The 72,089-nt window shown below is 39.9% G+C and overlaps 1 protein-coding gene across 2 annotated transcripts; it reads right to left on the reverse strand.

Annotated features, from left to right (window-relative positions):
- Positions 1-10,161: 10,161 nt before the first annotated feature.
- LOC127659707 (protocadherin-18-like) lies at positions 10,162-16,683 on the reverse strand. 2 transcript variants are annotated; one of them, XM_052149651.1, is made up of 4 exons: positions 13,917-16,683; positions 13,421-13,476; positions 12,886-13,046; positions 10,162-11,512 (listed from the first exon to the last, which is right to left on the reverse strand). In XM_052149651.1, the coding sequence occupies exons 1-4, from the start codon at positions 16,407-16,409 to the stop codon at positions 10,770-10,772; spliced, it is 3,453 nt and encodes a 1,150-aa protein (XP_052005611.1). In that variant the 5' UTR covers positions 16,410-16,683; the 3' UTR covers positions 10,162-10,769. The 2 variants fall into 2 exon arrangements, with proteins under 2 accessions (XP_052005611.1, XP_052005610.1); XM_052149650.1 differs by having other exon boundaries at positions 13,421-13,509.
- Between the last annotated feature and the right edge of the window lie 55,406 nt (positions 16,684-72,089).

Consider the following 72,089-nt stretch of genomic DNA (forward strand, 5'->3'; position numbering starts at 1 on the left):
GCCATGCCAGCCCATCATCCCCTTCCAGGCGGCCGGGCTCCTCTGTCCTCCGGCGGATGGCCGCGGCATCCATTGGGGTGGGTGGTAGTGGCGAGGACTCTACTACGGCGCATCTCGTCCCGGATTTTGGCACCAATATTTTAAAAATAATACTAAACCAAAAAGACATACACACAAAGGTGTTTGACAGCTGCCCGTAAGTCTCTCTCTCTCTCTCTCTCTCTCGCACTGCAGCTTCCAGTCAGCCTTTTCCCTCTCTGAGGCTTGATTAGCCTGATTTGGGACCGGGTGTGTGAAATCACGTCCCGGCCCCGCCCTCCGCCCTGTCACAACCTCATTTTTTATGTTACTGAATGCTTATCATTCAGTTAACATGGTCAATGTCACAGGTTTGCCTACAAACTGGTCACATTTATGACTTAGAAATAGTGCAGAATGGTAGCACTTTCAGACCCTAATTATGTTCCAAGTACACAAAAACATGGCCATGCTTTATTTCTACTCTAAATGCAGCTATAAATGATAATCAATCAAAATTTCAGATTGCAGTTATGTTTCAATTTTATATCTGATGGACATTGATTCTAAATTATGCCTCTTTTTTTTGGCCTTGTGTCACATGCTACCATGCTTAATTTTGAAGGAAGATTTTTGTGTTTATTTTCAGACTTTTTGTGTGATATGACACTCATAGTTTTACTTTAGCATTAGCAACATCTAATCTCATAATTATTTGTTATTTAGGTGACACCAAATGCTAAAAACCTTTAAAAACACCAGAGCAAAGTGAGGTCTATTGAACTGGATGCAGGGTCTAAAAGGGTTTAATAATTGCTTTTAATTCATTTTAATTTCTATAATAACTATTCTTTGCTTGGAATTATTTTATTTCCAAGTTTAAATTAAATTGTAAATCCCATATTTTCAATGTGGACAACTTTTGAATCAGACTGAGCATTATTGCCAAGTATGCTTACACACAAAGAATTTGTCATGGTGACAGAAGCTTCCAGTGCAAGAGAATGCAATGTATATACATACAAACAAATTAATTTAAACATATATATACTCCACGGTATATACAGTATACTACACATACATATATGGAGTTTTGTTTACACTGTTCCTGGGTGTGTTTTATAAATATGGTAATATATATATACATGTACATTTGCATACGTTTTTAATTTTAGATGAGAACAAGAGAGAAAGAGAGTTACAGAAACTTGAGATGACCCTTTATTGGTTTCTCTCTCGTTAGGCTGAATAACTTTGTGGAATGTCACCTGTTAACCTCTCACCATCAAATATTAACAGATGTCTGCCAACAGGTCAAAGCTCAAATACTGTATAAAGTTTAATTAACAGGCTTTCTTCAGTAAGGCAGTGAGAGGATAGAATACAGAGAAATAAACCACACCTTCATTATCGACAAAAATGCCTTCTAGAAATATTAGCATATTAAATCAATAATGCCTTTTATGGAATCAGGGCATTGATTTTGCTATTTAGCTTGCAGTGGTTCCATAGATCTTGATGCTGTTGATCTGCAGGGCAGCTTTATATATTTTAATGAACTGATAAGTAACCCAGCCAATGGTAATGACTGACAAAACGTGTATAGAAATGAAATGTCAAGTGCAGGAAAGACCATGGTCTGCTCTAATAAGAGGGGAGGAGGGCATTGGCAACTTAGATTTACTGTGTGCCCCCCACGAAACCTCTGATATTCCAGTGTGATAAAGAGACAAACACTTGCCCCCCCCCCCCTCCCCCCTGTATAAATAATGCCATCTAGTGGTGGACATGTGAGGGACCCAATGATAGCAGAGACATGATACACAGATGCACACATGCCTACTGTATCTTAGTCAAACATACTGAAGTAAGCACACATGTTAGCGTGACATAAATTAGGTACGATGAACAATAAATAACAATGTCGATTCATTTGGACTCGTCCTTCCTTTTCTTATGAAACACTTACAATGGAAGTGAATGTGGCCAATTTTTGGAGGGTTTAAAGGCAGAAATGTCAAACTTATAATTTATAAAAGCTCATACATGAATTCTTCTGTTAAAACTTGTGTGTTATTTGAGCTGTGCAGTCCTTTTAGGATTTTAGTGTTTACAGCATTATGTAGCCATGTCAACGAAATTGTAAAATTGAATATACATTGGTGGCCAAAGGTTTGGAATAATGTACATATTTTTCTGTTTCAGAAGGATTTATTTGAATTCACCAAAGTGGCATTCAACTGATCATAAAGTATAATCAGGGCATCACTGATGTAAAAAACAGCACCATCACTATTTGAAAAAAGTAATTTTTGATCAAATCTAGAGAGGCCAATTTGGTTCTTGAAATTTGGTACTAGAAAATCACTTGCCATTATATCAAACACAGCTGAAAGACATTTGGTTTGTTAAATGAAGCTTATCATTGTCTTTGTGTTTGCTTTTGAGTGGCCAAAGTATGCAACAGACTGGCATGTCTTAAGCTCAATATCAGGTCAAAAATGGCAACAAAAGAAACAGCTTTCTCTAGAAGCTCATCGGGCAATCATTGTTTTGAGGAATGAAGGCTATACAATGCTTGAAATTGCAAAAAAAAAAATGAAGAATTCATACAAAGTTGTACACTACAGTTTTCAAAGACAAAGGACAACTGGCTCTAACAAGGACAGAAAGAGATGTGGAAGGTCAGATGTACAACTAAACAAGAGGATAAGTACATCAGAGTCTCTAGTTTGAGAAATAGATGCCTCACATATCCTCAGCTGACATCTTCTCTTCTTGAATTCTACTCACTCAACACCAGCTGCATGTACAACAGTAAAGAGAAGTGCAGGCCTTATGGGAGAATTGCAAAGAAAAAGCTACTTTTAAAACATAAAATCAAAAAGAAAAGGTTAGAGTGGGCAAAGAAACACAGATATTGAACAACAGATAATTGGAATAGAGTGTTATGGATCTTAACCCCATTGAACTTTTGTGGGATCAGCTAGTCTGTAAGGTGCGTGAGAAGTGCCCGACAAGACACCCACATCTTTGCTGTCAGCATGGCAAGTGCTACAGGAAGTGTGGGTTGAAATATCACCTGAGTATCTGGACAAACTGACTGCTAGAATGCCATGGATTTGCAAAGCTGTCATTGCTGCACATGTAGGATGTTCACAACTTGAAATAGTTTAAGTCTAATTGTAATAATACTTTTTCCACGTTATAAATTTCCTGACAATACATTGTAATCAGTTGAATGCCACTTTGGTGAATAAAAGTACAAATGTATTTCTATACGAGCAAAATGAGTACATTATTCCAAACTTTACTTTACTGTAACTTTAAAGAGAAAAGTTTACTTTTTCACACTAAAATCACATTGAAAACAATGCATATTGTTCAAATCTTGTGGCTATACGTTTGAAACAAAGAATATTTTAACATTTATGGATTGGCCCCATTCACTTCAATTTGTACTGTAAGTCCTCACTGTAATCCAGATTTTTGCTTTTTTTTTTTTTTTAAGAAAAGTAGGGATGAGTCTAAATACATTTTTGTGGTATCAACATTATGCCACAAATGCTGTCAAATGAGCTTAAAGCTGGAGTATGTAATTTCTGCGAAACTAGCGCCACCGAACGGAATTGCAAAAATAACTGTTGTTTTTAAAACAGCTTTCAGAATATGCCCTTGCAGTTGTTAAAACATTCAGATAGTCCCGCCCCCAACTCACACCATTGAGTGCACAGACAGAGAGCTCGGAGGTAGGCAGGTGCATAGTTGGACAACCAGGTAGGCCATCCAATCATTGCAATCAGACCAAATGAAATGATTGGGCGGACCTTTAACAGGCCTGTGACTGCCACAGATAATTATTATTATTATTTTAGGTATCAAAGCACTTGATTTATTGATTGGTGTCAATTTAAAATGCCAAGTCTATTCTTGTTCATTTTACAAAAATTGACTCTCTAAGGATTATAGACACAATTAGCTATTATAACATTTATTGAAAATGGATACTGTTAATTGCTTTTGTATTACCGTGTAGTAAATGGCATTTTGTTCATGGCATCTGCATAATCTGTTGTTTCTAAACAAACTTTCCTAACTGAATTCTGACATTTTGAAACTTTTGGCACTCTCATTGGATATATTCAGGATCTCAACTTGTTCGTCAAATAAGACTGACAAATCTGGAATACAGCAAGGAAGCCCATCGGGAGAGGCTGTCCTGCTAGAAAGGCACAAGTCAGTCACTGCTTGGCACTTCCAAACCATTAAAAAACACACACACACACACACACACACACACACACACACACACACACTTCCACCCAGCACATACAGTTCTTGTAATTCTTCATGCTTTACTGAAGATATGGCTGGCCACCAAAAGTGTAATTTAGACAAAACACTCACAGTAGTGTGAGAACTCACAAAAGCACACTCACAGTCGGCAGCACTCTAGCCAACAGCTGGACTGAAGAGCCACAGATGTTTTTGTGTTGTCACTGATAATGCATCATGGGAGGAAGCATTTGGTCATTAAATATGTTCCACCTGAGATACAGGGAGAGAGCGAGTATAGTCAAAAGAGAGTAAAACCAAAGGATGTGGATGTTTTTTGTGTAGCTTTGCACTCTGATAGACTTTCCAGAAAGCATATAAGACAAAACATATTACCTCAGTCTCTGAGGCTCTCTCTGTCATGTTCATGGTGCTCGCAATCACTGTAGTTATTGCTGCTCCTAGATCAACAGACACACACACACACACACACACACACACACACACACAGACACACACACACACACACACACACACACACACACAAAGTGATAATGATAAGAGACTGTTGGCAGACTTATCCTCAGGACTTGAAATGATGGAAGAAGGAGACAGGTGTATTTTTAGCAGTAGACGTAAGAGATGAATAGGAAGACATGAATCTTCACTCTCAACTTCACTGCAAGCTAATCAGAAACTCACCTCCGTAATTATGTCAATTTACCAAGTGGCTTGGTGACAAGAACCCTCAGTGACTGACATGACTTTGTATGCAATGCGTGTTGTACCCTGGCACATTAACCCGAATGCAAAAACAGGCACAGCAAACGACACTGTGAGAAAATATGAGAAACTGACTGAACTATTCACTTAAAGCAATACAACTTTACCTGGAGAACTGAATTACAGTGCACATAAGATTGAAAAATTGGGTAGATGCTGTTCTCTCATATAAGTTAAAAATTTATACATTATTATGAGTGTATGTGTCTACAAATGAAGAAAAAAAAAGTAGAGGGGATAGAGAGTACCAGAGAGAGAGAGAGAGAGAGAGAGAGACAGAGATTATAAAACATATAAAAACATATTAAACACACACACACACATACATATATATATACAGGCATGTGCAAAAGTTTAGGCACCCCTGACAATTTTCATGATTTTCATTTATAAATAATTTGGTGTTTGGATCAGCAATTTCATTTTGATCTATCAAATAACTGAAGGACACAGTAATATTTCAGTAGTGAAATTAGGTTTATTGGATGAACAGAAAATGTGCAATATGCATCAAAACGAAATTAGACAGGTGCATAAATTTGGGCACCCTTGTCATTTTGTTGATTTGAATACCTGTAACTACCTAGCACTGATTAATTGGAACACACAATTGGTTTGGTGAGCTCATTAAGCCTTGAACTTCATAGACAGGTGCATCCAATCATGAGAAAAGGTATTTAAGGTGGCCAATTGCAAGTTATTGTTCTCTTTCACTCTCCTCTGAAGAGTGGCAACATGGGAGCCTCAAAACAACTCTCAAATGACTTGAAAAACAAAGATTGTTCAACATTATGGTTTAGGGGAAGGCTACAAAAAGCTATCGCAGAGATTTAAGCTGTCAGTGTCCACTGTGAGGAACATAGTGAGGAAATGGAAGAACACAGGTACAGTTTTTGTTAAGGCCAGAAGTGGCAGGCCAAGTAAAATATCGGAGAGGCAAAGGCAAAGGATGGTGAGAACAGCCCACAGACCACCTCCAAAGACCTACAACATCATCTTGCTGCAGATGGTGTCACTGTGCATCGTTCAACAATTCAGCGTACTTTGCACAAGGAGAATCTGTACGGGAGAGTGATGCGGAAGAAGCATTTTTTTGCACACACGCCACAAACAAGAGTCGCTTGAGGTATGCAAATGCACATTTGGACAAGCCAGCTTCATTTTGGAAGAAGGTGCTGTGGACTGATGAAACAAATAGATATTTGGTCATAATAAGGGGCGTTATGCATGGTGGCAAAAGAACACAGCATTCCAAGACAAACACTTGTGACCCACAGTCAAATTTGGTGGAGGTTCCATCATTCTGTGGGGCTGTGTAGCCAGTGCCGGTACTGGGAATCTTGTTAAAGTTGAGGGTCACAAGGATTACACTCAATATCAGCAGATGCTTGAGAATAATGTAGAGGAATCAGTCACAAAGTTGAAGTTACGCCAGGGCTGGATATTTCAACAACACAACGACCCAAAACACTGGTCAAAATCTACTCTGGCATTTATGCAGAGGAACAAGTACATTTTAGTCTGGAATGGCCATCTCATTCCCGAAAATCTGTGGGGTGATTTGAAGCAGGCTGTCCATGCTCAGCAACAATCAAACCTAACTGAACTGGAGATGTTTTGCAAGGAGGAATGGTCCAAAATACCTTCAAACAGAATCCAGACACTCATTACAGGCTATAGGAAGCATCTAGAGGCTGTTATTTCTGCTAAAGGAGGCTCAACTAAATATTGAAGTGAGATTTCTGTTGGGGTGCCCAAATTGCTGATCCAAACACCCAATCATTTATAAATGAAAATCATGGAAATTGTCAGGGGTGCCTAAACTGCATACTGATAAGTATTCACAGCCTTTGCCATGATGCTCAAAATTGAGCTCAGGTGCATCCTGTTTCCCCTGATCATCCTTGAGATGTTTCTACAACTTGATTGGAGTTCACCTGTGGTAGATTCAGTTGATTGGACATGATTTGGGAAGGCACACACCTGTCTATATAAGGTCCCACAGTTAACAGTGCATGACAGAGCACAAACCGAGCCATGAAGTCCAAGGAATTTTCTGTAGACCTCTGAGACAGGATTGTATCGAGGCACGGATCTGGTGAAGGGTACAGAAAGAATTCTGCAGCATTGAAGGTCCCAATTAGCACAGTGGCCTCGATCATCCGTAATGGAAGAAGTTTGGAACCACCAGGACTCTTCCTAGAGCTGGCTGTCCAGCCGTTTCTCTGTAGAGAGAGGAGAACCTTCCAGAAGAACAACCATCTCTGCAGCACTCCACCAATCAGGCCTGTATGGTAGAGTGGCCAGATGTAAGCCACTCCTCAGTAAAAGGCACATGGCAGCCTTCCTGGAGTTTGCCAAAAGGCACTTGAAGGACCATGAGAAACAAAATTCTGTTGTCTGATGAAACAAAGATTGAACTCTTTGGCCTGAATGGCAAGCGCCATGTCTGGAGGAAACCAGGCACCGCTCATCACCTGTCCAATACATCCCTACAGTGAAGCATGGTGGCGGCAGCATCATGCTGTGGGGATGTTTTTCAGTGGCAGGAACTGGGAGACTACTCAGGATCGAGGGAAAGATGAATGCAGCAATGTACAGAGACATCCTTGATTCCAACAGGAAAATGATAAAAACTGAAGGAGCTTGAGAGGTCCTGCAAAGAAGAATGGGAGAAACTGCCCAAAAATAAGTGTGCCAAGCTTATAGCATAATTCTCAAAAAGACTTAAGGCTGTAATTGGTGTCAAAGGTGCTTTAACAAAGAATTGAGCAAAGGATGTGAATACTAATGTACATGTGATTTTTTTTTCTTTTTTTTTTTCTTTTTCATTTTTAATACATTTGCAAAGATCTTCTTTCATGTTTCATTATGGGGGTATTGTTATTAGAATTTTGAGGAAAATAATGAATTTAATCCATTTTGGAATAAGGCTGTAACGTAAAAGAAATTAGCAAAAAGTGAAGCGCTGTGAATACTTTCAAATGCATATACACTCACCTAAAGGATTATTAGGAATACCATACTAATACTGTGTTTGACCCCCTTTCGCCTTCAGAACTGCCTTAATTCTACGTGGCATTGATTCAACAAGGTGCTGAAAGCATTCTTTAGAAATGTTGGCCCATATTGATAGGATAGCATCTTGCAGTTGATGGAGATTTGTGGGATGCACATCCAGGGCACGAAGCTCCCGTTCCACCACATCCCAAAGATGCTCTATTGGGTTGAGATCTCGTGACTGTGGGGGCCATTTTAGTACAGTGAACTCATTGTTATGTTCAAGAAACCAATTTGAAATGATTCAAGCTTTGTGACATGGTGCATTATCCTGCTGGAAGTAGCCATCAGAGGATGGTACATGGCGGCCATAAAGGGATGGACATGGTCAGAAACAATGCTCAGGTAGGCCGTGGCATTTAAACGATGCCCAATTGGCACTAAGGGGCCTAAAGTGTGCCAAGAAAACATCCCCCACACCATTACACCACCACCACCAGCCTGCACAGTGGTAACAAGGCATGATGTTCTCATTCTGTTTATGCCAAATTCTGACTCTACCATCTGAATGTCTCAACAGAAATCGAGACTCATCAGACCAGGCAACATTTTTCCAGTCTTCAACTGTCCAATTTTGGTGAGCTCTTGCAAATTGTAGCCTCTTTTTCCTATTTGTAGTGGAGATGAGTGGTACCCGGTGGGGTCTTCTGCTGTTGTAGCCCATCCGCCTCAAGGCTGTGCGTGTTGTGGCTTCACAAATGCTTTGCTGCATACCTTGGTTGTAACAAGTGGTTATTTCAGGCAAAGTTGCTCTTCTATCAGCTTGAATCAGTCGGCCCATTCTCCTCTGACCTCTAGCATCAACAAGGCATTTTCGCCCACAGGACTGCTGCATACTGGATGTTTTTTCCCTTTTCACACCATTCTTTGTAAACCCTAGAAATGGTTGTGCGTGAAAATCCCAGTAGCTGAGCAGATTGTGAAATACTCAGACCGGCCCGCCTGGCACCAACAACCATGCCACGCTCAAAATGGCTTAAATCGCCTTTCTTTCCCATTCTGACATTCAGTTTGGAGTTCAGGAGATTGTCTTGACCAGGACCACACCCCTAAATGCATTGAAGCAACTGCCATGTGATTGGTTGATTAGATAATTGCATTAATGAGAAATTGAACAGGTGTTCCTAATAATATTTTAGGTGAGTGTATATTACTAATAATTATATACTATTTTTTTTTATTATTATTTGATTTATTCTATAGGCATCATTGTTTTTGAAACTTTCATTCCAATAAAGCCCATTGAATTGAATTGAAATTGGTTTAGCATAATTTCAACACACTGTCTATCAAAATAATGCCAGTTAAGGGGAAATAAATTATGAAAAAGGTCAAATAAAATTAAAATTCTAAACTATTTAAACTATTCGGTGGGTAATTGTAACAAAAAAGATTTCACAACTTAAAATCGTTCTAAAAATAGCACTTTACAAACGTACAAAGAAAGCTGGAGTGAGCGGGAAACAAGGAGAGCACGAGGGATGTGGTGGTTGCTGTTTCGCTATGTCGCCTCTGGGGGGCTCTAGTTAGCATAACGAGTCTCCTTTTTCCTTTAGTCATCACACTATGCACAACATACTTACTTATTCATCGGACGCATTCTTCATTTACACATAAGTTTCCTCACATAAACATCAATTTAGCACAGAAAGAAGTGTGTGTTATATCTTCTATCTCAATCTCTACCCGCATTATTCTAAACATTTGCTGGTTAAAATAATGTTGGAACCTCAATAATGTTTGAAGAACCTCTGTTTTTAGTCAGTAGAGGGCGCTCATACCGAATGCAGCGTAGAAAAAAATGACTGAAATAGGCAATGGCTCTCCAGATCGGTCTGTGAAGAGGAAGAGCATAACTGCATGCTCCCATTTTACTGGAAATTTCAGGGACAAAAACTAAATGAAAAAACATATACTGTAATTTAGTGAACACGATCATGTCAATATACAGGTAAACACCTTCTACTAAACACATTTAGGAGAAGGCAACTAAAGGAGTCAAAACATAAGTGTATATGTGACATATCTGCAGTTCTCTTTATTTTTGCCATTTGTTTAAAGTAAAACAGCAATTTACACAAAGAATACACATTATAAATACCGCTCCCAACCCCAAAACATGCTTTCAGTAACCTGTCCCACCCTACCAAATAACACGTATTCAATCTTATTCATGTACTTATATTATGTTCATATATAACAATACCATTGAATAAACTAAACAAAAACTTTTTTTTCATAAATAAGAATATGTACACCAAGCCATGTTGATCTTGATTATTTTCCCAACATGCATATATAAAAATAGAAATCTGATAGCTTTATGTAAATTTTTTTTAACTTATGTATATACACATATATAAATATAAAGACTACAAATTGTATTTTTAAAATACAAAGATAAATACACTCACATTATGTGTACACTGTGGCCAAAAACCAGAAAATACAAACATCATTTGGATAATTAGCATTCACAAAACACATTACATCCTGAAATGCAACTTTAACGACAATTGCATGTCTGTGTTTTTCATATAATTTACCATGTTTTCCTCCTCTTTCATCTAAAAATGTTTTTATTTTATTGGAGAGAGAGAGAGAGAGAGAGAGAGAGAGAGAGCGTTTAGTCTCTAGCTCTGCCTAACATCTTGAAGGAGTTTGTTGATCTCTGCTACGAGCTCACTGGCATCCATAATTTCGCTATGACTGTCACAGCGCTTTCCATGCAGATGACTCAGGACGGACTCTAACTCATCTTCCTCGTGATTCTCTGGGATTTCCTCCATTGCAGGCAGCCATTTTGAGGAGGAAGCCAATGTTGCCATGGGAGCTGGCAGAGGGACGGGAAGCGGAGCCACCAGTGCTGTCATGTGACTAGCAGGGGCATGGCCATGTCCAGGATTTTGAAAATGCGTATTAGCGGCCCAAACAGCGACGCCCTGTTGGTAGGTGGCAGAGTTTGGTTTGCCAGGCAGGTGACCCTTCCTTCTTTCCAGGGATCCCACACCTGCAGCACAGGCCAATGGCTTTTCTGTTTCACTGGTCTCACTATAAGTGTCCAGTGAAGAGGGGAGGAGCCTTTGGAACACACTGTTCATTTCAGACAGCAGAGATGTTGTTCCACACAGGTCTTCCCCATCACCTGCCTCCCCCTCTCCCTCCTCGCTTTCCTTGCCAAAGGTGGAGAAACTCTTTTTCCTCAATGTTGACTCTCCAGACTGTGGTGCTTCAGGGTCGGCTTTCTGCTGGGGGTCCTCTCCGGGGATGTAGAGATTGCTTCGGTAATCAGAGGATGCTGGGGAAGGCAGCGGAGGCATCCAGCACTGGTCTGAGTGACCGAGGACACGACAATCTTCGGTGCACAGCTTCATTGCTACAGTGATCAGAAAGAGAAGAACATTGTAGGTAAAGGTCAGTTATAAAATGTTTGTTTTCTGGAACTCTTGCAAGACTTGCAAAACTGCACACACCCTTAACTAGTCAAATTAGTCTATTAGAAGCAAATCGACTAAACAAAACCATTCCAGCTCCATCCAACACCACTTCGTTTTCTAGAGACTATGCAAAACAAATCAAATATGCTTAAAACATATAGCCTTCATTGAACATGTTCAGCATTACTCATTCATGTTCCAGGGTCTGATTATAACTCCATTAATTTAAAAAATGCATTTATAATATATCTCAGAGTTAATAAATGTGCAATCTGGTGCATTTGCAAAACAGACACTCATTTACTCCACTCACTCTCATGCAGAGAATGAATGATTAAATGTGCAGATTTACAGAAATCAATGGCCCATTCCCACTCACAGCCTAACGTCTGGTCTAGTCACAATAAAGATTGCATTTTAGATCTGAATTTTTTTCATAAAAAAAACTGATGGCTCCTCTGTTTCCTCCAACAGACAGTAATAATAATTAAAGGAACAGTTCACCCAAAAATTAAAATTCTCTCTTCATTTATCATTATCTCACCCTCATACCATCCCAGATGTGTTCTGCTGAACATAAACAAAGGTTTTTAGATGCATATTTCAACTTGTAGGTCAATACAATGCAAGTGAATGGTGACCAGACCTTTGAAGCTCCAAAAAGCACATAAAGGAATGACTCCAGTGGTTAAATCTGTGTATTTAGAAGCGATGTGGTATGTGTGGGTGAAAATATTTAAGTCCTTTTTTACTATAAATATATACTTTCATTCTGAAAGTGAAAGTGGAGATTTATGGTAAACAAGAAGTTAAATATTGGCCTGTTCCTTATATTGCACCACATAAGACCACTAGACTCATATGCTGCCTTTATGTGATTTTTGGAACTTCAAATGTCACTTTATCCATTCACTTGTATTGAAAGGACCTACAGAGCTGAGATATTCTTCTAAAATTGTTATTTTGTGTTCAGCAGAAGAAAGAATGTCATGCACACCTGGGAAGTATTTTAAAACTTCTTGAAGAGATCAATTCTATATGTCTAGGTATGAACTATGTTTGAAATTAAGGTTTATTCTCTTATATTATTTACTGTGCATTTCTGTGCAATTATTGTGTATTATGTACATTTCAAGGCAACTAACACGGAAGTGGCATTTCATTAACTGGTTTACAAGGCTGAGAGGGGGATTTGGTTAGAATCTCTTGCAGTGTTTACTCTACCATCCAGTGAACAAAATCTCTCTTTTAAAAAATGGCCAAATGTTATGTAAAATTATAAAAGGGCTGATTTAGAGTTTCTCCTGCCTACCTGGATGCAGTCGGTGATGTCCATCTGGGGTAAAGAGTTCACTGAAACCTTCTCCAAGCAGCGGGGACTCCCTACCCATCTCACAATCACTGTCTCCTGCCTCACTATCCCCTCTTCCACTGTCCTTCAGGCTGAATTTATCCATCTCATTCAAAGCATACCTAGAGACACAGAGATGAGGCCATTAACTATTATAATACAAGGAGTATGCATGATTTATTTGATCTTACATTCTCTATCTTTGGAATATGACTTAAAGTTATTGTTTATGTGTTAATATTTTTCTTTTACATTGTAATTATTGTAAAATTATTAAATGAATCTCTTAAGTAGGGAGAAACTTATGCACAAATAAGCAAAAGCTTTAAGCAAAGAAAGGACACTTAAAATGCCCTAACAATATGAGGCTGTTAAATACCATCAGCATCTATTTTCTTAAGTACTCTGGGGTGTCCAAACACTCACAGAGTAAAACATTGAACCTCCTGTAGGACGGTCTGTAAAGGTGGCAACAGGCTGGAGTGTGATTGGTTACCTGTAGCTCCGGGTGTATTTGTTGCCACGGAAACTGGGTCTGGGTTGGTACTGGCCCTGATGAAGTATGGACAGAAGCTGTGAAACTTGCTATAGCCAAAAAGAAAAGAAACAGGGTGTGGGGGAAATAAAGAAAAAATATGGAAATAAAAAAATGAATAATGGCAGACCAGACAACAAGCCAACACAAATACACACAAACCATGGGGTGGGTGGGTTGGGGGTGAATAAGGGAAGGTTCTGATGATATGAATGAATACTTCTAAATTATGAAACAATCTAGAGATATCCACATAAACATGATATAAATAAATAAAAAATATACTGAATATTATAACAGATTTATGGTGTATTAAATGGTCAGGAATAAAAAAAAAAATCACATTGAATTGACAAATACCAGTTATTGATTATTTATGTATGATTATTTAGGATGTGCAAATTTAGTACACATAGCACACAAGTGAAGCATTAGTTATCTTGGAAAAATATTTTACCTCCACAGGTGGTGTGGCATGGGCTAGTCCGAGAGCAAAGTTCTCTGGCACAGTATTGGAGGAGATGGTGACCAGGCTGTTGAGTGATTGGCGGCTGTGGTGGCTCTGGCGGCTCTCTGGAGCAGGTGAGGCTGAAGGGGAGCGGGGGTGAGCCCTCACAGGAAGGGTCCCATTAACTGTAGGGACCAATGTGATGTCCCCCTTGTGGATTTGCCGGGCAGGTTTTTTGGGGTTATTTTGGTAGGTGGACTCAGCCACTCTGCAGTTGTAGGAATTTCGGGGGTCCTTCTGCTCTCTTGAGCACCGGGTGGCAAACATCACCATAACGATGAGAAGCACACCACAGATGGCACCAAGGGAGATGATGATGATCATTGAGACATCTAATGTGGATTGGTTGTTTAGGTCAGAAGGATTTAGTGAGTAGCTCTCTGGATAGTCCTTCAGGCTAATATGGAGAATGGCCCTTGCTGAAAGCCGAGTAGAGGCTCCTCTGTCTTGCACCAGAATTGCAAGATCAAATCGCTCATGGCCTGAGGCCTCAACACTTCCATTGGTGCGTAACTCACATCTCCGTTGGTCAATGACAAAAAGTGCATCATCATTACCACCAATGATGGAGCAAGTCAGCTCACTGTTGGCCCCAGCATCACGATCTGTTGCCTTGATAATTGTTATCAGATGACCAGGCTCAGCATGCCTCCATAGTGGCACCTCAGCAGTGTGGTTGCTCAGCAATGGAGATACAATGATGGGCGGATTGTCATTTTCATCTAATATAGTGAGCAGAACGGTGGCATTGCTGCTCAAAGGATGAGGGTCCCCACCGTCCTGAGCCTGCACAGTAAACGAGAGCCGGCCCACTTCCTCTCGATCAAAACTCCGGAGTGCATAGACAGCCCCGTTGGATGGATCAATTGTCACATATGTTGAAATTGAGCTTCCTTGGACCTGGCTTTCTACAATGGAGTAGGTCACCTGTCCATTAGAGCCCAAATCTGGATCAGTGGCCACCACTGATGTCAGGTATGCTCCAGGCGAATTGTTTTCTGACTTGAAGATTTCATACCGGCTCTTTTCAAAGCGTGGGGGGTTGTCATTTTCATCCTGCACCTGCACTGTGAAGTGTTTGATGGTGGATAGACTTGGTGAGCCACAGTCTTCCGCAATTACCGTCAAGCTATACTCTGAGCGTTTTTCACGGTCCAGAGATACATTAGTAAGAATCATGTAGTTGTTCTCATTGGTCTTCTGCAAGCGAAAGTGCCCATGGCCATGGAGTCGGCACACAACCTCTCCATTTAGACCTGAGTCGCTGTCATCCACACGCACTAATGCAATAAAAGTATCAACAGGGGATGCCTCAGAGATGTAGGCCACCTCCTCTTTGCCCTGGGTCATAAGGTTAATGTTGATTTTTGGCTTGTTATCATTGACATCAACCACTTTGATGATTATCTTACAGTGGCCTGGAATGGAATTTGGACCCATATCCTGAGCCTGGACATCTATCTCGTATGATGAAGTGGTCTCATAGTCAACTTTCTTAATCAGAGTGATGTGGCCAGTTTCTGGGTTAATTTTAAAGATCTCCAGGATTTTTGGTGGCACATGACTACTGAAAGAGTACACTATTTTGCCGTTATTGCCTTCATCCGGGTCTGTGGCGTTCAGGTCCACCAGAAGTGTCCCCAAAGCTGAATTTTCCAGTAGACTGACCACATAAGCTTGCTCGTCAAAGGCTGGGCTATTATCGTTGGAATCGGAAATACTGATTTTAAGCAGAGTTGAGCCAGATTTCTGCGGCACACCAGAGTCTGAGGCTGTGAGCTGCAGCTGGTAGCTAGACTGTTTCTCCCTGTCCAGTTCCTTCATCACAACAAGGTCCGCGTACCGCGCGCCATCCGTGCGCGTCCTGATATCGATTTTGAAAAAGTTATTACGCGTGAGCGAGTACGTGTGTAGCGCGTTTTCTCCGACGTCCGGGTCCACAGCGCTGTCTAAAGGAAAGCGCGTGCCCACCGATGCGCTTTCAGAGATCTCTATTGGGATGATGGCGCGCGAGAACTGCGGCGCATTGTCGTTGATGTCCAGCACTTCCACTTGTATATGAAACAACTGGAGGTATTCCGTGGGAAGAGTGATCACGTCGAACTCGATAGTGCAGTTCAAGTTTTTCTCGCAGAGTTTCTCCCGGTCTATTTTGGTCGCGATACTGATCTCGCCGTCCTCCTCGCGCAAGGAAAGTTGCGGAGTGCTGCCCCTCTGCATAGCGCGGAACCGCGGGGACACGGAGCTCGGGAGTTTGGATAGGATGCCGGCTACTTCCTCTTTCAGTCTGGCGATCACCGTGCCAACTCTCTGTTCCTCTAAAACTTTATATTTTAAAGTCTTACCTGAAACATTGTGCGCCACGGCCGCCAAAAATATGAGTTTCAGGAGCGTCTTGAAAAACAGAACATTCCTTTCACTGGAGTATTTAGTTGTCCCCATCTTTGAAGCCGCGCGAAACTTATTCCACGCGCAGAGAAGACTGGCTGGTGAATTGTTTAGTTAAAATTAAAGCATGTTAAATCCTCATAGTTGTGCATAGATTTCAAGCAAAACGAATATAGGAAAGCCTCGGAGAAAGCATTAGGGCTCCGATGCTTTATTGCACCCGTAGACTGATGTGCTGCACTCATCCACTTTCCTTCTCTTCGTCTGGCTGTGTGTGAGCTGGTGCGCGTGTGCGTGGGAGGCGCAGCTCCTTGTGTGGTTGTGTGTGTGTATGCTCTGTCTGACTCTGAGTACAATGAATGGCCCCTTGCAGCCCACCTTAGACTGTGACTGTGGCCCCCACCCTCTCCATGCTCCAGCCTCCCCTCTTAGGCACCACAGCTGTACACCCCAGAAAGAAAAGAAAAGAAAAGGCGACAGAATTAAGAAAAGAAAGCGCAGTGATTGAGGTGGAGCTTGAAAGCAGATCACGCCATGAGGAGGACAGAACGGTAGAAGTGTGCCATAACAATTGAAAAAAAGAAGACATTTATTCAAGATCAAGTTGCTTGTGTCACCCCAGCACACTTTGGGTTACGTCCATCACCAATTCAGTTTTTTTCTTCTTAGAACTTTCAACTTTTTAGATAAACGAATGTTCTGTAAGGCATGTGTCAGGTCTAATATTATGGTTAATATTTCACTAATCATTTAACCCTGTGTAAGAAATAAAATATCTAAATGTTTACCAAAGCATTAGTTTAGCACAGCAGTGGACATACTAAAACAACCCAAATAAATGCAGACTTCAGTATGTTGGACTATAAGTTTGTTTCTACACTTGGTGAAATGTTAATAATCTTGCAATAATCATAAAATATCTTTGTGAAAGTGGCCAACTAAACAGATCACTGGTGAATAGGAGTTGCATTAAGGAGATTATAGTTCCATTATCGTATATAGTGAGTTTTATTATTAAAAGTTTAAAATACAGCTAGTGTTTTGAGAGTTAAGGGTAAATTGGAGTGTATCTGATCGCTCATCAGTGCGCTATTGTGTCTCATTTGAGGAGTCTGCACACGGTAAAGGATTCCCCCAACCTCCATTAACCCGCAGTCAATGTGATTTCTCACAGAGGTCATACTCAGCCCCCAGCGCACAATACACTTTACGACTCACCATATTTGATTCTGCCGCATTAGCATCCTTATGCTCACTCACCCACACAAAAAGCAAACATGAGCTTCTGGAAGTTTCATGGCCATCTGGTTTGAACATCCAAAAAACCTAAATTAGTAATTACATTAGTCAATCTTGTGAGAAACACCTCTATTTTCAACACACAGTAAAATTTGGTGCAATTCTAACTGTGGGTTTTTATTTGATAATGACATGTTTTTTTGCCAAACTGCCTGAAAATGATGCCATGGCATAACAATTATGTTTAAATTCTATGTTAAAACACAGAAGCAAGTTTGGTAAGCATTTCACTTGACACACATACAGTATGTGCATTCTGATAAACAGTGTGTTTATATAGAGATGTACCATGAGAATGCATTGAAATTAGTTTCTGTGAACTGTGGCTGTCCATCTGTCAAGGCCATCTGATGCTCCGCTCTTCAGACCTTCAAAACAGCAGTGACCCAGCACCCTGAACACAGCTCATATTATACTTCTCAATCAGAGTCAATATCTGATTTTTTTTAAATGAAAACAGCAAAATATAATGTTTTCAGTTTGTGTTTTATTATGAAGTTGAGAATGTGCATCATTTATATGCTATAGAATGTCTTTTAAAGGGTCAGATTACCTAAACATTTAAATGATCTCATCATTTACTCACCCTCATGCAATCACAGATGTGTATGACTTTATTTCTTCAGCAGAACCCAAAAAAATCATCACCTCCGATCAGCAGCAGTACACGCGTGTGACGTAATCGTGTTGAAATTTTTACGCGAGAAAAGATGCACTTGCGACACACCTAGGAGAGCAGTACTGTTCACAGCTGAGTATGTGGAATGCTGTACAGAAGCTTGGTTGGTTTTGGTTTAGATCTGTATTTGTATCTGTTTGTTTACTCACATTAGTGCCTTTGTGTGACATCATCCAGGATGTCTCAACCAAAAGAAAAATGAAAGATTACTTCCGTAACATGCCAACGTGAATAAGTCACACAAGAGAGCATGTTCACTCTGCCCTCTCGTGAATGTGCATACTGCTGCTGACCGGAAGTGATTATTTACAGTACAGTTAAAAAGTACATAAATATTGATCTTTTTCACACCAAGAGTGATTGTTTCACTTTAGAAGAAATCTATTCAACCAGCGGAGTCATATGAATGACGTTTATGCTGACTGTCTGTTCTTTTTGGAGCTTTAAAGGTCTGATCACCATCCACTTGAATTTTAAGGACTTACATTTTCCTTCAAATGTGTTCTGCTGAAGAAAGAAAGTCATACACATCGGGAATGGCACAAGGGTTAGTAAATGATGAAAGAATTTGTATTTTTGGATGAACTATCCCTTTAACGGTTATTGCTCTGGGAGAACCAACAAAACTTGCTTCCTGTCTAAACAGCATACTAATAATCAAGTTACATGTTTACCAATGGAGGTTGCTGTTTCTTATCTAGCTAACAAACTTGAATGTAAGAGCCTTCCTTGAAATGAAATGTCATTACTACTTGCTAATTACATTTTATGCTCTAAGACGTTCAAGTCAGTATGCTTTAAACAAGTGGGTGGTTTTATTCATATGCCTTATAAGGGAAAGATGCAGAATGTTCCCAAGCAGATTCATGCATATGTGAACCTTGTGATGGTAATCAAATTGGCTATTTACATTGTTTTACCTATATAAGCAAACTGCATGAAATATACAGCCCAGAGGAAGACCACAGTCTGAAGATACTAGAAAGGATGCTATCCAAAAATTCCACCAAACCCCAATGGGTGCAATATTGCACATATTTAAGGCTGTTGTTGGTGTGGTTGATTTCACAGTTGTAAAAGTTGCATTGTGTAACTTGAAGTGAAATGAACAAACATAGGGCAGGAGTTAAGCTATAATCAAGCAAATCGTTTTACTGCACCAGCTCAATTAAGAATAGCCTACAGTCTAAGCGGGTGTTGAAATCTGACGTCAAATGTTCTCATCAAATGGCTTTTTTTTTTCTTCTTTTTTTTTGTGGACAGGCAGATTTGCGCTGCATTTTCAAGCTTTGGTCGTAAAGTCATCCCTGCTGGAAGAGAGGGAAGGGGTGTGGGGGTATTAACTTTGTCATTGAAATGAAAAGGGATCACCCACACAATGGAGCATGGCAGGTGGGACGTCGCAATTCACAGAGGGGCCGTGGAAACCGACGGGGAAGCAGAGTTCACATCCCTCCCCAAATGATGCGTGGAGGGAGGAGGGAATCACGTCGGAATGCCCCGGCACCACGGGCTGAGAGGGCACTGTGGTTGTTTGTAAAGGCACGTGAGCATCTGGCGCCTGTGTGGCAACTCATCTCCCCTCCTCCTCAGTTCTTATTCCTTTTTTTTGCTCTCAAATGCGCCCATCCAATCACTTCCTCAACCGATGGCTGTCTCCACCACTTGGCTCATGGCAGGAGGCAGCCAGGTCACAGGCATTTGGCATGCGTCCTTCATGAAATCTTTATTATTAAGCACACGCCTTAAATTTGGGGGTTGCTCCAAAAGAACAGTTTAGGATATATACTCGTGCATGTGCGCAACGATAAACCGTGCGTAATAAAACTAACATTCTCAAGACATTAGGTGCGCACACATGCGTTTGTTTAGAGATAGTTTATTCGCCATCAATAATACTCTCTGTTTATACTGAAGGGAGATTTACTTCTTCCACATGAGACATAGAGAAAAATCTGCCCTTTGACAACCTCTGATGAATGAGGCTGTTCTTTTCCATTTTTTGTAAATGAGAAAAAAAGTTTTGTTCAGCTTGTGGTTGTTTGCAACCACAAGCTGAACACAATATACAACTTTTTTTGTTAGGTTTTTTAAAAAGAGTTAGTTTCTGCACTATACAGTATGATGTGTGCCATTTCCTGCCATTATTGTGGAAAAAAGCGCAGTCAGCATCTCATTGTCAGTTAATCTGACGGGTGTAATCAGATCATCAGAGACATGTCAGCAATAATCTGCTCTTATAATTGATAAGCTTGTCACAGAACATCAGATAATGCTTTTTTTGTAATGACTGCTTAAGTGTGCAGTATGTATATCTCTACTCTTCACTTGAGTTTCATTTCTCTCAGCAGTGTTGGGTGTAATCTGATTATAAAGTAATCAAATCTATAATCTGATTACTTTTAGTCAAAAAGTAGTTTTATACCTTACATTTTAAATTATTGTAATCCGATTACAGTAACTGACTTTACATTTTGTATTACTTTAAAGTACATTACATGGGTTGCAAACAGCCTTCTTCTAAAATTATATCGTTTAACCCTTCCGCATGTGCGATCAAACAGGTGTGATTTCACTAGGCTGGGCTCATAGGCGTATGATCATACTAGTGCTATCTGTATCCATGCTGCTATTTACCTGCAAAGAGGGACTGAAGCGGTTGTCATAATGAACCAGCTGCTCAAACAGTCTTTTCAGCATCACAATATCTTTGTGTTTTTATGTTAAAAACATTCAGACAATCACTAAATAAAAGTTTAAAGCCGTTACTGCTGGAGCTGACTGTTTTAATGCAGCGATGTTTTAACACGACACATATGATAGGTATTTCAAGATTTGTTCTACGATTGATATCTAAAAAACTAAGTATAAATGAAGGGAAAGAGGGTTAACGCATGGACACATGACCAAAAGACACAGAGATCCAATGTCTAGGGATGGTGAAACCAGCTGTTTGATGTTCAGTCTCGGATTTATAAGCCATAACATGACGACAAAGAGCATGACTGTTATGTTCTCTGATTTTTGTCCTAAAATGACAGTAAGTGTGTGCCCGCACAACAGTGTGTATAAGAGCCTGATTTCTGTCCGTCTCGCAGCTGTTGCTGTCACCTGATCGCTTGTTTTTGTAGCCGAGTGATACCTTGCTTCAATCTGCATGTCCCAAACCCGCGCCTATCTGATGTCGGTCCTTTACTGGGCACTGCATTCAGAAAATGCTGTTTTTTTTCTCTCAATCTTTCTCATTTCTTTTGTCAATTGACAACACACCAGCACAAGTCTCTGTTTTTGATCTTTATTGCTTGGTTAGCTTGAACTGGTTATCACATTTCAAGAAAGTGAATTGAATTCATTCTTTTTTCTTACTCTCTCTCTCTCTCTCTCTCTCTCTCTCTCTCTCTCTCTCTCTCACTCTCTCTCTCTCTTATCTGATCAGAAAGCTGTGTATTGACAAATGGAACCTCCTTGCTCTATGTTTTTCTTCAACATGAAGGAACAACTCAGCTTTTCATAGAGTTCAACAATTTTTTTGTTCTGAGGATAACTCCACAAAACACGACAGTGCTGGGGATGGGGGTAAAACAACCTATTGTTCATTCTTCTTGACACACTTCTTTTCTCAGAGCACACAAAGGCATGCACACTTCTGGGGACATTGGTGACTTTGGCGCATATGGGGGCTCAAAGGCGACATATTTCAGAAGGGGGTTCAATCAGTATGCAATAGATTTAAAGCCTCACTCTCTCTTTTTCTCCCTCCTTCCCTCTGTTGCGGCTTCACTCAGTTTGCTTGGCTCGACACATGTGTGGGGGTCTTTTTTGGGGGAGCCTGGGACGGCAGCGCGCCACGTGTTCACAATGTCAGCCTGGTTTCTGTGGAAACTCTTATGAGCGAAGGATCAACTTACACAAAGACACAGAGCCACTTTCTCTCCCCACTACTTTCTGACACTTTCCAATTTCTTTCTCACACTCCCTTCATATTATTTTGGGATTTTTAGCAGTTAAAGACTCTCACCTGCAGATCTGTACCCCCAGATTACGCTTTGTATCAAATAAATGTATTTTGCTCTGCGGATTCAAGTGTGATTTGCAAGGGAAAGCAAATATTATTTCATTTGCCCTAAATGTGTCAGATGTTTCTTTAGACAGCTGGATGTTTATAGAAGATGAATGAAAAATCTACAATGTTAAAGAGCTGTTGTATATTCATTCATATATTAATTTCATAAGGGAGAAAAGTAAGACGTAAATGGACGTATCCATAAAAAATACATTGCATAACAGAAAACATAGGAGTTTCTTCATTATAGCTTATGTCACTTTCCTGTATAAAAGTTATTTATGTTAAACAAACCTCCTTAGGACCCCCTCTGAGTTAAGCCTGGTAACTCTACCTTCTCTTCTAATGGGTTCAATATAAACTCCAGACACACACACCTATAAAACAGGGAGTGTGTTTATCTTTCTGGTTCCAATGGTGGGTAAAGAGAATAATTTTTATAGATAGGGGAAGTGATTGTCTCCCCATTCTGTCTAATCCAAACACAAGTTTTTGGGCTGCAGATTAGCTGAAGAGTGCATATGGGCCAACCTTAGTGCTCCATCATCTGTCCAGTCATAACATTCATTATTTAACCTATCCATTCAACCATTTAGTGGGTTTAAAGGAAATCAGCCTCTTTTGCTTTTAAGTCTAAAAAATCCAGGAAAACATGTGTCATTGAATACCTTATAGATCCTGGTGTTCACTTTCCACTGAGACTAACCACGTTTTCTGAAGGCAGCTCTGAAAAAAAAGTGTTTACATAGGCCAAATAGACTTTGACTTGGACTGAGATTGATTCAGTTGCATTCATCAAAATATTTGTCACAGTTTTTTCCCTAAGAATACATTAGAGAATAGTTATTACATGTTTACTGTATTTAAAAAGAATGGAGAAAAAATGTTTGAAGCCCTTAACATTCTTTATTACAAAAGAGTTTTGGGGTCTCTACAACCTTTTTAGCATGAAGCGGTTTTAGCATGTTAGCTGATTTTTCAGCTAATGAGCAATTAGCTTGAATCATAGTGTGTGCTTGGAAATTAAAAACAGCTCTAGAAAGGCTACTAATGATCTCCAGTTACTGTTGTCAAGTCTTTGTTGACTGTGTACTCCAACCCAAACAACCCCCGAGACTCATCACTGTAACTTAATAAGAGAAGAAAACACAAGAGAGAATGGAGAAAGAAGTTAAGTAGTTGAATAGCTTAAGAAGTGAACAGTGGTGCTAATAAGTGGGCCATGTGAGCTCTGGCTATCAGTCATTAAAGCGAGGTTGTTAATTCTGTATGCCAGCTTTAAGACAGATGCCAAGATGGATGTGGCTGTGATGGCATTGTTTAAGTGCTAAATTTGTTAAGAGGCTAAATTAAACCTAAATCATTTGAGGGCATTCTTTCATGTCCCTGGGCACCATAGAGCTCTGCTCTTAATAGAGTTTGACTTAAAGCCAACAATGACCTGCATTGGAACATAGTTTTCGTAGTCCAAGCTAATGTTTGTTGTAAAAAAAAATAGCCATTTTAAGAAAACAATCTGCCTATTACCATCCAAGTGTCAAATTATCTGACTCATATGACTCACATTTCCTCTGTACTATTTTTATTTTTTTTACTTGCATCCCCCATTCCTCCTCCATTATTTTATATTTTTAAAAGAAAACAAGTGGCGCACTTTGGTTTCTTCTTTGTTAGAAAGCAGCCATCACATTTAGCAACCCCCACACCAAAAACACACACGGTTCCATGTGCCAGCCAGTGATTTAACGCTTATCCAGTGAGCTCCCCTTGCAGTGACAGAGGGCATGCCATGAGAGAGGCCCTCTGTGGGGGATGGAACATTGGACTGAAGTGCTGACACTCGTGGCTGTTCACATGCTGATGGTCCTTTGTTAGGGTAGCAGGCAGGAGGTCTCCTTCAGTACCCCCTCCCTATCAGACACACTTAGAAACTTTTGTATTGGCCTGGGCCCATTGTCAGACTTCATATGACCTTTGACTTCCCACTCAGCCACCAATCAGACACCCTGAGAATGAGGGACAGCAGGCTGAAAAAGTGGTGGGGGGACAAAAGCTGCAGAGTCACTTTATCACACATAAACACAAAATTCACATCTCTGACACACAATATTTTTCATTCGCATGGCTGCTTTTGTTATACTAGTTTGGTCTTTGGGTGAAATTCTAGTCATTGCCATGAAGGAAAGATTCTTAAAGAGCTTGTTATGCTTTGTTAAGACCGAAAGGGAGAAAAACAGAGTTTAATTTGAACATATCTCTTCCACAATAGCTGCTATATGTTTCTTTGCATCTTTAGGGTTTGCATGTCCATCATTTATGAGCTGGTGCACTTTTGAAAAACCAGCATGAGATGCTACGCATCTTTTAATTTTCTTTAGTAATTAAAATAGATGGTTGTAATTAACAGTCTCAAAACTTGCACAGTTCTGAAACATAATCTTTAAAAATCTATAATTATATTACTGTAGTGCACTAATCATTAGTCATGTTGCTCAAATACTTTTCAGACTGTTCAATAATTAATGAGAGTGTCTCATCTTAGCAGCATGACATCTTACAGATTGAAATATTATAGTGGAATTATGAGAATAAAACCTCCTCTTGATAAATATGAGAAGACAACTGATGTTTGGTTGGGAAGCTGTATAAACTTTCCCTTTAGTCTCTCTCTCAGAGTCAACCAAGCTGTATTGGAATAACCGTATAAAATTACAAAATTGCTAAAGCATTCCAGCTATTTCACAGTATATGGTGAATGAAATATAGCAGAACAATTAATAAGAAAAATCAGAGTGTTTTGATTAAAGAAAATGAAAAGAATTCTGAATAAGCAATCAGAATAAAAAACATGGCTCAGTTTTCATTCTTCTTTCTCTGCCTCGACAACAAGCCAATCAATGGAGCCATAGTGGCGTACAAATGTACAATGATGTATCAGTTTGTCTAGAAATAAAGACTTTTAAAGGGCAGTTATGATGTAAAATTGGAGCAGTGGGAAGCTCTTTGTAACATCCCTTAAGGATGAAGAGATTGAAGATTATTGTAGCTGGAGGGAGATAGAATTCACTTTATTAAACCTATGTAGCACAACCTCATTGGATACAGGGCTTGCAGCTTAAAGTGTAAGAGAGTTCAACAATGAGCTGTTAAGTGCATTTTAGTGGGTCTTGCTAAGGCAAACATTATGAGTAACTCACCCCACACTGTTTGTGATATAAACTTGAATGATACCTCAAATCATGCAGCTTGATGAAGAGAGGTGTGCTTTTAAGAAATAAGCCTTGGTAGATTATTCACTGAAGGAGGGACCCAAGTCATATCGAGGGAGCAGAATATAATTTGTTTTCAGACTGATCACACTGTGAAATTGGGACAGTAGTAAAAAGTTTTGCCTTTGACCAATCAAAAAGTATCTTCTGTTCTGACAGAAATTAGAACTACCCCCAGTGGCTGAAGCTGGAAGTGTTGTTGAACATATGGACACATGTGCACTGTCCAGGTGAAATGGACCAATAGCAAGCGGATGTAATACAGTCTATAGGAATGCATATTGTATTAACCCAAATCCCTATCCCAAACACCAACCCTAAACCAAACTGTTAGTGGAATAAAAAAAAATTTCAATCTTCCGATCATGCACACCATTGTTTATGTCAACGCGAAAACTTTCTAGTACCTACGGGACCAGAACCCAAGTCTTGAAAGTTGCTTTCGTAATGCGCCATCACTAGCACTAGAGGGAAAAGTAAACACTGCTGAATTATTGAGCAGTGCTTGATTTCAGAGTACTTTAACTTTTGGAAGCAATAAGATGATTTTCAATGTGATCATTTTGGAGACTTATTGTTGGGCTTATTTGACTGCACACAAGCAACCACCTAGCAACCAGCTAGAACACTCCAGCAACCAACTGGCAATGTGCTAAAAACCACTCAGAAAACTGTAGCAATTTTATAGCAAAACCCAGGGAACCACCCACGACACCCTAGCATCATGGCAGCGATATTTCTATGGACAAGTACCACACAAATAAACTTTTTTTTTTTACGTTTTTGATGCATTCTTACACACAAATACATTGTTCTGGCACTCTAAGATAAAAAATAAAAATCCTTTCGCACATTCACGCACACACACACACACACACCCATCCCGTTCCAAGCAGTGAAAAATCAATTCCAGAACGCCCTCCTTGTCTCCAGCTCACTCAATCACTCACTGAGAAACACCATTACACACACACACACACACACACACACACACACACACACACACACACACACACACACACACGGAGAGCACAAAGTAAACGCCACCAATCTCTCTCTGTCTCCCTCTTCTTTTCTCCTGTGGCCCTTGCAATGCACCAAGCCCCATGCTTGCCATATGTTGGAGAACTGAGACAGAGAGTAACAGATTTCTGTACCTAATATAGTAAGTCTATGAATATATATATATATATATGCTGTGTATATGTGTACACGAACACCCACATGCTCACAAACTGGCCATCAAAATGCACAGCAATTGGGATCACAGACTCCAAGGTGCAATTCTAAAGTTCATCACTTTATGTTGCATCTGTCACTGCTTAGACCTGTAGGATTGATTGTGGTTTGGTATTTCATTGCTGAAATGTATAGTTTCTTGGTTTATCTCAAATTTCTACAGTGTTCCAAAACTCAGTTCATCATTAAAAAAGAGTGAATCTGATTTTATATATATATATATATATATATATATATATATAATATATATATAATTATTATTATTTTTTGAACTATACAGACATATGTCTGTGTCTGAATGTGAGCACAGTGCTTGTGTGTTAACAGGGTCTCCACAGGATATTATAGGCCCTTGAATCATCTGTCCAGCTGGCGGACACAGATCTATACACACTCTCTCACACACACACAATTGCAGTGCACACAAGGCATTCTGGCTCGCAGCCTACAAGCTGTTTAAGGGGAGGCATAATTACGGCTCTCTCCTCTCTTTCAGTCTCAGGGCATCTATAGTGAGTTCCCTCTGAACACTTATAAAGAACATCCAGCAAATCAGTGCAATGAACGCTAGAAACTGCAAATGTCTTCAGATGGTGTCTTAGATCTATGTGGCTCTTGCTCTATGTGTCTCTCTCACTCTCCAGCTTTTAACATTTTATATTTCTTGGTTTTACTCATCTGGATGTGTGGTGGGGTAGTAGCAGTCTGTGGTGATGGGTTACAGGGCAATATTTTACAGGAAGTGTTTGAAGGTGAACTTTGTCCGGAAGCTATATCCCATCTCACGTACCACCTCCCCATTTTCCTTACCCCTTCATGTTGTGTCTCGGTTTTGAACCATTTTGACCCAAAGAGGATTTTATTTTGCCTGAAAATGCTAGTTTATGTTATTCTATTGGACTAAAACGTACTGACTTTGCTCACACAGTGTATCACAACTTTCCAAAAATGTTTGATAATTTTTTACATTTCTTTTCCACCTTGTTACACATTTGGTGTTCTCCGTCAAAAATTACTGGCCTATAAAAATGGCTTATTAACCTCTCATTATGCTATTTTATCACCAGATATTGGATTAGATCTTTTTGCCAACTTGTTTTCTTTCAATTAGCACAGGTATTTGTATTTATATTTGGAACTTATTGATCATAGGCCTCATTGACCTGAGCTTATGCACCTCCATTTGTTTTATAAAAAAAGCATTATTTGTGGATATTTTGGCAATATTACATAAAATATGAAAACATTATGTACTATTTATCACACTAGTGTGCTTTAATGTTTAACCTGGAAGTTTGCTTTTAAATATTTATATTTCGTTAAAAATGGCTGACTTGTGGTTCCTGGTCAAAAATGACTGGGGAGTATCAAATAGGAGAACAATTGAGTTTTCAGGAGCACGTTAATCATGTTCATGTTCACATATATGCATGTGCACTTGCAAACATAAAGGCCTCGGACCTGTGCATTCTCACATACAGTATACACACATATGTGCACGCATACACATGCTCACATACACACACAAACTCTTTTGAGTATTACATGCTTTCTTTTTCACAGAGATGAACATTAGCCTACCCTGAACTGTATCCAACATTCATTCATTCATTCATTCATTCATTCATTTATTCATCCAAAATTACCACACACACATGCTCACGTACACACACAAACTCTTTGAGTATTACATGCTTTCTTACATGTTCGTGTTCACATATGTGCATGTGGGTTTGCAAACATAAAGGCCTCGGATCTGTGCACGTGCACATACACAAGCACACACATGCACACTAGCACATACAAACACACACGAACACACACATGCTCACATACACAAACAAACTGAGTTTTGAGTTTTACATGCCTTCTTACATGTTAGTGTTCACATATGTACATGTGTGCTTGCAAACAAAGACCTCGGAACTGTGCATACACACATACACACACACACATACACACTAACACACACACACACAAACACACACAAACGTTTTGAGTATTACATGCTTTCTTAAATGTTCCTGTTCACATATGTGCATGTGTGCTTGCAAACATACAGGCCTTGAATTTGTGCACATAGACACACACACACACACACACACACACACACACACACACACACACACACACATACACACACATACAAGCGTGCACACACATGCGCACATACACGCACAAACACTTTAGAGTATTACATGCATTCTTTTTCACAGAGATTAACTTTATCCTATCCCGAACTGCATCCAACATCCTGCATCCAAAATGAACATTCATTCATCCATCCAACATTACCCCACACACACACACACACACGTTGGTCTGCCTATCATTATGAGGACTTTCCATAGACATAATGATTCTTATACTGTACAAACTATATATTCTATCACCTAAACCTAACCCTCACAAAAAACATTCTGCATTTTTACATTTTTAATAAAACATCCTTTAATATGTTTTTTAAGCTAATTATGGGGACACTATAAATGTTGTCATAAACCACATTTATAGCATAATACCCTTGCAATTACCAGTTTGTAACCTAACAAATTGTCCTCATAAACCACATAAACATGCCCACACACAACACCAGTCTTTGCCCCACAGTGACCCCTCTCAAATAGAATCAATAGAATTGTGGTGTTAAAAGCGTCTGCCAAATGCATAAATGTAAATGTAAATATAATGCCAATATTACTCATGTATAGTGCAATCATGGTTTAAAATTATTAATCTAAGTAAGTGTCAAAGGTAAGTGTTTCAACAAAGATTTTGTAAGAACTGTAAGATTTATGAATAATGTCTTTGAAATCCATCCTGGATTTACAGCAGAAGTTCACATAGATGCAATTGTCCTTGTTAATTGGCTGATGAAGTGTTTTGCTGGCAATTAATTGACAGTCTATGTATTCCATTCCAAGAGTGTAGTCCATCATAAGACCGAGGTGATGCAGGCAGAGATCTGTTACGTGTATAGCAGTTCAACTAGGCTGATCATTTCGGTGAGGTCTATCCTAAATCTAAGGTTCAGGCAGTGGCATATGAAGTATCCCATGTCTTATAGTTGGAGTTGGCATCAGTACATCCTCTGAAGTCAATCATAATCTGCTGAAGTGATTTTTGGCTGGCACCGGCTGCTATTAGTCATCATCGCACAGCGACATGTAGAAGTGGACTCCAACACGAAGCAGGAATGAAGCTGGATCCAGCTGGTTCTGGTGACCTAATGATAGGAGTTCCGAGGTTGAGGCAGGGAAACAAATAAAATAATATTAGCATAGATGTTTCTGAGGTCTGGTTCCGGCAGACCCATAAAGCAGCCTAATTGTGAGTTGAGGGATGAATTAGGTGTATGCCTGGGTGTTCCATTGCTTCCTGTTGTCACCCGGGACACGGAACATCCGACATTCCCTCAACGGGAAGTATCAAAATTGGTACCAATTTCAGAGAAACTTCCAGCATGGAAACTACTGCCAGGTATTTCTATGTGGGTCCTAAGGACAATAGAGGAAGGCTACAGATTTTAATTTGTTTGACGTCCACCTCGTTTCAACGGCATGGTTCCCACTACAGTGAAACCGGAACAAGCACAATTACTGTCACAAGAACTACAAAATCTCCTAGTCAAATGGGCCATAGAACATGTTCCCCTTCTAGGGAGAGAGTCAGGTTACTACATCAGATACTTCCTGGTTCCCAAGAAGGATGGGGGATTGCGTCCGATCTTAGATCTGCAAGGCTTGAACCGTTCAGTCAAGATGTAAATTGTCAGAACGGTCGTGTCACAAATCCAGCATCGCGATTGGTTAGTCACGACTGATTTCATGGATGCATATTTTCATATAGAAATTCGGGGGCGAAGCTTTCCAATATCGGGTTCTTCCATTCGGCCTAGCCTTATCACCTCGCACATTCACAAAGTGCATGGATGGAGCAGATTGAGGGTATGGTTGAGACCCCTTTTGAACCTTTAGAGTCAGTGTCTGACAAGCTTCTGACTCTGAAGATGGTTTTTCTTATGGCTATTACTTCTTTAAAAAGAATTGGGGATTTGCAGGCTCTGTCTGTCTTGCCATCCTGCTTAGACCTTTCCCCAGGAATGGTGAAAGCAATATTGCATCCTCATCCTGACTACCTGCCTAAGGATCCTTTTTCGACCATACATCCGGTCACTCTTGAAGCCTTCTGTCCTCGGCTATTTATAACGCCGGATCAGGCGAAATTTCACAGAAATGTGTCCAGTCCGAGCTCATCAGGCTTACGTCCAACGCACCAGCCATTGGCTTAAGTCAGGGCAACAATTTGTCTGCCATTGGGGCCATAACTGGGGGGCGGCCGCCACAAAACAGACAATGTCACATTGGTGAGGGATGCTATTGCCCTGGCCTATGAGGTGCATGGTCAAGCTTCACCAGCAGGCATCAGGGCTCAATCTACCAGAGGGGTCATTTCTTCTAAAGCTTTGGCTGGGGGTGTCCCTCTACAGCATGTTTGTAATGCGGCAGACATTCATAAGATTTTATAGTTTGAATGTTCATGCTCTTACGTCCTGAAGTCAACATCACAAGCTCATGTCCGGAGACCTCTCGCGCACTTGTGAGCACACACTACAGGGGTTCAGACACCCACAGTGTATTCTTGTTCCCAAAGTGCTGAATCTAGCGCAGCATTAAGTGCAACTTTTGATAAGGGAACGTCTCGGGTTACTTTGCTGTAACCCTTGTTCCCTGAAAAAGCGGAACAAGATGCTGTGCTTCAATGCCACACTGAGGATGTCCCAGGACAGCTCTTCAGACAAAATACCTGACGATGCACCTGTGGCACATCTATTTATAGCCCTGGTACTGATGCATTCTGATAATGTCACCAACAGAGGCTATAAATTCTAGTCAATTTCATTGACGTGTTGCATACATATTCACAGCTGGTCACTCCTAAAAGACGTTCCCAAAGCGCTGAATCAAGCGTAGCATCACGTTCCGCTTTTTCAGGGAACAAGGGTTACAGCAAAGTAACACGAAACGTTCTACAAACATTGGTAATTTGATTTTCAAAGGATAGATTGGTATCAAATATAACACCTAAGTTTTTCGCTGTTGAAGACGGTGTAACAGTACATCCATCAAGGGTCAAATTATATTTTAGTGGCTTATTTTTTTAGGTTTTTGGTCCAATAGTTTGTTGTCGGAATTGAGTAGAAAATTAATTGATACACTCTGCTAATTTGGAGAATTGTGAAATCTCCTCAGGGTTTGAAGAACTATAAAGTTAGGTATCGTCAGCATAACAGTGAAAACGTATTCCACGATTGCTGATAAAATCACCCAGGGGAAGCATATGTAAGGAGAAAATCAGAGGCCCTAAAACCGATCCCTGTGGCACTACATACTTTATTTTTGTTTGGTTTGACAATTCCTCATTTACATAGACACACTGGCAGCGGTTTGCTAAATAGGACCTAAGCCATGTTAATGCAACTCCACAAATGCCAACATAATTCTCTAGCCTATTCAAGAGAATGTTGTGATCTATTGTGTTGAATGAAGCACTAAGATCTAAAAGCACTAGATGTGAAATGCAGCCGCGATCAGATGATAAGAGCAAGTCATTTGTATCTGATAGGTGCAGTCTCTATACTGTGATGAGGCCTAAATCTGTATTGAAATTGTTCATCTATACTATTTCTCTGTAGAAATTAACATATTTGGGAGGATACTACCTTTTCTAGTATTTTCAACATAAACGGGAAATTGGTCTACAGGATCAAGATGTGGCTTCTTAATCAGCGGTTAGATAACTGCCATTTTAAAGTGTCTTTGGACATGTCCTAAGGCCAGTGAGTTAATAATATTAAGAAGAGGTTCTGAGATTACAGGGAATATCTCTTTTAAGAGCTTGGTTGGTATTGGATCTAACAAACATTTTGTGGCTTTTGATGTTTCGATAAGATTTGTTAGCTCGTCATGTCCTATGACAGCGAAGGACTGAAGTTGTACATGATTAAAATTATGAGACATTTTTTCTGAGGTACTTTGACAGATGATTGCATAATTCCAATTTTATTTCTGATTATTTCAATTTTATCAGTAAAGAAATTCATGAAGTCATTACATTTCCGTAAGTCATTACGGAATATCTGGTTCTGCTGAGGCTTTATTCCTAACCAATTTAGCCACATTAGTGAATAAACATCTAGGATTGTTGTGGTTATTTTCAATGAGTTTGCTAAAATATGCTGACATGGCAGCTTTTAGAACCTGTCTGTAGCTACAGACAATATACATCCATGCACCGAGAAATACCTCCAATTTTGTATTCTTCCACTTGCGCACCATTTTCCAAGCTGCTCTCTTGGGAGCATGAGCGTGATCATTGTACCATGGTGCAGGGATTTTTTCTTTAATTTTCTTTAGGAAAAAGTTCAGTGAAAATTAAAGCATGTAATACTCAAAAGAGTTTGTGCATGTGCATGAGCATGTGTCTGTGTGTGTTTGTGTGTGTGTTAGTGCGCACCTGTGTGTGTGCGTGCAACGGTCCGATGCCTTTATGTTTGCAAGCACACATGCACATATATGAACATGATGAACATGCTCCTGAACACTCTAATTGTTCTCTTATTTTTGATCTCCAAAATTAATTCTCAATTGTCGGTCATTATTGACCGTGAACACCACAAGTGTGACTTTTTGTACAATACAGTACAGTAAAATCATTTCAAAACACACACTAGTGTGATAAATAGTACATAATGTTTTCATTTTTTATTTAATATTGCCAAAATTATCCACAAATAATGTGTAAAGTACAAAAAAAAAAGTCCATTAGCTCAGGTCAATGAGGCCTAAGATCAATAAGCTCCAAAAAGAATTACAAAACCTGTGCTAATTGAAAGAAAAAAAAGATCTAATCCAATATTTGGTGATAATATAGCATAATGAGAGATTTATAAGCAATTTTTAATAGGCTGGCCATTTTTGACCGGTAACACCAGCATGAGGGTTAAAGCAAAGCGAACTATTTCACTCTACTCTAAACAAACCCAAGCTCCACTACATCTAATGGAGAACAATGAACTCTTTCACTCCTTTCCTATTTTCTTCCCTCTCTTGGTCTCTCTCTCTTTTCCCAATACTCACTAACTTAAGATGTCTTTATTCCTATAAACTCCCATTTTGACCTAGGTTACTAATAAAAACTATTCTGAAGATGTTAAAAAAATTGCACTAAAGTAGTTTTTTGTATTTTCAGTCAGTGTTGAATGGTCTGATTTAATTAATCTCCCAAACCAGCCTCATCTAATTAGGAAGTTAATGTACAGTGACCACAATTTTTGTTAAAGTATACTATTATTTATATATATATATACTTGTATAGGATGCAGCCATCTGATTGACATGTAAAACAACCAACCACAGTTCATTGGTTTCATTTTCTGATAAAGTATTGTGTGTGTCATCACAGGCAGATGGAACGATTTAACCTGTTAACCTTTGCCAGAGCGCCAGCGCACGGAAGAGTTTTTTCCCCCCACAAGTTTAATGTTTATGAATAGATTTAACGTGAAAGAACATCATTAATCTTGGCAAACTATATATCATTTTAAAGGTGTAAGCCTCAAGCATCGATGATAGAGCTCTGTTTTTCGATGAAAAGCTTATAACGAATGTATTTCTTGCATTTATGTAAGCAGTACAGATCAAAACACGCGTAATCAAAAGCGGAGTACATACCAGTAGTGTCGTAATAACGAGCCACACGCGCATCCACTGCTAAAAGTTCCAGATTGAATGGAAAGGTGAGGGTCCACTGAATAACATCCCATAGAGCATTTTTAGTCCAAAGAAACAATAGCGTTGTAACATCGATGGTTATTCCTTTGTTTACATCGAGGTTTCTTCAGGGTGAAGTATCATACTTGTCGGTTATGCAATAAAATTATGCATAAAAACAGACTCCCGGTAGCCGAGCGTTATATGGGTGTGTTGCTTAGAGTGTAATGAACAAATTAAGACCGCACACACACACACAAATACAAAGATAGGCAATATATAGGTCAAAATATCCAAACACTGCGGTCAGTTTTTTGATGTCATGATATGCTGATCCTATTATTTTGTCTTTACAACGAAAGCCAATGAAAGAATTGAAATTATATGACTGATAGAAAATGTAGCCAAGCAGTGCACGATTCCAACGATACCGGGAAGTCTAAATTCCTCGCGAACAAGATGTTTTTTATTTATTTGAATCAGCCACTCTCTATTGAGGAGCTAACCTGCGGCGTAGGCTGTGACCACACCCCGTCATTTGACAACAAACAAGCCATAGTAAAAAGACGGTTCCCCAGTCAACATCTGTTTTCGCGTCTTACTTACTGGACCGGATTATCTCATCAAATAGATCGTCAAAAGAAGTTTTTTCTGCTGAAGATGTTTTATTTGCGATCACTTTCGAAGCAGCGATGGCGAAATTGAGGAGAGTGAAGACAGCGTCGAGGGTGATATGCTTGAGGACGGAAAAGATGGTCCAATTTTACATCGGTGAGTTGCTATGTAACATGCACACATTATACGTGTCTAAGCGACTGCCCATCAGTTTGATTGTATGGGCGACCTTTAGTATGAATGCTGTCTAAACGACTGCCCATCAGTTTGATTGTTGATTTATGAATGCTGTCTAAACGACTGCCCATCAGTTTGATTGTTGATTTATGAATGCTGTCTAAACGACTGCCCATCAGTTTGATTGTTGATTTATGAATGCTGTCTAAACGACTGCCCATCAGTTTGATTGTTGATTTATGAATGCTGTCTAAACGACTGCCCATCAGTTTGATTGTTGATTGAATGGCCAGCCACATAAAAACTATACAGAATTATTTACTTGACATGCGGTGCTAATTATCTTTCCATTCTTTCCCATGCAACAGCTGTGTGGATTATTTTATAACTGAAAAAGCATGGAACAGTGTATATGATGACTAAAATAGCTTGCAGTACCCTTCATAACATTTGGTCATTAGGTTGCTTTTTGAGGTATCCAAGGAGGCTTCTTGGTACCTGGACATAGTCTTGGAAAAAATATTGCAGAAATCTCATTTTTCATAATATCTTCCTCAAATGTGAAATATAAACTGATGAGACTTGTGGCTTTCAATCAATTACCTAACTGGATTCCTCCAGGTTTGTTTTCATTTATTTTTTCATAAAATAATGCAATGTTACTTGCAGTGCAAATTATCTTCAAGACACTTTAAATTCTATAAATGTTTTTCGGTTGTAAGTTTTTTCAACTTTTACATTTGGGTAATAAACTCCAAAGTGTCTTCTTTTTAAATATGTCTAAATTGTGCATGTAGAGCAAATTGTTCAGTAACTACAATTATTTTAGTTTGGGGATGTCATTTCTGGGGATGTGCCTCGGGCAGGGGAGGGAGAAAGGGAACTGACATAGTCTTGGAAAAAAGCTTGCAGGAACCCCATTTTTCATTATATCTTCCTCAAATTTGAAATATAAACTGATGAGACTTGTGGCTTTCAATCCTTTACCTAATTGGATTCCTCCAGGTCTATTTTTATATATTTGTACATGAAATAATAAAACATTTTTTGAAGTTCACATTATTTATGAGGCACTTCAACTTTTATAACTTTTTATTTGTTTGAGCATTATCAACTCTGATTTATTGTTAGTAGAGTGCCAAGTGTCTTCTTTCCAAAGAGACCTTAATTGTGCCTGTGGTACACTGTTCTCAGGAGCTATATTTATTTTAATTCAGGTATGTCATTTTCAGCTGTGAGCCCCTGAGTGGGGGTGCAGGTTAACAGGTTAAAGGGATAGTTCACCCAAAAATGTATCTCATCATTTACTCATCCTCACTCCATCCCAGATGTGTATGACTTTTTTTTTTCTGCTGAACACAAGTGAATGGTAACCAGTCCTTTAAAGCTCAAAAATAAATAAATACATAAATAAAGTAATCCATAAGACACCAGTGAGTTAAAGGATAAGTTCAACCAAAAATGTAAATACTCTCATGATTTACTTGCCTTTAAGCCATACCAGATGTGTGTGACTTTCCTTCTTCAGCAGTACATTAGTATAGTTCAGCTCTTTTTGTCCATAGAATTCAAGTAAACAGGTGCCATTAGACTGCTGGCTATTTGATGGCCCAAAAAGTCGATCAGTTAATGTTTTCAGAAGCAAATTGATAGGTTTTTGTAAAAAAAATACATTGATAATTAAAAATATATTAACTTTAAAAAATCGCTTCCTGCCAGCAGTCGACACATCAGATAGCGCAAACGCAGTAGCGCGTTCACGAGAAGTCTGAAGCATACGCTTTTAATACAACAGAGTAACGAACGTCATGCGAGAGTTAGGTCCTTTCAAACAGCAATACACCGCTGGCTGGAAGCAAAGATTTAAAGTAAAAAAAAAAATTCTTATCGATTTTGTTTCTTACACCAACCCATCAGTTTGCTTCAGAAGACATTAATTGATCGACTTGAGTCAAGTGGTTTACATTTATGCTGCCTAAATATGCCTTTTGGACTGTCATATAGCCAGCAGTCTAATGGTACCTGTTTACTTATTGTATGGACAATAAGAGTTGAAATGTGCTTCACTTTGGTTCTGCTGAAGATGGAAAGTCATACTCATCTGGGATGGCATAAAGTTAAGTAAATCATGAGAATTTTAATTTTTTGGGTGAATTAACCTTTAAATCCATATCTTCAGAAGCAATATATTCCTCTTTTTTTTAACTATCAATCTCCACAGTCACATTCTTTCTAATTTTGAAAGTGAAAGTAAAACTGGAGATTTATGGTAAAACAAATACTAAAAAATGTATCTTTATCTCACCCACACTTTTATCGCTTCTGAAGATATGTATTTAACCACTGGAGTCTTATGGATTACTTTTAAGTGGTCTTTAAGTGATTTTTGGAGCTTCAAATGTCTGGTCATCATTCTCTTGCATTATAAAGACCAACAGAGCTGAGATATTCTTCTAAAAATCTTTGTTTATGTTCAGCAGAAGAAAGAAAGCAGGGCTCCAGACTGCGGCTATGCAAATGCGACAAAAAATTATTGATTGCAACAATAATTTAAAATCTAGTCGCAATTGAAGACAGACGGGTTGTGTGCGTTCATATGTGGTTTTGTCAGAATACATCTTTAGAGCATGCACCAGTGTGTCTTGCGCTGCTTTTTCACCCGTTCCATTTCCGCAGTGCAAGAGAGTCATGAACAAATTACTCTTTTGAACCAGGTCTTCTAATAATTTAGCTGAAAAGAACTAAGGGTTTGAACTCAGGAGCTCAGGTTAGCAGTTTGAATCAGATTCACTTTCTCAGCGAATCAGCCGTCAGTGAGCTCACAACTGGGAGTGCAGATATTTCAAAATAAGAGTCCTGTGTGTATTTTGGTCTTCTTAATAATTAAAAGTGCGGTATTGTGTACCACTTTTTTTTTTGTTTTGGTAATTATTGATTTGGATTGGTGTAGCACAATAAACTGCATCTGGGTTTTCATTCACTTTGCGCTCTTGTAGTCTCTGTGTCTGGGCAATCCAGTAACAATATGCAAACTTATCTTCTCAGCTATTTATATTGTTTATTAAACCTCCAATTAATGGGTTATCTGTCGTCCTTTTCCTCTGCTTTCTATCTTGTTTCTGAACAGCAATCTAAATCGCACAATTCTGTGATTTGGCGACTAACAGCCATTTTGGCTCTTTAATGTTTAAGTTTAGGAGCCAATGGCTCATAAGTATTATTTTTTTTAGTCTGGAGCCCTGGAAAGTCATACACATCTGAGATGGCATAAGTGATAGTGAGATCATTTTCATTATTGGGTGAACTATCCCTTTATGTTGCTGTGTCATAAAGGATAACAGCGGAAACGAATACTGATGTGAAATAAATACGAAACTATAATTAGTAATTTTCCAAATATACAAATGAAATGATCCATTAAAACTAAAACAAGACAGAATTGAAAATCAAACACAAACTGAAATAAAAAAAATTAACCAAGTGGATTTTTTAAAACTAAAAACCTTGAAAAGTCAAAATAAAAGAAGCGAGTCTCTTTTTCTAGTTCAATCACTCACTTTTTGTTCTACATTCTTTTCTTTCTGTCTTTCTCTGCTTTTGCTGATGTGGCTAAACTGTGTCTGCTGTAACAAAGCCGGGCTGTGTATTTGTGTGTATGTCACAGAAAAAGAAAGAATGGCTGGTGAAAGTTTTAAAGAGGTCTGTTAGTAATTAACAGGGTGATGACACTATGCTCAAGGCTGAGTTATCAGTGATGACTAAATGGGGTGAAAAAGCTAAAATTTTATGAAGACTATAAACTAAAACTGAATAATCCATGTATCATATTATACCTTCTTTTTCATACTGTTTCTCTTTCTGTCTCTGATTTGTAATGGCTTGTGTCAGCTGGTGTCAGAGGCTTGCAAGGATATTGTGTTTTTTCTGCTTTCCTCAAAACAAATAAGGTCCACTTTCTGTTGGTCAGTGTGTGTGTTTGTGTTTGTGTGTGTGTGTGTGTGTGTGTCTGTGAGGTCATGTTCTTGTGTATACAATGAAAGAGAGAAATAAAAAGCAAACAAAAGTAATTGATGGCACAACTGTGTATTCTGAATGGTGATACCATTCATCCATCCTTCAGGGAAATGTACTTCAGACAACCAACAATGCCTCTGCATTCCCATTTTTTTCAGAGGGGCCATGCTTTTGCTCTACAAACCTCCCAGAGCATATGTCCAAACAAAGCCAGCTGTTGGGCTTAAGTGTGAGTTATAGCTATATTTTTGTACTAACATAGATATGACTGCATATCTTCTCTAAGTAACATGTCACATTCATTTATTGTGTTGTCCTTGCAACACTTTCTGTTTTGGTTCAGGAACGGAATGCATTTCCTGGAGCTTTATAAAATTGTATTAGTTCCACTTGAGTACCAAGTATTTAACAAAGTTTTGACTGAATCTAATATAACCATGACTATTTAACTGCACAAGACCACAACATATTATATAAACTGGCATCAGAAATAAATTCCATGCAGAAACTTTGAATTATGAAAGAATCTCATAAAACAGCATTTAAACTGATGCGACGATGAGAAAAATACAAGGCATGTGAGTGGCTGACCATCAACCATACGGCAAAAGGCATACACCCATGTAATCTTTTCATTTGTGCATTTTGTTGCCTCCTCTTTGTCAGGGGCAAGATAGGTCAGGCATCCAGAGCACATGACGGTCGGGTGGGGAGACTGATCCAGTGGATGCCATGAAGAAAAGCATCCTGCTCCGAGAGATCACAGGATCTGCACGGGTGACTAAAGAATAATCAATAACTGATCTGTATAAGGAAGGGATTTGAGGAAGCATTTATCATCAATCTGAATCTTACTGATTTGTGTGTCTCATGACTAATAAAAAGCTGGGATATTAAAGGGCATGTGTGTGTAAAGAGAGAAAGAGGAGAAGGGCAGAGAGATAGCGAAGAGATAGACAGAGACTGGTTGTAGAGAACATTGATGTTTGTGTTGATCCTGCTGCTTAAATGTTTGTGTGTGTGTGAAAGGAACAATGGCTCTGTTCCAAAAACTTGTGAGCTGACTATGTAGGCAGCATTTTAAGCATCATACCGTAAGTGTGCTCCAGATGCAAAGGCTGCTTCAAAAGGTAACGGATAATAATTATGCTGCCATCTAAGTTACCTTCTTTTGGCCAGAGGTGGGTAGTAACTTGTTATCAAACTCTTCAAAATGAAACTTTCTTCGCTCCACACAGTGAAAAAAAGAATAGTTTCGTCATGCAATGACTTCTTTTAACACCAAGACAAGCTGATATTTCAAGATTAAAGTCACAGCTCCAACTTCAGGCTGCACACTGAGGTAAATTTTGGCTCTAATTCTAACGCACGCTTTTCTGAGTAATGAGAGTTTTCAGGGTGATTCTGTAACTGGGCTCTTATGAGATCAGTTTTTAAAAGTACATTTTTAAATCAGTGCAGCAATATATCAGTGTGCTTTGTCCCGCATGTCATAAGCAGTATTTATGCATTTACTCCGCACCCTCGCGGGGGTACTGGAAACTATCGCAGCTATTTAGTGCATTAACTGTATAAATCCATGTAAACATCCAAGTTAAATGTAAATTACTGGCATTCGCCTGATCGACAACTGGAGCTTGAACAGACAGCATTTCTGCGCGTGGACAGCATGGTGCACGGGACGCACGCGTGTGATGTGCACGAGGCAATTATCGCGATGACAGTGGCTGTGTCCGCAATTGTTCACTCATTTCCTTTAATGGCAGTTAGTGCACTATATCTCAGCAGTAAGTGAACGAAATGAGTGAATTCGGATGAGAGTTTCGGAGCTCTGGGGCTGGTGCAGAAACGTCACATGAAATTTTTAAATACTTGGGCCTTATTTGTTATTCTTATTAAATAATATGTTAATTCAATAAACAATAGTAACACTTTAGATCACAGCCCACAATTTACATCGTAAGTACACATAATTTACAGCGTACCTTTTGTAATAATAGTGTACCTATAATTTACTTACGTGTAGGTATAAGGGAACAATATGCAAAGTTTGGGGAATTAAGGGGTAATAACATGTAAAATTACAAAGTATTTTATAACTAAGGGGTAACTATTCTAATATTACATGGTAAGTATGACCTATAATGCTAAACAACATGTAAAATTACAAATTATTTATACTATAATATTTTATAACTAAGGGGTAATCATTCCATACACGCAGTGTATGTTCTTGCTAAATTGCTAGCAAACGTAAGATTGTTGTGTAGCATAGTAGGTCTTACATACCACGTAATATATATATATATATATATATATATATATATATATATATATATATATACTATAAGAATAGTTACCCCTTAATTATAAAAAAATTACATTATAAATTATTTGTCATTTCACATGTTGTTTAGCATTATAGGTCATACATACCATGTAATATTAGAATAATTACCCCTTAGTTATAAAATACTTACAGTATAAATTATCTGTAATTTTCCAAGTTGTTACCCCTTGATTCCTCAAACTTTGCATATTGTTCCCTTATTCCTACATGTAAGTAATTTATAGGTACACTATTATTACAAAAAGGTATGCTGTAAATTCTGTGTATTTATGCTGTAATTTGCGGGCTGTAATCTAAAGCGTTACTGTGGCAGGGCGGAGGGCGGGGCCGGGTCGTGATTCTACACACCCGTTCCCTTATCAGGCTAATCAAGCCTCTGAGAGGGATAAAGGCCGCCTGCGGAATATGGTGCAGAATAGAGTGACCTACAAGCCGATAGTGCTTTCCTTTGTTTATCCCTTATTTTTGATTCCGACGGTGACCGTCGATTGTGATTTTGTGTTGGAGAAATTAAAGACTGACCTTGAACCTGCATCGCTGTCTCCTGACTCCTCCATTGCCCTGAACGAAGAGCTTTTTACAGTGGTGCCGAAACCGGGGATGCGCAACTGGTGGCACAACAACTCCTGGATTACAACCACCTAAAAAAAGCCATCCAGCAATGAGTCGGTCGGACCCCGGAGCAGCTATTCCACTCGTTGAGCTTCGGGAAGGACAGCCGCCAGTTCACTTTTGTGCAGCAGCTCCGTGACGCCTGCCGGAAATGGCTGCTGGTGGGGGGAACACGCGGCATTGTGGAAATGGTCGAAATGGTGGTACTGGAACACTTCGTCTCCCAACTTCCCCAAGGCATGTACGAGTGGGTCCAGAGCCACCACCCGGCATCGTTGGATGGAGTCGTCCATCTGGACGAGGACTACATTGCGGCGTTCCCAGAAGACGGTGAAGCAGTATCTTTTCTCTCTTCTCTCTCTCCACCACCTGTGTCTTATGTTCCCTCCCCTCCCCCGTTCCCCTCACCCCTGCCCAGACCCCGACGACTCTTTCCCTTGACTGTCTCTTCAAACCCCCCGTGTCTCTCTCCGCTACCCCCCCCCCCCCCAGCTTGGCGTGACGAGTCCCTCAAGCACGCCTTCGACCAAGTGAAAGTAATTGATAGTCAACAGCTCCAGCCCAGTCCTGCGCTCACATACCCGTACTTTTCTATTATCAAAGAGCGGTTGTATCGAGTGACGCAGGACACTCAAACCAAAGAGATTACAACTCAGCTGTTAGTACCGAAGAGCTGTCGGGAAACACTCTTCCAGGCGGCTCACTATAATCCAATGGCTGGCCACTTAGGTCACGAAAAGTCTTTGAAACGTATAATGGCCCATTTCTTTTGGCTGGGCATTCACGGGGACGTTCACAAGTGGAGTGCGGCGCACCGGGAATGTCAATTGGTGAACCCACCAGCCACCCAAAAAGCGCCATTGCGCCCACTGCCATTGAATGGATCTTGTCGGCCATTAGAGAAGACTGCCTGCAGGCATCGCTTTGTGTTAGTTCTGGTGGACTATGCAATGCGATATCCAGAAGCAGTGCTGCTACGCAACATCTTAACACGCAGAACATTGCAGGAGTGAAGGAAGTAGTAAACTCCCAGCTCGTATGTCTTCTCCATGGTGGATTGTTGGAAATTAATCGTCATCGAGTGTACTTGAAATGTAGACAGCATTGTGGTAAGAATGAGTGAACAAAAGTAGCGAACGAGTGGCTCACTCAGAATTCAGACACTCCTACAAAATAGCGAAAACTCGAAATAGTGCACTACCGTATATAGTGGATAGGGGGAGGTTTTAGACACAGCAAGTGTTTCATGATCAGGGTTTGTGCCCTACGTAGGTTGTGTATTCTGCATATAGAGAGCGGCAGTACTGCTGTACAGAACTAATTTTCTAAATTGTTACGACACTGAAAACTGTAACTACACTGAAATAAGAATCCACACAGGACTATAAAAGCTATGAAATAGCAAAAGAAGGCATTAATAAAACATGATCTTGCTTTGCTTTATATTTCAGCATTATATAAAATGTCCTTGGACATTTTCACGTTTTCACTGTAATAATTACTCGAAATGTTTCCAAACATCTCTTATTGACAAATTCATCCAGATCAGTCAAGAGCCCTTTAGGGAAAGTTCACCCAAAAACTACAATTCTCATTATTTACTCAGACTCATGCAACCCCAGATGTGTATGGTTTTCTTTCTTCTACTGAGCTTAAATGAAGATTTTTAGAAGATTTCTCAGCTCTGTAGGTCCATACAATGCAAGTGAATGGGTGGCAACATTGTAAATTTAAACAAACAAACACAATTCAGCATAAAAATAATCCATAAGACTCTCTTGGTTAAATCAGTATCTTCAGAAGTGAAGTGATAGGTGTGGATGAGAAACAGATCACTTTAAAATTCTTCTTGAGTTTTTGCTGATTCACATTCTTCTCAGCATATCGCCCCTTTCTGTCTAGCAAAAAATGACAAATATTGATCTGTTTCTCACCCACACCAATCTTTTACAATCTTTTAAAAATCTGAATTTGTGTTCTGCAGAAGAAAGGAAGTCATACTCATCTGGGATGGCATGAGGGTGAGTAAATGATGAGAGAATTTTCATTTTTGTTCGAAACGAGTGTGAGGCTTTGTATTATGTGGAACAGACAGAATGTTAGGGACTGACAGTCACCATTCACTTTCTTTATATATATATATATATATATATATATATATATACACAGTGAATATAAAAAGGCTACACACCCCTGTTAAAATGCCAGGTTCTTGTGATGTAAAAGAATGAGACAAAACCTTTCCACCTTTAATGTGACCTTTTCAATTAAATTGAAAAACAAACTTAAATCTTTGAGGGGGAAAAATAAAAAAACAATATTCTGGTTGCATAAGTGTGCACACCCTTAAACTAATACTTTGTTGAAGCACCTTTTGATTTTATTACAGCACTCAATCTTTTTGGGTAGGAGTCTGTTAGCATGGTACATCCTGACGTGGCAATATTTGCCCACTCTTCTTGAAAAAGTGCTCCAAATCTGTCAGATTGCAAGGACATCTCCTGTGTGTTGCATGGAAGAGAGTCATACATGTTTGGAACAACATGATAGTGAATGATGACAGAATTTCCATTAATAATAATCATAATTCTGTAGTACATGTTCAATGTGTAGTAACTGAATATAGGGGAGTAAACGTCTATTATGTAATTTGTGAAAGTAACGAGTTACTCACTACTTAAGTAATCTTTTACTTGGATACTTTCTTACTCTTACTCAAGTAATTATTTATGTTACTACTTTTACTTCTACTTGAGTAATTATGTTTTTTAAGTAATTGTACTTTTACTTGAGTACAGTTTTTGGCTATTCTACCCACCTCTGCTTTTGGCCAACAGCAGAACCGTATCTATCTGGAGAAGGCAATCACGTAATGCATAATGACTAAGTAAAAAAAAAAAATCCATCCAAGATCCAGACAAAGCGAAATGTTGATTATTAATGCAATTAATTAAATGACAAAGCTGCAATGCACTTTGTACTATGGCAGTGGAGTGGTCAGGAAATGTCATGTTTAACAGCAGTGCCTATTATAACATGCCATCTAAAAATACACACTCATTGCCATTGCCTTTCCCTTTTTGAGCAAAAACACACATCTACTGCTTCTCTGTAGATACAACACCAATGATATGTATGAAATTGCTGTGCAACATGGCATGATAACAGACAATAAGAACATATATTATGTAGTGTCATGAAAAGCCTAAATTTTGGACCAATAAAGTGGGCAGGGCTACCCAGTTTGAAGACATTGAAACCAAGTAAGTGACAAAATGTCCAGTTGTTCATCACTGTCACAGCTGGCTAGGACAAAAACTCTGATTTACTTTCTTTGCTTGTTGCTTTATTGTGTCACGTCTGTTTAGAACATGGTGTGAAGTGTCGTGCAAGGTAGCCAAACCCACTGTGAATTTGTTTTTGTTGTTTTTTTGGTCCAAAATATTGCACCTGATAAATGTACATTAAACATTAAATATGTTCTGACCAAGTTTCTCTCCCTTTGTGTGCTGTTGTTCAGCTATTGTGAGCAGGCGTCTTTTATTAACATGAATTGACCACAACGCTAATCTTTTAGCCACTGCCTAAACAGTCATAAGTCAGCTACAATTACATATATGTGTGTGTGTTTGTGGAACTGTGAATGCACCAGTATGTCTGTGGTTTAAGTTCCGCTTCTGTCAATAAGACATTTCTGTCTTTTTTTGCCTCTCTCCCTGTCTCTGTCTTGCTGTGAAGAAAGAAACAAGAGAAAAAGAATGAGAAAACCTGCAGCTGTCAAATCTACCTGTGCTCTTTTCTGTCTCCAGTGAGCAGAGTCGTGCGGTCTATCAACACATGTCTCTCAATTTCTCCCACAAAATCTCACCCTGTTTTATAAAACTCTGTTTAAAGACTGTCACACTACAGGACATTTTCGAGACATGTGAGAGAGAAAAACAGAGAGAAAGAGAAAGAATGTGAAAATATTCTAGAATTAAATATTCTAAAGAAATAGTGATGCACGCAAGACTAACTGATGCAAAAAGCATGTGTTGGAAATGGAATACTAAGGGATTTCCATATACTGTATACTACTATTTTAAAGAGCAAAATAGTATATGAAACAGTAAGCATTATACAATGACAAACATTTAAAACAATTGTATGCTAAATTATATTGTATACTGTCACATGACATGAAGACAGAGTTCATGGAGTATATTATGTCTGATTATTTATATCACTGGAAATGGAAGGTTAAGCTGAGGGCATTGCAGGATACAGTAGTCCATGGTGTTTATTCTGTTGCATGCTGCACATTTTGGCAAATGTAATAGGTTGTTCAGGTATTCCATGCATACAGAGCAAGGAATAGACACTGCAGAGAGAGTAAGGGCCCTATTTTAAATGCAGTGCTATGCCATAAGTCACACATGCAAAGTCAATGGGGATGGCCAGGATCGTCATGGACATAATTTGATGTTCCACCATATTTTCAGAGTTTGGACATGAACTTTATTATCACCTGCAGAATCTCCAAAATGCAAATGCAGGAACTGAGTATAGACTTTGCACTGCGAACAGATGTACTTTTGAAATGTCTTTTCAATTATCAATTTCTCAGGAAATTTGCAAATTGAGCTTTGCACCACTTCATTTACATACAATACACCCACAGTTTGCACATATAAACACACAGATAGTGCAAACACTCCAACCAAAGGCCACTTGCTCTATGCACTGGGACGAAAATTGTGCTTAGAATTAGCTCTCTCACAAAAATTGGATAAGACGAAGCGCAGTGTTGTAGGGCATATCGCTGCGCTTTGCACAATCACGAAAAAGAGTAGTATGCAATGTGCAGTTCCAAAAATAGCAGCACAAGCTTTACGCATTTTAAATCAAAATAATGTCAAATAGACTCAAAACCAATTACAACAATTAAATTAAGAGCATGTTAAATTTCACTTTAAACTGTTTCAGATACTCTGTTCAGATTATATTATTGTTTCTTGTCTGAATTACCTACCATTTTGTTTGTGGCAGCAGAGCTCAGATGTCACAGATGGCAATTACAATTCGGTTCAACCATGTTCTACAGCAACATGACTTGCTAATTCATTATTGCTAATTTTTGCAATTTCTTGTTTGCTCCCTTTTCAAAAAACTACACTTCTGATCGCTTTCGGGGGTGACGCTTTCCAATATCGGGTTCTTCCGTTCGGTCTAGCCTTATCACCCCGCACATTCACATAATGCATGGATGCAACACTGGCTCCTTTGTGAATATGGGGCATCCGCATTCTGAATTACATTGATGACTGGCTGATACTAGCACAGTCATAAGAAATGGCTTTACAGTACAGGGATATCGTTTCTCTGGGGTTGAGGCTCAACGCCAAGAAAAGTGTCCTCTTTCCCACTCAGAAAACTACCTATCTGGGGATCGTATGGAATTCGATCACAATGCGGCCACAATTGTCTCCCGCTCGAATCAAGTCCATTCAGAACACCCTGAACAAAGTTAGGCTAGGCCAAGGTTGCACTGTTTGTCAGTATCAACAACTATTAGGTCTCATGGCAACTGCATCCTCAGTGATCCCTTTGGACCTTTTGCACTTGAGACCATTTCAGTTGTGGCTCAAAGCCAGGGGATTTCATCCAAGGGCCAATCCCTTAGGCTAATAAGGGTTACGCACCACATGCTACGTACCCTTTCTATGTGGTTCAGACCCCGGTTCCTCACTTCGGGTCCCACTCCAGGTGCATCTTTTCGTCACAGTTTGCTAACGACAGACGCCTCCCTGACGGGCTGGTTAGCAATCTTAAGTGGTCGTCCATCTCAAGGGGAATGGGAGGGTCATCAGCTCGATTGTCACATTAACTGTCTCGAATTGATGGCTGTATTTCTGGCCCTGAAATACTTCCTCCAGAGGCTGCCTTGTCTTGGTGCGGGTGGACAATACAGAGGTAGTCTCTTACATAAATCATCAAGGAGGCCCACGTTCACATCAGCTGAATTTTCTGACATGTCGGATTCTCCTTTGGGCCCAGGGCAAGCTCCTGTCACTCAGGGTGGTTTATATCCCTGGATGCCTGAATGTGGGAGCAGATTTACTGTCCAGACAGAGGATACCGACGAGAGAGTGGAAACTCTACCCCGAGGTAGTGGAACAAATCTGGGTGAGATTTTACAGGGCAGAAGTGGACCTCTTCGCCTCTCAACAGACAGCACAATGTCCCCCCTACTTCTCTCTGAGTCACCCAGCCTCTCTGCTCCCGGGAGTCTTGGCCAGAGTTCGTCAGCAAGGGTCCTGCCTCTTACTGTCAGCACCGCGCTGGACGAACAGGGTATGGTCTCGGAGATAATGTCTCTCCTCGACGGCTCGCCTTGGCAATTCCGGACAGAAGGGGCCTTCTGTCTCAGGCACAGGGGACAATATTTCATCCCCAGCCCGAGCTGTGGAACCTTCATGTTTGGCCCCTGAAGGGGACCAACTGAGTGACACAGGGCTTTCTCCTGAGGTTATTGATAGCATTTTAAGTGCTAAGGCTCCCTCTAATTGGAACAAATCTGTGTGAGATTTTACAGGGCAGAAGTGGACCACTTCGCGTCAAAAAACAGCGCAATGTCTCCCCTAGAAGGTGTGGATGTCTAGAAGTTAAGCCAATAAATGGGGTGTCTTTGAAAGATGGTGTAGTGCACGTAATGCAGATCCAGTTAACTGCCAGATTGCTTCAGTTCTGGACTTTCTGCAGGAAAAACTGTCAGCAGGCATATGCCCCGCTACTCTCAGGGTCTATGTGGCCACCATTTTGGCTTGCCATGCCTTGATAGACGGGGTGCCCTTTGGGAGGCATCCTCTACTCGCTCACTTCATTCGTGGAGCCATACGACTGTGGCCTCCTGCTAAGATAAGGACCTCTTCATTGGACTTAGCAATAGTCCTTGAGGGTCTGGTTGAGACCCCCTTTCGAACCTCTAGAGTCAGCGTCTGGCAGACTTCTGACTCTCAAGATGGTTTCTTATGCGTTTCTGTGCCCTTCAGACTTATGTCCACCGTACTAGCCAGTGGCGTAAGTCAGGGCAACAATTCTTTGCCATGGGGGCCGCAACAGGGGGGCGGCCGCCACCAAGCACACTACGTCGCATTGGGTGAGGGACACTATTGCCCTGGCCTACGAGGCGTGCGGTTAAGCTCCGCCAGTAGGTATCAGGGCTCATTCTACCAGAGGGCTTGCCTCCTCTAAAGCCTTGGCTAGAGGTCTCCCTCTGCAGCATGTTTGTGATGCGGCAGGTTGGTCCTCTCCACACACATTCATCAGCCACCAAGCAAACTACGTCACATTGGGTGAGGGATGCAATTATATAACACAACCGTAGGGGTCCGGACAGCCACAGTGCAGCAGCGTGGGTATTCTTATTCCCAAAGCGCTTTCCAGCACAGCATCAGAAGTGTAGATTTTTAAAAGGGAAAGTCTTGGTTTACTTAAGTGTAACCCTTGTTCCCTGAAAAAAGCGGAACGAGATGCTGTGCTTCATTGTCGCACTGGGATGCCCCAGGACTGCTCTTCAGACAAAATACCTGACGATGCTCCTGTGACACATCTATTTATAGCCCTGCCCCAGGTGCATCTAATGATTACACCGGCAGACGCTATAAATTTCGGTCAATGTTCATTGACGTGTTGCACACATATTCACAGCTGGTCACACCCAAAGCTGTTCCCAAAGCTGTTCCCAAAGCTGTTCCCAAAGCGCTTTCCAGCACAGCATCTCGTTCTGCTTTTTTCAGGGAACAAGGGTTACACTTAAGTAACCCGAGACGTTCACACTTTAGATGACTGAATTAGTACAAGCTAGAACATTTCGAAGTGAACAGAATTTTTTTCAGAATGGACTTTCACAGCATTGTTTTTTGTTTGATATTTTGCCTCCTTGAAATGGTCTATTTTAAGGACAACATTTTCATTTATTTCCTTCAAATAAGGAAGACTAGGTTAGTTGTCAATCTTTTTACTCCAGTTAATATTTCTCATGGTAGGTTTATTTCTGCATACATGTAGCAACATACCTTAATATCTCGAATAAGCTATTGAACATTTCCACCGATATTGTCCAGGAAGATACTGATCATTTGGAATACGTAACAACAAGCTTGACTGAGTTCTAACCTCACTTCTATTAAACATACTTTTGTCTTTAGAACAGGTTTAAACCTTTCATTATAATGATGCTTTCATAACCACCGTCAGAGTAAAAACACATGAACACTTGATTCTTATCGTTACTGAGATATGGCCCTTGTGACTACATACCAGAGTGACAACTTTCCCCGTTCTTCCCTGTGTGTTATTTTAAAACTTTACTCAGTAATGGACACTATCCAAGGAAATAAAAAACACTAACACTCTTTATGTTTTATAATTTAAGTTCATACATTGCTCGGATGCAGAGGGTGTGAGTTTGCATCACTCTCAACACTACTGTGCTCATAGGGACACCAGCTCACCAAATTAATTAGTCCGCCTGGCTAACATTATGTTCAAGTAACACAGCCCAAGCGTGATTGGCTAGAGGGTAGCAAACAAACAAGTAAAACAGAGCTCAGCATTAGCCATCTGATTAAACTGTTTAATTAGGACATGCGTACCAGTAAATATACATTTCTCAGAGGAGCAACCATGACTTGTAGCCCATGCTAATCCATTGCATGCTACTCAATTTACAATAATATGCATTCCATTAGGCTTTAACTATGTTACACAGCTCCTTGGAATACTTGATTCTGATTGGTCAATTGAGTCCCTGTCTACCAATTTCCTTCTATGCTAGATTAATTTCTCACATAATTCCACAGTCTCTTCCTTTTTGTGAAAGAAAAGGATTTCAATTCATATCAATGTTTCATGTCCAATTATTCATTTATTTGGTAATTAGCTGCATAATAAGGATAATAATATACAGTTAGCTGGTCATTATAGCAAAATAAATCCTGTCAGGCAGGGTCATCAGGTCTTGTACTGTAGCACCCTGAAGGGAGTGTGCGTGCTATTGTGCAATAATCACTAGCTAACACATTATTTCTATCATCAGATGCAGCCAACTTAGTTGAGGTAACAGTTCTCAACTCAATGCATGTGTTTAAACAAGTATAAGTAATTTATAAGATTATTGTTAGCAAGTTTCTAACACTTATGATGATGGTTCTATTGGGAACAGGTCATAATTGGCAAATGTTTTAGTGTACAAATGTGTTCAGATTGAGTTAAGATTTGAGTATGTTGTGTGTGTTGAAGTGGGAATGAATGATTGCTGATTGATTTGATTGATTTATTGATGTGCATTATAGACCCTAAAAGGAAATTTCAGTATAGATTTAACCATAAATGTGTTGTGTTTATAAGTGAATCACTCACTTACACGGAAAGCAATTCAGCAGGGCTATTTACATGTCTGTTTCTCATTCATCCACCACAGGAAACCAAGCAGAGGAACATGTGTTTTCATTTTTCCCTCTCTCTCTCTCTCTCTCTCTCCCTCTCCCCCTCTCTCTCTCTCTATCTCTCTCTCTTTCTTACCATAACACGTGCACACTGATGGCCTCTCCATACCTTTGTCTCAAGACACAAGTAACTTATCAATATACGATAGATAGCTATGAACATTATCACGGAATTCAAAAGCATATTTAGTCCTTCTCTTTTAACCTAAGATATAATATTGCATTCTGAGTTTGGATCTGAAAAAAATAATTGTTGTTAGAATGAAAGCATAGTTAATGCATTGGTATGCTCTGTGTTTTTGCACATTTAAAATGACAACTTTGTCAGCTGATTAGCAAAGACAAAATACACAAAATTATTTACATTTCATGAGATGTTCCTCATTGAGTTTTTCCCCCCCGAGTGGAATCTCAAAACAAAGTATTTTCTTCAAGAATCATAACGCTGCTCATTTCCATACAAAAACAGTTCATACTAACCACTAACCACAAGTTCCAAAGAGAGAGAGAGAAAAAATTATTATAAAATACCACAAAAGTAGTCCATACAACACATAGCTGTTGTGTGGCCCCAGAAAGCTTGGAAAATAGTGCACTTGTCATATGGACTACTGTTATGATGTCTTTATGCTGAACCTTTTATAATGCTGTGGCAGGGCGGAGGGCGGGGCTGGGTCGTGATCCTACACACCCGGTCCCGTAATAGGCTAATTATGCCTCCGTGAGGTTTAAAGGCTGACTGCAGAGGGCCGTGCGGGAGAGAGCGATCGTTAGCGGACATGTCCGTCATGTGTGTTTGTGTTGTCTTTTAAGTTTTCCATTAAACTATGATTTATATCGTCAAGCCGGTTCTCGCCTCCTCCTTTCCCATCCTTTAACTGTTTTACATTGGTGCCGAAGCCCGGGAAGGAGGAGGGATGCGCCGTAGTAGAGTTCTCGCCACTACCGTCCACCCCAACGGAGCAGCCGCGGCCATCTGCCGGGGGACGAGGAGCCCAGCCACCTGAACGAGGACGATGGCTGCCGACCGCGAGGGGAGGAGGGGCTCCTAGCCGACCGCCTGGAGCGGTCAGGGCCGCTGCCAGGGGCGGAGGAGTCACCTACCGGCCGCTGAAACGCGGCGGGTTTAAGACCGCCGACCATGAGCGGGAGGGGCTCACTGCCGACCGCCTGGAGCGAGAACTGCTGCCAGGGGCGAGGAGACCCTTCTAGTCCCCGAGAACGCGGCAGGGTGTTCTGTCCGCCAGGGGCTGGAGGACTGCCTCAGATCCGCCCGGAGAGGCGCGGCTGTCGTCCGATAAAGGGTGGAGGAGTGGCCGAGGAACAAGCTGCGGCGTATCGGAGAACTGGCGAGTAAGTTTTTTTTTTTTATCTCTCTCTCCTCTCTCTCTCTCACTGTCGCTCTGCGTTGGCCTTTATCCTCTTTTAAATTGTACAGTTTTTTTGGGGGGTACTACACTGTTTCAGGAGTACCCTCCCATTTTAATCATTTCTGTTTCCCTCCCCTTGTCCCCTCCCTCGTCCAGGTAGTTGGGGATGACCTGCCGGTAGTCAGCGCAGAAGGCGCGCCCTCCCCCAGGGAAAGAGGGGGGGATGTGGCAGGGCGGAGGGCGGGGCCGGGTCGTGATCCTTCACACCCGGTCCCGTATTAGGCTAATTATGCCTCCGTGAGGTTTAAAGGCTGACTGCAGAGGGCCGTGCGGGAGAGAGAGCTCGTTAGCGGACATGTCCGTCATGTGTGTTTGTGTTGTCTTTTAAGTTTTCCATTAAACTATGATTTATATCGTCAAGCCGGTTCTCGCCTCCTCCTTTCCCATCCTTTAACTGTTTTACAAATGCTTTATAGTATTTGTCCATTTTGAAGATTGACAGAGCCTGCTCACTATAAACTGTTATTTTCTTTAAATCTACATCAAAGGCTTGCCAGATTACCACAGTCATTCAATTCATTTACAATATACACATTCACTTTTGTCTTAAGGCTGATTTGCTGAAAACTGATCCGTTAATGTTTTCACATTCACAATTATGAATGACACACAAATCATTTACTCTACCTGACATTTTAAAATTGCGAATTTCGCCAAATGGTGAATAGTTTGCACCCTTTAAATTATTTTATTAAATTATTTTTGGTCCGTACAAAATTTCAATCATAAAACTGGTCAGTATATTGTATGTTTAGTTAGACACTTACATTTCACATGACACAAACACTCTTAAACATAACTCCTTGCTGATGCGCGGCACTGGGATAATCCACAAGGTTCCCATTTAGCATCTTAAACTTCAGTCCCACCTTCATCTCATATGACATTGACGAGCGGTGTTAGACTAATGAGGATTGTAAAAATGAAACTTTTTTAAACCATTATTAAACTAGAGGTCTTTATGGGTCCAAATATTTGTGTTGGAACACATAGAGTCCCAGAAATGTACTACCCGGACCCGAACCGGACCTGTCTATCATTTGAAAGCTTGGACCTGTACCCATGCAGAACTGAGAAATGCCAGACCCATCTATTATTTGAAAACTGGGACCCGGACCCAGCCGGGAGACACAGATCCGGTTGATTCCACAGCTGATTGCTATTAACAAATTCGTCTTACATAATGTAAGTCCACTTGCTTTAACGGTGATGGATGACAAACCTGACTTGTTTAGAATCAGATTTGCAATTTTTTTTGTATCTCGAATAAGATAACTTCAACTGTTTGCCCTTTTGAAATATAATAACGACTGCTTGTTCATTGCCATGGCTGCTAACATTAACATTGCTAATTTGCTATCATGTGCCTTAACTTCGCTTTGCCTCTGATGTCACTCAGCTCATTGTGGCTTTTTTCCCTTTATTTCTGGTCTGCACTTTCTCATCCTAATTTTTAAATATTACAAGTTGCAACACACACACACACACAGGGGACCCGCAGCAATAGAATGGGACCTGACCCGGACCCATCTGACCATATAAAATGTGGATCCGTACCTGGATGGTTAGGGTGGACCTGTGAAGACCTCTACCTGCAACAATTTATTGACAACTAGACAGTGGTCTTCAGCAGGACATCAACAATGATATCCAGTATTATGGGGGGCATGTCTATATACCCCACCAAATTATATTGTGGTTATGGCCCTGACTTCAACCACACAGCTTTTGCTCAAACATTTTTGGATACACAAGAACAACTGCTTTCAGCATAAATGAGAGAGAAAGAGCGAGAGACTTGGTGAGGCTATCCTTATGAGGACTCTCCATAGATAATGATTTTTCTACTGTACGAACTACAGATTTTATCCCCTAACCCTAACTCTTCCCCTAAACCTGTCAAAAAAAACTTTCAGCATTTTTACATTTTCAAAACAAAATAGTTTACAATGGTTTTTAAGTGATTTGAATTATGAGGGCACTAGAAATGTCCTCATAAACCACATTTATAGCATAACACCCTTGTAATTACCAGTTTGTAAAATTTCCTCATAAACCACCAAAACCCACCCACACACAGACACACAATTGTACACGTTCACATTCGTGCTCAGAAAGCCCTGCCGCCAGTCATTTCTAAATGAAGGCATGTTATATGCTTCCAAACACATCTGTACACAGTTACAGTGCATTTCCACACCACTGCGTTTAAGAAGTGTCAGTCAAATGTGTGTTTCTATGAGTGTGTATACGTGTGCATATTTTTGAAAAAAATATTTTGGTGCAATGTCAGCTGAAATTCTCCTTGAGTCGACATTCTTTCTTTTTCAACATGGAAAATAGATTTAGTTTCACTTGAAAATGTTTCACCCTATTTCTTTCACCTAGACATACTGAGGTGTGAGCATCTGGAGTAACTTTTAAGGACTCGTTCTATAATCACTGTTATGCAGCATGTATAGGATGTTGACTTACCATTCAGCATCTTCATGAAATCAGGTAAAATAATGAGGTATGTTTGTGAGAGGAAAACACATTTGCACACAGTTAGGTTAGAACCCAATCTTGCCTCCAGAAGTTATGTAGTATTTCCTTGCACGTACAAGAGAAAGCTTGCAAGACTTTCCACAAAGTTTCCTCCCCGAGATCCTTCAAGCAGGAGAGGCCTTTCTCAGCACAAGCTAAAATATAGATATTAAAAACCTCCTCTCCACTGAAATATTAAAACGCCTTTAGCTAGCCAAAAGAACATCCCGCTAATATGTTTGATATTTTTTTTCATGTTTAAGAGGCAGGATCTGAATAATTGATAGCTGCTTTTTAATGACCTGAAGATAATGTGAGACTGGAACGAAAGGAGGCAGAGTGTAGGAGGCAAAGAAATGTGGAGAGGAAAGGTTGTCAGAAAAACAAGGAGGATTGTTGGGAGGGAGGTGTATGCATCAAAATGTCTTTGTAGATGGAAGACGAACCCCAGAGTGCCATGTATCATCTCCAGATCTCAGATCCCAAAGCCCCCCCAAAAAATGTGTGGATAGCATAAAGTAGCACAGATGCTTTCATGTAGACCACTTTATCAAAGAGCAACAAAAAGACAGCGATTGTTGGATTGTTAGATATGTTTAATGGAAATTAACAACATTGTAAAGAGTTGATAAGCCATCTAAATCCTGAATATGAATGAGGTTTGAGTGATATATGAGCTAAAAAAAAAAATTCAACAAAAAGCTAGTGAGTAATACCTGAAAAACAAGCATTGGTAAAAGGTATATATGGTGATTTTGTAAACTGTAAATTTACAATTGTTACATACGAAGGTTTTTGGTATTCTTCAACAATAAACAAAACAATGTCAATGATGAGTTTGCAGGTTGTTGTTTACAAGAAACAGTACCAAAGTGCAAATTGAAAGATTAGAAAAGGTGACGTTTATTGTGCAATTTCTCTATATGAAGTATATATAGGTTACTTCACAATTCGTCATGCAGTTTCCAAGTGAATCCAGTGCCACAGCCCGGCATCGCTGGAGGAAGCCATCCAGCTGGCAGAGGACTACATGGCTTCCAAGAGGCAGCGATCCATGTTTTTTTTTCATTTCCTTCTTCTCTCTCTTCAAACCCTGTGTCGCATGTCCCCCCCCGTCCCCCGTCCCTCCCAATCCTGCCCAGTTCCGGCTCCTCGGAAGTGGGGAGGAGTCCCGCCCAATCCCCACTCCCAGTCGAGAGGACCCTTCCGCTTGTCTGTACCTCATACTTCCCCAGTCTCCCTCCACTAACCCGGTTGGCCACATCGCCCCCCATGTGTGCAGAAGACTTTGGCCGGTCTGTGTGGAAGTCTGACACAATCACGATCAGTGTCCATTGATGAGGTGGGAACACTGGTCTGGATCCCCAATGCTAAGAGTAAAACGGAATACACATCAAGCTTTGGTGGGTACAGGTTGTTCTCAAACCTCGATCCACCAACACTTGGTGCAAGGCGAGGCATTGGATAAGAATAAATGGGTAAGGGTGAGGTGTGTGCATGGTGACATTCACAAGTATCCAGTGGTTACCATTGAGATATGATTCAGGGGAAAAAGGCAGTTGAGAGACAGAGTTGAGGCTGCTGTCAATTCCCGCCTCACCCATCCACTAATTCTGGGAACCAATTGGCCTGGCTTTAAAAATGTATTGAGGGTAATGTGTGTGGATGGGTCATGCAAATTAATGTAGTGGTGTGTGACATGCAACGCTATGGTTGGAGAAGCACTGCCGGAGCCGTCAACGTCTGCTTAGCATCAGGATGATGCAAACAAGGGGAATTCCTGTATTCTGAGGCTTCCCTGAGTGGGATCTCCCTCTGGAGCAGTTGTGTGACGAGACCCTCAAGCACTCCTTTGAGCAAGTGAAAGTAATTGATGGTCAACACCTCCAGCCTAATGTTTCACACATACCTGTACTTTTCTATTTTCAAGAGCGGTTGTACAGATTGATGCAGGACACTCAGACTAAAAAGAATACAACTCAGCTGTTAGTACCAAAAACCTTCGGGAAACACTTTTCAAGGTTTTTTTGTTCCAGTCTAGTCGTATACATATTACAACTGGTTCATTCATTTTCACTGCAAGACAACAGTGAATTTATTTAGCAACATCTCAGCACATAGTGTTGCGGATCTCGGGCCGGTGTTCTACTCTGTTGACTACCGGAAAGTGAACAATTGATAATTTGATGCTTATCCAATGCTGCGAAGTGACTCGAGTTACTTAGGATCCTGCATCCACAGGTTAATAAAACCACAGTGACCAAAGACCAAATTGGAGGTAAGGCTGTTTTTGGGTCTGGCTGGCTACTACCGAAGGTTTGTGCCTAGCTACTCTGATTGAGCCTGCTGACTGACCTTACTAAAAAGGGTGCTCCCAATCCGGTCCAGTGGACAGAGTCGTGCCAACAGGCTTTCATTAAGGTAAAGTCTGCACTGTGTGGGGGCCACTTTTACATGCACCTGATTTATCTCTCCCCTTTATTTTGCAGACTGATGCATCTGACAAGAGGCTGGGCTTGGTGCTCTCACAGGAGGTGGGAGGGGAGGAACGCCCAGTGCTATTTACTAGTCGCAAGCTCTCCTTCAGGGAGACAAAGTTTGTTACCATCAAGAAGGAGTGTCTTTGCGATTAAGTGGGCTGTTCTTACACTCCGCTACTACCTGCTGGGACAGGCCTTCACCCTCTGTTCTGATCACACTCCTCTGCAGAGGCTCCACCGCATGGAAGATACTAACACGCAGATCACCCATTGGTTTCTGGTTCTTCAGCCCTTTAAGTTCGAGGTGATCCAAAGACTGGGGGTGCTTTCTCTCCAGAAATGGAGATAGGCTCATCACCTGGGTTGTAATTACCTCTAACACCAGTCTCTTATTATAGTGATGGCGGAGGGAGACCTGAAAAGGCATGCCAGAGCATCAGAGGGGAGAGAGAGACAAGAGCCTGAAGCTATTGTGTGTTGGCAAACAAGAGCCCCTTTTGTTTAAGTTTCACTAGACTGCGTGAGAATAACACATTCACCTTTGACTATTCGCTGGCATGACTCCTCCTTTGCCCAGAACTTAGAATTTGTTAATCTGCAATATTGAATGGAAACTTTGAGTGCATCACATTGCATTATAAAATTGCCTTATCCATGAAGGAAACATGCAGTGTTTTCTGAAATATTTACCTTTATAAATCTTTGAATTCTGCTATCTATAATTTTAGACCAACTACATAAACATATGTTGCATGTCTATGATGCCCAGAAATGCTACCTAGTCAGCTCACTAGGTTTTGAGACACAGCCAAAGAGCGAAGCATTTGGTTTTAGAGAATGTGGAGCAGTTGATGTAGAAGATAAAGAAGATGATCTGTATTGTCCAGCAGTGTTTAGATTGGCTGTAAGTGTGAGGGCTGTATGTTGGGGAGAAGAGAGCTGGCCAGTGCTGCTGGATCAGGGGAAATAGAAATAATTGATAGCAGCAGTTATACTGTCTAAACCCTTGACTGGACAGAGTCAGCATGGCCAGCCACCCTAGAGAGAGAGAGTGGCAGACAAAGAGACAGGTAGACATACAAACAAGACAGTAAGTCAGAGATCCAGGGTCAATAGTTAACAGTTTGACATGGGCTGTACAGAGAGTTGCATGCCAACAACAATGATCAGTTCATCTTCAAGTATGTCAAACAATGAATTTGGAAGGAAATATAAAATTGCAGAAGGAATGCAGGCAAAGGACATCAAGAGAAAATAGAGTGGAAAGGAGGGAAACAAAGAACAAGGAAGAGATAAAGAGCAGACGTCAGTTCATGAACATACATCTGCTCTTGTCATGTTTATCCCCTAGAAGCAATATCAGAGACTGACAATTTTCTGAAAATCCAATGTCTGTAAAAGCTTCGGTCTGTTGCTGCACACACACACATACAGACAGATAAAAGCAAATTAAACACATTGGGGTGGATTCACCAAACAGTTACTGCCCTTTCACACTGTATTTCATGGCAAAAAACCTTATAATAGAAATAGCACTGAAATTATTTGAAATCTCCTGCTTTACGGTGCAGTGCTATTTTAGTGCATTTAGCTGCAGTAATATCAGAATCAGAATGAGCTTTATTGCCAAGTATGCTTCCACATACAAGGAATTTTTCTTGGTGGCAGAAGCTTTCAGTGCACAAACAATACAATAAATACAAGACTATAAAAATAAAAAGTGAATAGAAATATAAGTATATATAGAAATACACAGTAAAAAATAACACAATATTACAAGATTTTAACCCGCTTCTGTAAGCATCCTCTTTAGGATGAAAAAACTTTAGGATGTCTTGAGTTTTCCTGTAAACCATGGTTTGTTGTTGTTAAACATTTAATAAGTCCTACTACGAATGCACATATCCTCACAGAAACAGAATATGTTGTCAGAGTATCTGTGAGCTCATCCAGTTTGGTGTCTGCAGCTTCAAAATCATTCCAATCTGTGCAGTCAAAGCAGGCTTGTAGTTCCAGTTTTGCTTTATTGGTCCCTCTCTTTACAGTCTTTGCTGCTGGTTTAGCTGATTTTAGTTTCTGACTGTAGGTTGGAGGAAGATGATCAAGACATGGATCAGAGAGTCCCAAATCTGCTCTAGGGACAGAGCGATATGCATCCTTTAATGTTGTGTAGCGGTGATCCACTATTTTTCTATCCATGGTGGGGCATGTAATGTGCTGTCTGCATTTTGGTAGTTCACAGATAAGGTTGACTTTGTTAAAATCGCAGAGAATAAAAAGCGAGTTTGGGAATTGTTGCTCCGTGTCTGTGATCTTATCAGCCAGCTGTTGCAGCGCAGTGCTCACACACACTTGTGGTGGAATATAAACACTCACCAGAATAAATGAGGAAACCTCCCATGGTGAGTAAAAAGGCTTAAAGTTGATAAAGGCCGCTACCAAATTAGGACAGCACATTTCTTTAACATCGTTACATTTGTACACCAACTTTCATTGCTGTAAAAGCATGTTCCACTGCCTCTCGTTTTCCCCATTAACTCAACTATGTGATCCGCTCTGAACAGCTGAAAGCCCGGCTGATGTAATGCGCTGTCTTGTCTACTTTAAATTATTCTTATTGCCTTGACATTTCTACATTTTACACATTCTACATTATAACCATGCAACTATCCAGACGTTGCATTTTAAAAGTCGATTCAGTTACCTGGATTGCAGATACTGAACAATCCAAGTAAAATATGCCAGATTGTGGTTGTCAGCTTCATCCCCCACAACATAGCACTCATAACCAACCAGCAAGATGGGGAATTATGTAGTTCATATTGCATTCACCGCTAACAACAAACACTAAGCAAGTCTATCAGTGGGCGCAATTCATTCTCAGTGAAATTTCCCCTATAGAATTACTTGCAAAAAATAACAAAATCATAATGACAATAATTTGCAAATGCAAATGACATGTAGGTACAAAGAGATCATACCAAGGCCAGAATCGACACAGCCAAAGCCAAGATCTAAACCAGAGCGGATGGATTGGTGAAGGGAAAGGGGTAAAGAAAAACATGGGTAAAACATAAAGAATGCCTAAAAAGCAAAACACATTCTCTTTTTAAACTCTGGCTTTCTTCCATTGCCTCACCTCTCGCTTCCCATGTTTCCATATTTCTTTGTTGGCACGGCTGTGTGCGACTGTGCATTTGTGTGTGTGTGCATGTGTGGTTAGCTGAGTGTGTGTGTGGTTTCAAAGCAGCAGAATGTGATGAGGTAGCTCTTTGTTTGAAGTGGTGATGTGTGTGTGTGTGTGTGTGTGTGTGTGTGTAGCGTGTATTTATCACTTTGTGGGTACCAAATGTCCCCATAAGGATAGTAAAACCCGAAATTTTTGACCTTGTGGGGACATTTTGTCGGTCCCCATGAGGAAAACAGCTTATAAATCATACTAAATTATGTTTTTTGAAAATGTAAAAATTCAGAAAGTTTTCTGTGAGGGTTAGGTTTAGGGGTAAGGTTAGGTTTAGGGGTTAGAATATAAAGTTTGTACAGTATAAAAACCATTATGTCTATGGAAAGTCCCCATAAAACATGGAAACACAACATGTGTGTGTGTGTGTGTGTGTGTGTAACTCTGTATTGAATAAGAAAGACTTGAGGATCCTTCAGCTGGCCTCTGGACCAAATTCAATCTACCCATCCAGCATCCAAAGAACTGAAAGATAGAACCCTGCCAAGGAAATTTGTGTGTCCTAGAAGGAAAGAGACAGTGCAGTCATTTGCACATTTCTGCAAAAAGGACATAAAAAAGACTAAAACAAACTGCAATATTTAGAACTGCAATATTACATGCTTTGTATTAAATTGTAAGAGCAATAGTCTGGCCCTCATTGTTGTCAATGACACAAGTGATTAATCCATCTACAGATACAAACCATCTATAAGAGAGAACAGTCACAAGTTGTGCATCTTCTAACAACTTTTATTTTATTCTTATAAAACTTTTATGGAATTTACCATCAAAGGCTTGTCTAGGAACCATAAAGAAAAACACACAAAATTAAAATATGAGATACAAAATCACGATTGCACTTTTTTCTCTCTCTCGTCGCACCACCATCTGCCATCGGCCTTTATCCCTCTCGGAGGCTTAATTAGCCTGATAAGAGACCGGTGTGTATAATCACAACCCGACCCCTTCCTCCACCCTGCCACATTCCTCCCTCGTTCTCTCAGGCTGGAGAGCCCCCGGCCTGACGTACACCCCCTCCCTTTCCTTGGGGGAGGGCGTGCTTTAAGCCTGGTCTGCCGGCAGGTCATCCCCATCTACCTGGACGAGGGAGGGGACAAGGGGAGGAAACAGAAACAATTAAAATGGGGGGGTACTTCCTGTAACAGTGTATAAATTAATTTACATCATTATCCCAATAAAAAAAAAAAATCACCTTTACCGGCATTCTTACAAGTTTTTCCAATTTGCGCAAGTATTGTGGGCATGCCTATATACAATTCAATGTCAAAATCATAGAACAACCAGATTATTTAAAATCTCATGTAAAAAAAAAGATAATTGTTTATAGTTGTCAATGTATTGCTGTGCATGTAAACACAATTACTGATGCAAAAACGACAAAATAATCGAATTTTCATTGAGATTAAACCATATTTATTTATTTATTTTTTATAAAAAATATGCAAAACACATGGCAGGTTTTATGGCAGTTAAAAATATTTATGGCTGATACATTTTTTTAATTCACCTGCCATTAGCAGTTGTGGCTAAAAGTAAAATTTGTGTGCTCTGGCTTGAAGCTTTAAGAGCTGGCAGCTGTCTGATCAGAGAGGAGAGGGGTAAACTTTGGCAAGTTTGTCTGAAGGTCAGTAACAAACAAGGGAGAGAAGAAAGAATGGCTTGGCATGAGGAAACCGTAGAATGACTTGTTGCAACAGCAGAAAATAATGGAGTATTTGAAAACAAAGCACGATCACGTTGCTGCATCTTTCACAAGCACCCTCACAAGTAGTCTGTGGGCTTGGTTGAACATGTGAGTGAGAGAAAAAACAAAGAGAGAGACAGTGAGAGAAAGAGGGCTGTTAACAGTCAGAGATCTGCAGGCTGTCAACAACTCTGCATAGCGTCTAGGGAGTCCCTTTAAAAATGTAGTGCTTTGGAAAATGCACTCTCACAATTTATTTGGGCTCAATAAAGCTGTTGAGGAATTTGCCCAGTGTACATCGTGCACTCGCTTTCCATCTCCTCCTCGGCAAAGCTGGGGAAATGAAAGCATCAAATAAATATCCATTAAATTCGAATGCTACCCCTTTTGGTGATCCGTCAATTTGGTGAATCTGGTAAACCTGCGATCCACAAAAGGTCACACTAGAGGAATCACATTAGCTATAGCTGCCATGTTTTTATTGGATCTCCAGCCAGACCATTTTAACCAGCAAGGGGCCCCATTGTTCCCCTCTCTGTCTCCCTGTCACCATCTCTTTCTCTCTCTCTCTCTCTCTCTCTCTCTCTCTCTCTCATAACCTTATAACCTTCTTATAACCCTAAACTCATGCACTAGATTAATGATGTGTAATTTCTTGTCATAGATTGTGCTTTGTGTAAGAGCCTTGTTAAAGTCAGATATATGTTAGTGATGGGTCGTTCGCGAACTCTAAAACTCTGTACATAAGTGAACATTGGGAGCCGGCTCGCATATCAGAAGAGACGAATCTATTTATAAAAAATATACAAAAAAGATATGAATAATCAAAAGATTGAATTAGAATAGAAGTGAATTAAATGAATAGAATGAAAAAAGATATAAAATAATATAGGCCTAAATGCTCAAGCTCACACACATTCATTCTGACTGTCTGCTCAGACAAACAGCCTCACCTGTTGTTCCTGTCAATCAGACACGCAGTGTCAACCAATGAACCAAAGATGTGTGAAAGAGGGTGGAGCCAATTTATTATGTTGTTCAGATTGTATTCCTTTTGAATTGTTACATTTATATTTATATACATTAAAAAATCTTTTTTGTGCTTTAAAAGGTGCACTCAGCAATGTTGCCCTCATTAAAAACAGCTTTACACATATTTTTGGCCAATGAAGCTTTTTGCAATTATTTAAATTATTTATAAATGCATCTGATCACTCTGCACAATAATCTAGAAACAATGTGAATTAACACCACAACAACTGAAGCAGCAAACTTTGCGAAACACAAAATGTATGTCACTGCCAATACTTTTGGCCACGGCTGTAGGGTTGCGGGTAGTGATAGAGCCTGTCCCGGGGCAAAGGCAGGGAAACACCCTGGACAGATGGCCAGTCCATAACAGGGTTAACACATACAGACAAACACATTCACACTCTCACCTCTGGGAAATTTAGAGACTCCAATTAACTTCACCTGCATGTTTCTGTGGAGGAAACCAGAGAAACCAGAGGAAACTCAGATAAAGGGAGATGCAAACTCCACACAGAAAGGCCCAGGTTGAGCCAAGACTCAAACCGGTGACCTTTTTGCTGTGAGGTGACAGTACTACCCAATGAGCCACCATGCCGCCCTCGACTAACGCCTCCTTTTCTTAAATTTTTTCTTTAAAAAAAAAAAAATCAAGATTACTGTCACGATCCCCTGTTGTCTGCCCCGTGTTTCACTTGTCAACTGTTGTAAACTACACTTCCCATAATTCCCTGCCCTCATCATTGCCTGTCATTCATTGTTCTAACCTGTGTCTCGTTTGATCATCACTCTCCCTGTGTACTTGTACTTTTGTTCAGTCCATGTCTGTCATTTAATATACACTCACCTAAAGGATTATTAGGAACACCTGTTCAATTTCTCATTAATGCAATTATCTAATCAACCAATCACATGGCAGTTGCTTCAATGCATTTAGGGGTGTGGTCCTGGTCAAGACAATCTCCTGAACTCCAAACTGAATGTCAGAATGGGAAAGAAAGGTGATTTAAGCAATTTTGAGCGTGGCATGGTTGTTGGTGCCAGACGGGCCAGTCTGAGTATTTCACAATCTGCTCAGCTACTGGGATTTTCACGCACAACCATTTCTAGGGTTTACAAAAAATGGTGTGAAAAGGGAAAAACATCCAGTATGCGGCAGTCCTGTGGGTGAAAATGCCTTGTTGATGCTAGAGGTCAGAGGAGAATGGGCCGACTGATTCAAGCTGATAGAAGAGCAATTTTGCCTGAAATAACCACTCGTTACAACCGAGGTATGCAGCAAAGCATTTGTGAAGCCACAACACGCACAACCTTGAGGCGGATGGGCTACAACAGCAGAAGACCCCACCGAGTACCACTCATCTCCACTACAAATAGGAAAAAGAGGCTACAATTTGCAAGAGCTCACCAAAATTGGACAGTTGAAGACTGGAAACATGTTGCCTGGTCTGATGAGTCTCGATTTCTGTTGAGACATTCAGATGGTAGAGTCAGAATTTGGTGTAATGAGAACATGGATCCATCATGCAGGCTGGTGGTGGTGGTGTAATGGTGTGGGGGATGTTTTCTTGGCACAATTTTGGCCCCTTAGTGCCAATTGGGCATCGTTTAAATGCCACGGCCTACCTGAGCATTGTTTCTGACCATGTCCATCCCTTTATGGCCACCATGTACCCATCCTTTGATGGCTACTTCCAGCAGGATAATGCACCATGTCACAAAGCTCGAATCATTTCAAATTGGTTTCTTGAACATGACAATGAGTTCACTGTACTAAAATGGCCCCCACAGTCACCAGATCTCAACCCAATAGAGCATCTTTGGGATGTGGTGGAACGGGAGCTTCGTGCCCTGGATGTGCATCCCACAAATCTCCATCAACTGCAAGATGCTATCCTATCAATATGGGCCAGCATTTCTAAAGAATGCTTTCAGCACCTTTTGAATCAATGTCACGTAGAATTAAGGCAGTTCTGAAGGCGAAAGGGGGTCAAACACAGTATTAGTATGGTGTTCCTAATAATCCTTTAAGTGAGTGTATATGCTTGGATGTGTTCTTTAACGTTACCTTTGCCCTCTTTGGATTTTTTCATGTTTTGGTTTTGTTTTCCCTTTGTGGACGTTTCATTTGTTCCAGTCTTGTTTGTTGCCTTCTCCTACTTTCGTAACAGTTACAATGGAAGTGAATGGGGCTAACTTTTGGAGGGTTTAAAGGCAGAATTGAAAAGGTTTTAATTTTATAAAAGCAATTATATACATTTTTCTGTTAAAATGCATGTGTTATTTGAGCTATTTAAATTGTAGTTTTTACAGGCAGTTTAGGGTTTTATTGTTTACACCATCACGTCTTTATGGCATTTGATAAAACTTTACAGAGAAAAGGTTAGTTAGCGATTTTATCAAACTAAAATCATGTTAGCATGCATATTGTTTACGTTTAATGGCTATGCTTTTCAAACAGTTATTATTTTAACTAGGGCTGTGTAACGATCTAGAGACACAAAAACAGGCAGAGACGATGTGGAGATGAACCCAAGTGCAGTTTATTCAGACAATGTGTAACCAGGATCCCAAACTATAAATGAGAAGGGAGACAAAACACGACATGAAATAACTCAGGCTAAGGCTGGACAGGATTGGAACAAAACTACAAGGTACATGGAAACAGACTGGACTAAACTAGGCTAGACAACAAAGCTGCATGTACACAGGTGAGACTAAACCATAGGTGAACAAGGTTACAAAGACAGGCTACACTAAACTATGGAAGTAAGGTAACAAGTACGAAGGCTAGATTAGACTGTGGGTAAACAACAAGGTGACATAAACAAAGGCTAGACTACAGCAGAAAGACAAGGTTAGAAGAACACAGGTGTGGCTAAACAACCAGGCTAAACAACCAGGCTAAACAACCAGGCTAAACAACCAGGCTAAACAACAAGGCTAAACAACAAGGCTAAACAACAAGGCTAAACAACAAGGCTAAACAACAAGGCTAAACAACAAGGCTAAACAACAAGGCTAAACAACAAGGCTAAACAACAAGGCTAAACAACAAGGCTAAACAACAAGGCGACATAGACACAAGGTTACAAGAGCAGAAAGACAAGTTTACAAGAACAATACCTGACAAGTGCAAAAGGCAAACATGATGGTTTAAATACAAAAGACAAGGGTGACAAAGGCCAATAAACGAACAGAACTCTAAAACAAGATAACAAGACAATTAACTAAAACCAATGACAAACTGGAACTGAAGCGAAGTAATCAAACAATAAACCAATGAAACCGGACACATGAACAAGGGAAAACAGGAATAGACAAGACTAGGAAACAGGAACTAATCAGGAAATTTCAAAATAAAAGTACAAAAACAAAAGTCAAAGTGAGAATGTTACAGGCTGTCAATAGATTAAAATATATAATTGAATTAATTACATGGAGTCCCGATTAATGAATCGCAATTAATCACATATACAAATATTTGCTGAGAAAGCCCCTCATATTACGATAATTCAATATATAATGATTAAATAATTATACATATTTATCTTTAAATATTACAAAATTATATATATATATATATATATATATATATATATATATATATATATATATATATATATATATATATATACAGGTGAAACTCGAAAAATTAGAATATCGTGCAAAAGTTCATTAATTTCAGTAATTCAACTTAAAAGGTGAAACTAATATATTATATAGACTCATTACAAGCAAAGTAAGATATTTCAAGCCTTTATTTGATATAATTTTGATGATTATGGCTTACAGCTTATGAAAACCCCAAATTCAGAATCTCAGAAAATTAGAATATTACATAAAAACAATAAAAAAAAAAGGATTTTAAATACAAAAATGTCGGCCCTCTGAAAAGTATAATCATGCATATGTACTCAGTACTTGGTTTGGGCCCCTTTTGCATTAATTACTGCCTCAATGCGGCGTGGCATGGATGCTATCAGCCTGTGGCACTGCTGAGGTGTTATGGAAGACCAAGATGCTTCAATAGCGGCCTTCAGCTCTTCTGCATTGTTTGGTCTCGTGTCTCTCATCTTTCTCTTGGCAATGCCCCATAGATTCTCTATGGGGTTCAGGTCAGGCGAGTTTGCTGGCCAATCAAGCACAGTAATACCATGGTCATTGAACCAGGTTTTGGTACTTTTGGCAGTGTGGGCAGGTGCCAAGTCCTGCTGGAAAATGAAGTCAGCATCTCCATAAAGCTTGTCTGTTGAAGGAAGCATGAAGTGCTCTAAAATGTCCCGGTAGACGGCTGCGTTGACTCTGGACTTAATAAAGCACAGTGGACCAACACCAGCTGATGACATCCCAGGCTCCCCAAACCAACACAGACTGTGGAAACTTCACACTGGACTTCAAGCATCTTGGATTGTGTGCCTCTCTATTCTTCCTCCAGACTCTGGGACCTTGGTTTCCAAATGAGATGCAAAATTTGCTCTCATCAGAAAAGAGGACTTTGGACCACTGAGCAACAGACCAGTTCTTTTTTTCTTTAGCCCAGGTAAGATGTTTGACATTTGAAGCCCATGTCCAGGACCCGTCTGTGTGTGGTGGCTCTTGATGCAGTAACTCCAGCCTCAGTCCACTCCTTGTGAAGCTCCCCAGACATTTGAATGGCCTTTTCCTGACAATCCTCTCCAGGCTACGGTCATCCCTGCTGCTTGTGCACCTTTTTCTTCCACACTTTTCCCTTCCACTTAACTTTCTATTAATGTGCTTTGATACAGCACTTTGAGAACATCCAACTTCTTTTGCAATTACCTTTTGAGTCTTTCCCTCCTTGTGGAGGGTGTCAATGATGGTTTTCTGCACAACTGTCAGGTCAGCAGTCTTCCCCATGATTGTGAATTCAACTGAACCAGACTGAGAGACCATTTAAAGGCTCAGGAACCCTTTGCAGGTGTTTAGCTGATTAGAGTGTGACACTTTGAGCCTACAATACTGAACCTTTTCACAATATTCTAATTTTCTGAGATTCTGAATTTGGGGTTTTCATAAGCTGTAAGCCATAATCATCAAAATTATATCAAATAAAGGCTTGAAATATCTTACTTTGCTTGTAATGAGTCTATATAATATATTAGTTTCACCTTTTAAGTTGAATTACTGAAATTAATGAACTTTTGCACGATATTCTAATTTTTCGAGTTTCACCTGTATATATGTAATGCATTTTAATTATCAGATTTTTTAATTTTATATATATATATATATATATATATATATATATATATATATATATATTCAGATAATTACAATGCATTACATTCTTGTGGCAGAAGAGTTCATTCTCATTATCACTGATAAGTAAATACAAAAAGCGGTTTTAGAATACAATGTATTGTTTACCACCATACTATTGAGCATAAGTCAATCATTGGCATACAGTTCACAACAATACATTTTGCAAATGCATTTGTCAATCAGTTGGAGATTTATTACGAGGGCTTGTTTAAGGACCCGTCAATTTACACCTGCATCAGAGATGCTTGTGTAGGGTCTCGGTTGCATTGTATCATAAACATTCAATTTTTAGGTCACTGTGTCAAGATAAATGTAGTTTAATACTTAGAACACATCTTGAGATCCCTCAGTTTGAATTTGCCCTCCATCAAGTCTTTTGAACACAAGAACAACGCATATTTGAGTTGTCGTCAACTGCGTGTTGCCATACAGCTGAAATTTCAATTATTGCCCTCTGGAGTAAACAGGTGGTACTACAAGCTTGCATTTCTCAGGACTCTTCCTTATTACATCACTCTAACCCAGATTTTATATTTATTCATTTTTAAAGAAAAAGAGTTACAAGCCAAATTATTTTTTGTGGTAATCAACATTATGCCACAAATGATGTTGATTAAGCTTAACTTGTATCGAACCCAGAGTATTTCTTTAAGTGTTAGGTAGGAGGCTAGCTAAAATTTGTTAATAAATGTGTTGATTGTTTGTTCTAAAAGTCGTACTACTTCGAACAAGCTAAGTAGTACGGTATATTTTGATATCACCATCTCCAATTATGATGAGTTGTCAAGAGATTTTGAACACAACATAGCTAGTGACCAGTGCTGTTTTTTTTTTCCAGCAGGGTTTGATGAACTCGATAACTTCCTGATATTGAACAATTTTGCTTGTGGAATAAATTAATCGTGGCTGTCTGCAAATAAAGCATTTCCACAATGGCATAGGTAACCAAAAAAGTCTGCTTTTGTGTGATGCTGCATCCACGGCACTATCAGTATAAATCAAAGATGACTGCTATACGACCAGCACAACATAAAACAAAACATAACTAATGAGCACCTATAACAGGGCAAAGAAAGGAGTTCTTGCAGTCGCTTGTGTGAGAGTGCCCACATATATACTTTGCATTCTCTCACTAGAGCCTGTTTGCTCTCGCACGTTATCTTCAGAAAAACATGGGTGACTCTTTTAGTCCCAGATGGCTATCCCTCCAGTGCTGGAAGACACAGAAACAGACAGCTGGTCGGCTGGTGAGGATGAATAAGTGTGTGTACATATGTGTTCCCCGGCCCTTTTAACGAGTTTTTTCTCCCTAATTATCCGCCTGTTGGATTACTGTATAGGAAGCAATTCTTTGGGCATGGGTCACACTTCTGTCTCTTTTTATACCTCTCATTTTCCACCCAATTCTTTATTGCCTCTTCATTTTGCTCACTTTCTCTCCCCCTCTCTCGCTCCCTATTGTTAATGAACCACTATGAAATTACAGACACCATGCATTCAGACCGCCAGTTTGAATGCAGCAGTACTGCCTCATGCATATGTATGATCTGAATAATTATGTATATCTTAATCCAAGAAGTGTGTGGGCTGATTAAACATGCCTAGAGTCTTTGAACATAGGCAATTCCTCAACAGAGCAAAGTAAACAAACATCATTTTATCATCAGTTCAGGAAAAAAGGGATGAAGAGAGAGAAGAAAATTTGAGTAAGTGAGAATTCAAATGTCAGGTATTTCAACGCATTATGTAGGGCAGTGAGAACAATAAACTATAATTAAAAAGTCGCCAGTGCTTCGAAATCTTTCAGTCTGGAAATAATGAATGGTAAATAGAGGTTTGTTTTAAACTGTTTCGAGGGGAATTCTGCCTAATGACCACAGGCTAATGTCAGATCATCCTCTTCACCCCTGTCATGCTTGCTGATTGGTCAAACATTGCACACAGGGTAGAAGAGAAAAAAGAACATTATTTCTTGTAATTGCATCAGCACATTCCTTACATTAAGGGATTTAAGAAATTGAACAAAGGCTTCAAGCAAGCAAATTTTTTTTGGAATCATCAGTTCCCAGAGGATAGACTTAAGGAGTTTTTTGGCCTTGTTTCTTAGGACTAAACACTGGAGAAAAAGTGGCAAGTGACATTACTACAAGCAGACTGTGGTTGAGATTTGTCTTTGATTTTCTGACGCCTGCCCCAAGGCAAATATTGAAACATGTGTCCTGTTATTTTTATTTATTATTATTATATTTTTTTTAAATCATGATTTGAAGCTCGATTATACTTCCTTGCACTTGACACACGCGCAGAGTGTGCGTCTTTGTATTGTTTTTCACTAAAATATCTAAACTGAAACTTTGGGAGGAGCGTGTTATTTATTTACCTATAAACTGTCATGCAGTGTATTAATTTGTATATAAATTCACTTGTATCATTATTTTTATGATTGACCTATTATTATTATTATTATTATTATTAATA

The sequence above is a fragment of the Xyrauchen texanus genome, chromosome 19 (genome assembly GCF_025860055.1).
Source record: "Xyrauchen texanus isolate HMW12.3.18 chromosome 19, RBS_HiC_50CHRs, whole genome shotgun sequence".
Classification (NCBI taxonomy): Eukaryota; Metazoa; Chordata; class Actinopteri; order Cypriniformes; family Catostomidae; genus Xyrauchen; species Xyrauchen texanus.

Bases quoted from the DNA above. Each gene is read 5' to 3' on its own strand.
- LOC127659707 (XM_052149650.1), bottom strand. From the start codon at position 16,409: ATGGGGACAACTAAATACTCCAGTGAAAGGAATGTTCTGTTTTTCAAG. The intron at 13,047-13,420 runs GTAACCAATCAC...CTGTGTCTCTAG, and splicing joins AAATACACCCGGAGCTACAG to GTATGCTTTGAATGAGATGG. The intron at 11,513-12,885 runs GTAGGCAGGAGA...TGATCACTGTAG, and splicing joins ACATCACCGACTGCATCCAG to CAATGAAGCTGTGCACCGAA.